The sequence below is a fragment of the Apium graveolens genome, chromosome 4, assembly GCF_009905375.1.
Source record: "Apium graveolens cultivar Ventura chromosome 4, ASM990537v1, whole genome shotgun sequence".
NCBI lineage: Eukaryota > Viridiplantae > Streptophyta > Magnoliopsida > Apiales > Apiaceae > Apium > Apium graveolens.
Genome location: NC_133650.1, coordinates 13775602 through 13847690, shown reverse-complemented (window position 1 = coordinate 13847690; position 72089 = coordinate 13775602). Strand labels below are relative to the sequence as shown.

At 36.1% G+C, this 72089-nt stretch overlaps 1 protein-coding gene, 1 long non-coding RNA gene and 2 other non-coding genes across 7 annotated transcripts; 2 read left to right on the top strand and 2 right to left on the bottom strand.

The window, feature by feature from the left end:
* The first annotated feature begins 823 nt into the window (after positions 1–823).
* On the top strand, positions 824–930 carry LOC141721948 (small nucleolar RNA R71). The gene has a single exon (XR_012574988.1). It is a non-coding gene; the product is annotated as a small nucleolar RNA R71 (small nucleolar RNA).
* A 17023-nt stretch (positions 931–17953) lies between these two features.
* Positions 17954–18059, bottom strand: LOC141722678 (small nucleolar RNA R71). The gene has a single exon (XR_012575685.1). It is a non-coding gene; the product is annotated as a small nucleolar RNA R71 (small nucleolar RNA).
* Positions 18060–30497: 12438 nt separating this feature from the next.
* Positions 30498–37537, top strand: LOC141717779 (uncharacterized). Of its 4 annotated transcripts, none has more exons than XM_074519980.1 (11): positions 30498–30851; positions 31275–32665; positions 32761–32850; positions 32931–33395; positions 33699–33813; positions 33893–34042; positions 34552–34796; positions 35005–35098; positions 35201–35253; positions 35333–35424; positions 35531–37537. In XM_074519980.1, exons 1-10 carry the CDS (start codon positions 30650–30652, stop codon positions 35408–35410), a joined length of 2883 nt encoding a protein of 960 aa, XP_074376081.1. In that variant the 5' UTR covers positions 30498–30649; the 3' UTR covers positions 35411–35424; positions 35531–37537. The 4 variants fall into 4 exon arrangements, with proteins under 4 accessions (XP_074376081.1, XP_074376078.1, XP_074376080.1 ...); XM_074519977.1 differs by having other exon boundaries at positions 33893–34054; positions 34549–34796; XM_074519979.1 differs by having other exon boundaries at positions 30499–30851; positions 33896–34054; positions 34549–34796.
* Positions 37538–40120: 2583 nt separating this feature from the next.
* Positions 40121–42533, bottom strand: LOC141717778 (uncharacterized). The gene is made up of 2 exons (XR_012573762.1): positions 42193–42533; positions 40121–40752 (listed from the first exon to the last, which is right to left on the bottom strand). It is a non-coding gene; the product is annotated as an uncharacterized LOC141717778 (long non-coding RNA).
* Positions 42534–72089: the final 29556 nt, after the last annotated feature.

The following is a 72089-nucleotide window of genomic DNA, read 5'->3' as shown; positions in this document are numbered from 1 at the left end:
TACTTCTTCTTCAGCCACAGCTTCTTCATCCGAAACTTGAGAGTGTTCGGGAATCACAACCTTCTCAGACCTCAATATAATTTCCTTTACCTGCTCCTTAGCTTCCCTCTTTCTTGACACTTTAGTGTCACTAAGGAGTGTACCAGGGTGACGATTTAGAAAGGCATTGGCAATCTGTCCAATTTGATTTTCCAAGGTCTTGATAGAAATCGCTTGGCTCTTGCACATGAGCCTCAACTCCTCCAATTCATATTTTTCATTAGACTATTACAGCCGAAGTTGTTGTCTTGGTGCATATTGCGGTTGCTGAAAACTAAGGGGGTTGTACTGCTTTGCTGGATACTGCTGATAAGGCTGCTAAACCGCATTTTAAGTGTTGCTCCAGCTAAAGTTAGGATGATTGTGGTTGTTGGGATGATAGGTGGCTGGCACAGGTTGTTGTGACCTTTGAAAGTTGCTCACGAACTGAGCTGATTCACTAGAAATAACACACTGCTTTGTCTCATGGGCACCGGCACAAAGCTCACAGACACTAGTGATCTGATTAACTCCATAATTAGCCAAAGAATCCACCTTCATCGTCAAAGCCTTAACCTGAGCAGCTATAGCAGTAGCTGTATCTAATTCCAGAATTCCTGCTACCTTGCCCTGAGATAGTCTCTGAGTAGGATTCTGGTATTCATTAGCAGCCGTCAGTTCAATCAATTCATAAGCTTCATCATAGCTTTTAGCCCACAAGGCTCCTCCTGATGTTGTATCAAGCATGGGTCTAGAAGTAGCACCCAAACCATTATAGAAGCAGTTAATGATCATCCAGTCAGGCATCCCATGGTGAGGATACTTTCTAAGCATCTCCTTATAGCGATCCCAAGCCTCACATAAAGATTCTCCAGATTGTTGAGCAAATTGAGTAAGTGCGTTTCTGATTGCAGCAGTCTTTGCCATAGGAAAGAATTTAGTTAAGAACTTTTGAGTAAGATCCTCCCATTTGGTGATAGACTTTGGTGGTAGAGAATGTAACTAGAACTTAGATTTATCCCGCAGAGAGAATGGGAAAAGCCTCAACTTAATAGCATCTTCAGAAGCTCTATTGAACTTGAAAGTGTCACAGATCTCGATGAAATCTCTGATGTGCATGTTGGGGTCTTCTGTCGGAGAACCCCCAAACTGAACTGAGTTCTTTATCATCTGAATCGTGCTCGAATTGATCTCAATGGTATTAGCCGAGATGGATGGTCGGACAATGCTAGACTGAATATCATTAATCTGGGGTTGAGAGAAATCCATCAAAGCCTTCGGATTCACTTCTGGTTCTCCCATTGTAATAAGCGCTTCTTCTTCAACTTTCTCCTCAACAAGAAATTCCTTAAAAACTTCCTTAACTACTTACAACTTCTTCCTCAGATTGATCCAGTGTTCTCTTACGAGACCGAGAACGCGTATGCATACACGCTCGCTTGAGTACCTGAAACACGACAAGGAAATTAGTAAGTAACAATGTCCGAGTCACTAAACTTTAATGACCAATGATGATAAACACATAAAATAAAAATTAACAGCGAAGTCCCCGGCAGCGGCGCCAAAAACTTGTTAGGGCTAGAAGACGCGCTAAAATTCAAACAAGTATACGTGATCGCAAGTAATATATAATTAATTCTAGTTCATTCCCATAGGGACTGGTTTAGGTTAATTTATTCAAAGTACTTATACAACAATGGTATGGTTATTATTCAACGCTAAGACGAATAACAGATTGAGGTTGTTTTAACTACGCTTAACTAAGAGATTATACTACAGAACATTAACTAAGAGAATAAAGAGAGTTGAATACTATTTGACATAAACATGGGATTCTAACTTCATTAAATTCTTCATTCAATAGCCTTTTATTTCTTAAACTTAGCATGCAATGGTGATGACACTAATCAGATAACACGAAACTGATAAACGACAACTTTCGTTGTACGAATACCATACTACCAGTCATCCATAAAAGAGATAGAAGCTGAATAGACACCAATTATATTGAGACCCTATATGTCTATAGAATTTGAAAACATAACGGTTTAATGCACAAGTTATCTATCATGATTACATAGGGCAAGTAAGATGGTTAAAATTACCAACGAATCATACATATCAAATACATGAACCTATGCTAGCATGGCAAGTTCTAAACCCCTAAATTCACTTTCGCTTCATTAGAGATTAACACGATATCTTATAAGTTCGCAACACTCATAAGATGAATAAGCACAACCAATACTAAGATATCATACAATCACCACACACTAAGGCATCGAAATGAATTAACTAAAGAAATCCATAAAGAAATCCATAAATAAATCCGCTAGAACCCCACGATAACGATTAGCCCATAATCAGACTCATCATCAACGTGGCTTCCGATAAAATTATGGTATAATAAACGTAGTCTTTATACTGAATAAATAATAAACCAAGTACGAAATAAGAGTATAGGTTCACAAGTAAGAAAATTAGCATCCAAAGTTACAACTTAAAACAGAGAATCACAAGAATAAACTAGATCCTCTTCGCCTTGTGTTGAGTGGCATTTATGACACTTTATAATGGTCTATTAAGCTTTAAATTGATGCATTTATACTCAAGTTGTTAAGTGTTTTAACGTGTTTTCTAGTGTTTTTGCATTTCAGGCATTATCTAGGTAATTAGGTGAATTAGCATTATTTTGGTGCTAATTTGGTGTCAAGGTGGTGTTGGATTAAAAGCTCGTGGAAAGCCGACTCAAAGTAGCAAAGAAAATCAGAAATCTGAAGTTTTTTTCCAGAGGTACGGTGCGCCTGCGCTGGTCAAGCGCGCGGCCGCGCCAGGATGTGAGAAAGGCAGCGCGCCCGTGCTGTGATAGTGCGCGCCCGCGCCAGTGCGAATTCAAAGAATCCTGATTCTATTATAATTATACTTGGAGGACTTCTGGATTGCGTGGGGCTGCTATATATATTCAAATAAAGGACGTTTTCAAGGGATACATATTAGAGCTAAGGAGAAGATGGCAAGAGACCTATAGCATAATTCAACAAAGGCGAAGACGGTCTAGTTTATTCTTGTGAATCTTTGTTTTGAGTTGTAATCTTGGATGCTCGTTTCTTGTTTTGTTAAACCGATACTCTTGTGTTAACTTTGTTTGATTATTCGTTATAAAGACTACGTTTATTATACCATGCTGTCATCGGAACCCACGTTGATGATGAGTCCAATTTTGGGCTAATCGTTATCGTGGGGTTCTAACAGATTTATTTATGGATTTCTTTAGTTAATTTGTTTCGATGCCTTAGTGTGTGGTGATTGTATGATAACCTAGTATTGGTTGTGCGTATTCGTCTTATGAGCGTCGCAAACTTATAAGATAGTGTGTTAATTCTTAATGAAGCGAAAGTGAATTTAAGGGTTTAGAACTTGCAATGCTAGCGTAGGTTCATGTATTTATTATACATGATGCGTAGGTAATTTTAACCATCTTACTTGCCCTATATAATCAAGATAGATAACTTTTTCTTAAACCGTTATATTGTCAAATTTTATAGACATATAGGGTCTTAATATAATTGGTGTCTATTCAGCTTCTACCTCTTTTGTGGATGTCTGGTAGTATGGTATTCGTGCAACGAAACTTGGCGTTTATCTGTTTTGTGTTATCTGATTAGTGTCATCGTCATTGTATGCTAATGTTAAGAACAATAAGGCTATTAAATGAAGTATTTAATGAAGTTAGAATCTCATGTTTTTCTCATATAATATACAACCCTCTTTACTCTCTTAGTTATAATTTTTAGTTTAATTCTTAGTTATAAACAACCTCAATTTGTTATCGTCTTTGCATTGAATAATAACCATACATTGTTGCTTAAGTGCATAAATTAATTAGTTAACCAAAGCCAGTCTCTGTGGGAACGAATCTGATTTATATCTTATACTACTTGTGAACGCGTATGCTTGCGTGAATTATTAGCGCGTGTTTAGTGACTAACAAGTTTTTGGCACCGTTGTCGGGACTACAGTGTTAATTTTTAGTTTATGTATTTTCATCAGTGGTCGTTAAAGTTCATTGACTCAGACATTGTTACTTATCTGTTTCCTTATCTTATTTCAGGTACTCAAGCGAGGGTGTATGGATACGCATTCGCGTACTCGTAAGAGAAGTCTGGATAAAGCCGAGGAAGAAGTTCTGGTGGTTGGAAAGGAAGTTTTTGAAGAAGAAAAGAAGGTAGAAGAAGAAGAGAAAGTCAAAGAACCAGTTTTAGTAGTGATGGGAGATCAAGTAGAAACTCTATTAGATATATTTGATAATGTCATGGCTAATATGATTTATGTTTAGTTTTCAGTTCTTACTTAAACAGGATAAATCAGTACTTACTGAAAGTCAGGACTTAAGGATATCAGTACTTATATTATCAGAGGATAATCATCAGAAGATGGATATCAGAACTTAAGTACTGAAGGGCGTTCAGATAAGGACTGCAGCTGATTAAAGGAAAGAAGATCGAGATAAACATAAGAAGAGATATGCATGAAGAAGGAATTCTATGAAGAATTGAATACTTGGAAGAAAAGATATTTGATTGATATATTTTAGGAAGCAGAATTATATTTCATATCAATTAGCGATTATCTTGTAACTGTGTAGTATATAAACACAGACATAGGGTTTACACTATAAGTGTTATCATATTCGAGAAGATTATTCGTTGTAACCCTAGCAGCTGTCGTGATATTTGTTCATCACTGAGAGGTAACAGTTCCAGACTGTAACAGAGTTTATTGTTTCAATAAAGTTTGTTTTCTGTTACTTGAGTTATAAAAGTTCGATTTGATTGTAATATACACTGTATTCACCCCCTCTACAGTGTGTGTGTGACCTAACAAGTGGTATCAGAGCCTGTCTGTTAACACACAAACAGTTTAAGATCCAAACACAGTCATGTCTCACACAGAAACTCCAACTAAGCCCACCAAAACTGACGAACCTCCAAAGTCACAAATTCAAAGTCGGTATGAGACCATCAGAGTTCCCATACTGAGACCATCTGAATATGCCATATGGAAAGTGAGGATGACCATGTTTTTGGAAGCTATAGATCCAGAATATCTTGATAGAATCAAGGAAGGACCTCACAAACCAACTAAGCTCGCTGTTGCAGTTGCAGGTGAAGCAGCAAAGACTGTACCAAAGGAGAAGAGTGATTACACTGCTGAAGATATCGCATCAATTGCTAAGGATGCTAAGGTATGACACTTACTGCATAGTGCCATTGATAATGTAATGTCAAACAGGGTAATAAACTGCAAGACTGCAAAGGAGATATGGGATGCCCTGGAAATAAGGTGTCAGGGAACTGATACAATTAAGAAGAACATAAAGACAATACTCACTCAAGAGTATGAACACTTTGACTTAAAGGATAATGAGTCATTGACTGATTTATATGATAGATTTGTCAAACTCTTGAATGATTTGTCACTGGTTAATAAGGAGTATGATCTTGAAGATTCAAACCTTAAATTCCTGTTAGCTCTTCCTGAATGCTGGGATTTGAAGACAACAACAATAAGAGACAACTACAATCTTGATGAAACAACTCTTGATGAAATTTATGGAATGCTCAAGACTCATGAACTTGAGATGGAACAAAGAAGCAAGAGGAAAGGTGGAAAGTCAAGGACAATTGCTCTTAAGGCTGAAGAAGAATCCCCCAAAGCACCTACCTCAAGGAAAGATAAGGGTAAAGCTCTTTTCACAAAGTCTGATACTGAGTTATCAAGTTCTGAAAGTGATGATGACTCATAATCTGAAAGCTTGGCTGAGACGGATGCTGATGAAGAGATGATGAAGCTGTGTGCTCTTATGGTGAAAGGGAGCACAAAGATTGCATACAGGAAGTTCAGGAAGGGAAATAAGTTTTCCAGGAAAGGCACAAGTTCCGATAAGAAGAATTTCAGAAGATCTGAGAGCAGAAGAGGAAAGTCTGACATAGGAGATTATACAAATGTCAAATGCTACAACTGTGGTAAAAAAGGCCACATATCTCCTGATTGCAAGAAAGTGAAGAGTGAAAAAGGCAAGGCTCTTGTCACAAAGAAGAAAAGCTGGACAAACACCTCAGATTCTGAAAGTGAGGAGAATTATGCCTTGATGGCAAATGCTGATAAGGCAAGTGCTGAAAGCAGTACTGAAGCTGCTGAATCAAAGGTACCTCAAACTACTTATGCCTTTCATACTGATGATATTAATGAGTTGAGAAGATATCTTAAAACCATGTTTGTTAGTTATAGAGATCAAACTTTAACATGTGAAAGATTAACTTCTGAAAATCTTGCTTTTAAGAAAAGAAATGATTTCTTAGAAAAGGAGTTAGTTATGTTCCATCAAACTCAAAAAGATAGAGATGATGCTTTTTATGTTAGGGATGAAGTGCTAAAAATGAATGAATCTCTAAAAACTGAGTTAGAAAAGGAAAAAGAAGTTATCAGGACTTGGACTAACTCTGGCAGAACAACTCAAAATTTGCTAAGTAGTGAAAACTGGAAAGAGGGCTTACATTATGGAGAGGAGAAGAATAATAAAGGAACTGTAGAAATTAAGCCTGTAGTTGTTAAGCAAAAGCCAAAGTTAAAACCTGTTAAGTTTGTAGCTGTAAAGTCTGATAATGAAAAATCAGAAGTTAAAAAGGAATTAACTTCTGACAAACTAAAACAGGAAAAGACAGGTGATGTAAACATAGGCTTAATGACTAAGAAGCAGCTTAAGCATAAGCTGAAAGATGTTAAGAATGCAAACAAGGTAAAATCACCTAGGAAAAATAGGAATGGAAAGGAAGGTGTGAATAAAAGCAATGATTATAAGCCTGTTCCTAAAGCTCCTAGGAAAACGTGTCATAACTGTGGAAGTTCTAACCATCTGGCTTCTTTTTGCAGGAAGAATAAGAACATAAACTCCTTACCTTCAAAGTCAGGAGTTAAGAGTCAGTCTGTTAGATATAAGCCACAAAATCCTTGTTTTCATTGTGGTAGTTTATGGCATTCCATTTATACTTGTAAGGAATATCATAGTTTGTACTATGATTATTATCAAATAAAACCTTCTTTAAAGAAAGTTTCCATTGTTCCTTCTAGTGTAAGTTCTGATTCAAAGTCTGATAGTGTAAATTCTGATAAGAAAATTGTTAACATAAACTCTGATGCTAAATCCGCTGCAAATGTTAACAAACTTAATAAGGCCAAAGGATCCAAGCAAGTCTGGGTCCTTAAAACTAATCATTAGTGGTCTTTGTGATTTCAGGGCAACAGGAAAAATATCCTAGTTCTGGACAGTGGATGTTCAGGACATATGACTGGAAATAAAGCCCTGCTATCAGACTTTGTGGAGAAAGCTGGCCCAAGTGTTTCTTATGGAGATGGAAACATTAGAAAAACATTGGGATATGGCAATATCAAACTTGGGAATATCATCATTAAAGAAGTAGCTCTGGTCTCAGGACTTAAATATAATCTGCTGAGTATAAGTCAAATCTATGACAGAGGTTATCATGTGGATTTCCTTGAGGAACACTGTGAAGTTGTAAGTAAATCTACAGGCAAAGTTGTTCTGAAAGGATATAGGCATGGTAACATTTATGAAGCCAAGCTTTCAACAAGTGCCGATGGTTCTGCAATCTGTCTGATGAGTAGAGCATCAATTGAAGAAAGCTGAAATTGGCACAAGAAACTCTCTCATTTAAATTTCAACAATATAAATGAGTTGGTCAAGAAAGATCTTGTGAGAGAACTACCAAAGACAGTATTTGCTCCTGATGGCCTTTGTGATTCTTGTCAGAAGGCTAAACAAAGAAAATCCTCATTCAAGAGCAAGACTGAATCATCAATTCTTGAGCCTTATCACCTACTACATGTTGATCTATTTGGTCCAGTAAATGTCATGTCTATTGCAAAGAAGAAATATGCTTTATTCATAGTGGATGAGTTCACCAGATACACATGGGTGTATTTCTTGCATATAAAAAGTGAAACTGCATCTATCTTGATTGATCATGTCAGGCAACTGGATAAATTGGTCAAAGACTCAGTAAAGATAATAAGGAGTGATAATGGCACTGAGTTCAAGAATTTGATAATGGAAGAGTTCTGCAAAAACCATGGAATAAAGTAGGAATTTTCTGCTCCTGGAACTCCACAGCAAAATGGAGTTGTTGAAAGGAAGAATATAACTCTCATTGAAGCTGCACGTACAATGCTTGAGGAAGCAAAGCTTCCAACCTATTTCTGGGCTGAAGCTGTGCAGACTGCTTGTTTTACTCAGAATACAACACTCATTAACAAACAAGGAAAGACACCATATGAGATGGTGAAGAAAAAGAAGCCAAATCTGAAGTATTTTCATGTATTTAGATACACGTGTTTTGTTCTTAAGACTCATCCTGAACAGCTATCTAAATTTGATCTAAAAGCTGATGAAGGAATCTTTGTTGGATATCCAATTTCCATAAAAGCCTTCAGAGTCTATAACTTGAGAACAAGAGTGGTCATGGAATCTATCAATGTCTCTTTTGATGATAAGAAGATTACTGGACTTGAAGATTTTATTGATCATGATCAGCTGAGATTTGAAAATGAAGACTCAAATTCTGATACTGAAAATCCTGACAATATAAGTCCTAATACTGCAAACTTTGATGGATTGAGCTCTGATGTTATTGAAACTGTGATGACTACGCCAAAGAAAGATGCACCTATGCAGGGGGAGCATACTCAAGATATTACCACATCTCAAGAAGCATCAGAACATACATCTGGCTCTTCAAGTTCTGATTCGTCAAGTTCTGATAAGCCAAGTTTTGATAGTACTGAAAATCTAAATTCTGAAGAATCCAACTCAGAGAGCATAGTTTCAGGGGGAGCATCAGAAAATGAAAATGAAGACAGCATGGATCATGGGGGAGCATCCAGTTCTAGAGAAAACCTTCCATCTGCAAGGAAGTGGACTAAATCACATACACCTGATTTGATAATTGGAAATCCTGATGCATGTGTCAGAACTAGAACAGGTACTTCAAATGAATGTTTTTACAATTCTTTTCTTTCTCAGACTGAGCCAAAGAAAGTCGAAGAAGCTCTTCAAGATGCTGATTGGGTGCAAGCAATGCAAGAAGAGTTAAATGAATTTGAAAGAAACCAAGTATGGACCCTAGTGCCAAGACCAAAGAACAGATCTGTTGTTGGTACAAAATGGGTATTCAGAAACAAAACTGATAGTGATGGCATAATTACAAGGAATAAGGCAAGGCTGGTTGCAAAAGGATATTCTCAACAGGAGGGAATTGATTATGATGAAACATTTGCACCAGTTGGTATATTAGAAGCCATAAGGATATTTCTGGCTTATGCTGCTCACAAAAAGTTTACTGTCTTTCAAATGGATGTAAAAAGTGCTTTTCTCAATGGAGAATTGGAGGAAGAAGTATATGTTGAACAACCTCCAGGCTTAAATATCCAGATTATGTCTACAGGCTTGATAAAGCACTTTATGGACTTAAGCAAGCTCCAAGAGCATGGTATGAGACTTTAGCTCAGTTTCTTCTGGAAAGTGGATTTAACAGAGGAACAATAGATAAAACACTGTTCTACCTCAACCATGGAAAGGACTTACTTCTGGTCCAGATATATGTTGATGATATCATTTTTGGTTCTACAAATGACAGACTTTGCAAGAAGTTTGCCAAATTAATGCAGTCAAGGTATCAGATGAGTATGATGGGGGAACTTAGCTACTTTCTGGGCCTTCAAGTCAAGCAAAATGAAGAGGGCACTTTTATTTGTCAAACTAAGTACACCAGAAATTTGCTGAAGAAATTTGGAATGCAAGATTGTTCAAGTGCATCCACTCCCATGGCCACTACAACAAAATTGGACAAGGATACTGGTAAATCAGTAGATATTATTGATTACAGAGGTATGATTGGCCCTCTACTCTATTTAACTGCTAGTAGACCTGATATCATGTATGCTACTTGTCTTTGTGCAAGATTTCAAGCAGATCCAAGAGAACCTCATTTAACAGCGGTAAAAAAAATATTCAAGTATCTTAAGGGAATAGCTGATCTGGGATTGTGGTATCCCAGATAATAAGATTTTAAACTAATAGGTTACTCAGATGCAGATTTTGCAGGTTGCAAAATTGACAGGAAAAACACAAGTGGAAGCTGCAAATTTCTTGGAGGTAGATTGGTTTCTTGGTTTAGCAAGAAACAAAATTCAATTTCCACATCAACTGCAGAAGTAGAGTACATTGCTGCAGGAAGCTGTTGTGCACAGATTCTTTGGATGAAGAATCAGTTACTGGATTATGAGCTAACATATTTCAAAATCCCTATTTACTGTGATAATCAAAGTGCTATTGCCATGACAGGTAATCCAGTTCAACACTCAATGACAAAGCACATCAGCATCAGGTACCACTTCATCAGGGAACATGTGGATGAAGGTACAGTGGAATTGCACTTTGTTCCAACAGATCAACAACTAGCAGATATCTTTACCAAACCATTGTGTGAAGCTACTTTTACAAGATTGGTAAATGATCTTGGAATGGTTTCAGGTTCTTTTTCTAAATCTGCTTAGTTTTGTTCTGATGCATCAGACTTTATGATCAGTATTTACAGAAATTACTCTCCTTGTGTATTCTGTGCTTAATTGAAAATTGCCTAAGTACTGACTGGTGTCTGATGTGACTTTCTAAACTCTGATAGTGATATGTCTGTTTATGTAACTATTCAATCCTATGAGGATACATGTGCTAGATGCTGACCTAGTAATCTTCAATATACTAGAGATCCCATATTAGAAGTAATTATTTATATGGAAATCCAATGACACAAGCAAATTCTGATATTGAGCTTAGTTGAGTTTACTTTGTCTATCTTATTACTAAGTCACAAACTAGAATAATGCTTCTCATATGTTAAGTTCTGATGTTAGTAAATCTGTTGAATATACTAAGTGCTGATAAATCTCACTAATCAAAAGAAAAAGAAATAAAAATCAGGTACTCCTTTGAGGTCTAGAGTAAAAATGTGGAAGGGACGACCCAAGTGCATTGCTAGTATTAAGTAAATATGCATCAGAAAAGCAAAATATTTTCTTGGTGACTTTTCACACTCTATGATTACTGGAGAAATACTCTGATAATAGCATAAATTCTGATAAGCAGTCGTGACTCACTTACACTGAGAAGCCACTGTACAATTGAATTTAAAAAGATGCACAAAATTAGCACAAAACAGTTGAGGTGGACTCAAGCATGAACTCATTCAATAGTAGGCTTAAGAATAATGACAGATTTTTAGTAAAGTTTTAGTTATGCCTTATTTCTAAGATGTACTGAAGTGAATCAGACTTTACTCTTTGTCTGATATTTAGCTTAATGCACACACCAACCACTCCATATGAATAATGAAAATTACTGTGGTGATCTGTGTTATTTTAGATGAACAGTTTCTGTGTCACATTGCACAATTTCTGAGGACAAGTTCTGATTGCACGTTCTGATGATTAAGTTCTGAAGAATCTATATCAGAATTTGTGTGAGGACTTACTAAGATAGGCATTCATTTTTCGAGTTAAGAAATCATGTTCCGATAACTGTTAAGTTTTGATATAAGTCTGGGTTCTGATATTAAAATCTGATCCTTTACTTGACTTATTTGAGGATTAAATCTAAAAACAGTCTCATTTTTAATCAGAATATGTTGGGTAGAATATTAACAGTCAATATCATTAGGGATAGTGGTTCACGTCCATGTACAGTAATGTTTACTTGTTACTTGTGCGCATTAAACCCTGATTACACTACCAATGACTGTTTTTCGTCTTCCCAGTCTAGGGAGACGAGGTAGAATTAACTCTACCTGTTAGCATTAAATTTCCTTGCGTCTCCTGGCATTCTTTTGCCTATATAAACAACCACTTCACATCAGCCTTCACATCAATTTTTTTTTATCACAAACTCACCTTCATTCTCTTTATATCAAAAACACCATGGTCAATTACAATATGTTTTTGAACTATGAAACATTCAACATGGAGATGAGCTGTGAGGCCTGGCAGCAGGAATGGCACGTCACTGCCATTTCTGATGAGATATGGGACTCAGTTCCCCAGGAGGTACTCACCCACCTCCTGTTTTTCTACATGGATTACCATCGCCATCTGGAGCGATTGGAGGAGGAAAGGTTGGAAGCTCTCCGCCAGCAAGAGCGAATCATCAGACTCGCTATTCTGTTTGTCGAGAGTAGGAAGAAGAAATGATTTATTTTCTTCTTTCTGTTTTTCTTCATCGTCAGCCTTGCCCTGCTTCTTGAGCTAGGACAAAGGCTATTGACGTTAGGTTTAGCAGTTTAGGACAATCTTGTAAAAGTTCTGATGTAATTTAAATTTCATGAATGTATTCTCTTAATATATTAATGAAATTTCTTTTTTTGCAAGTTCTTGTCTCTGAGATGTTCTGTAATGCATTGATAAATCCTGATAAATATTCATATTCTGATGACCATTTCATATTTTGATTTAAATTAAGTTCTGATTTTATATTTTCAGTACTTGTTCACTTGATTTATTTTGGTCATTCACACTCGAATTTTTTTTCAGAATATTGGTGTTGCAGTGAAAAATAATTGAAGAAGTGGGAACAGTTTCAATTTTGAATTAAAACTGATTTACCTTGATTAATGGAATTACTGGGTAAGTGGAACGGTTTTTCCTTGAAAAACTGCAAGTGGGTAAGTAATGATTACTGTTTTCCCGTGCCCATTAACTATTCATTATTACTGCATTTCTGACAGGTGTCCAACCGTTACATTTTTAAAAAAAAAGTATAAGTAAGACAGAGAGAGGATTTTCTAATCTTTTATTCACTTTTATACTTTATCTCTCTATTTGCTTTTACTCGCTTTCTTCTTCTGACGTTGGTTTTTTCATATAGACATTTTATCAAACACCTAACAGGCACTCTTAAATCTCAATTATTTTCATGGCACCTAAGGATTTGATCATTGATGGAGCTAAATTTGTTCCAAATAACTATGCTGCAATTCTTGATAATGTAGAAGCTCCGTCTGAGTTGTATTTTGTGCAAGATCTTCTTGCACACAGTGAAATTGGGTATGCATTAACCCAACCTTCAACCTTTTCGAGCCAACAAGTTCTGACACTTTGGAGGACTGGAAACTTTGATAATGGTGGTCCAAATGGTACTCCTAGTATTGTTTTCGAAGTGGATGATTCTACATATGGGGTAACTCCTGGTACAATTCTCAAGGCCCTACATCTACCAGAAGGATGTACTTTTTCAACCCCGGAGGAATCAGCTCTTAAAGAGTTCATGGCTAGTGTGGGGTATGAGCAGAGTTTGGCAAAACTTGGGCAATTGAAACGGGCTCATATCATAAAGGAATGGAGCTTCTTCTTTGACTGCATCACTAAAGCTTTTGGGAATAAGTGTTCAAACTTTGATGCTATTCCTATAATGAGTCAGCACATCGGGTATGCTATCATTAACCAAACTCATTTTGATTTTGCAAATGTTGTGATAGGTTTTATTGGGGATAGGATGACAGAAGATAGGAATGTTGTCTACTTTGCTAGATTTTGTCAGCTTATTTATAACTATTATTGTGCTGATGAACCCCAACCTACCACTGACTTAACTCCATCTTTCAAAATTGCAAAACGAGCCTTTAATGACTTGGTAAATGCTGATCTTAAGAAAAGTGTGGTTAGACCTTTACAGATTCCTCAGTCTGTAAAACAGATCTTGGTAAATGCTGATCCTGAAACCTATAGATCTGTTTATTCTGATATCCAAACTACCACCACATCTCAAACACCACAGCAACCAATAGAACATACCACTCATACTACTCAACCATCCCTCAGAATATATCTCAAATCATATCTCTCCACTTCACAGACAGCTCAACCCTCATCCTCAGCACCTACTGTGAAGCCTTCATCTTCCAAGCCTAAAAGGACAAAGACTGTTCCTCAAACACCTCAGAAGAGAAGGAGGATTGTTTTGAGAGATGAATTTGACAGTGAGGAACATGTTTCTACATCAGAACCTGTTGTCAAAGAAGCTGAGAAAGTTCATTCTCAGAAGGATTCTGGAATTGGGGGATCTAAGCTTCTCAAAAGACTTGGAAGAATGACTGAAGCTCCCAAGGAATCCCCACCTTCAAAGAGATACAAGAAACAGAGAGCTAAAAGGTCAGTTTCAGATGATGAGGAAGCAACAACTAAGGAAGGAGATCAGGAATCTCTGATCTCACAAGAAAAGGAATCTGCTCAAGCCACTGTTTCTCCATTAACTCCAACTCAGGAAGCTGCTACTGAAATGGCAAACACACCATCTGTGTCTCCTGTTCAAAAGACTGTATCTCCTGTTGATCCAGTTACAAGTGTTGAAATTGATGTTCAGAACCTGGTTGTGCCTGAAATACTTTACTTAGAAGCTCCAACAGCAACTAATCCATCAACAACACCTGATACTGATGCTGCTCACACTCCAGAATTATCTACTACAGCTTCTCTGCATCTAGATGCTGATGATCAGAATATAGGTGAGCATCAGGATATGGCTGTTGATCAGAACTTGAATACAGATCAGCACTTAGAAGATGATGCCGAAGCCTCAATTGTTTCTCATACTGTTCTTTTGTCAGAAGATGCTGATTCTGTAAGTTCTGATGCTTCAAATGCTGGAGATACTGGTGATGCTGCTCTAAATGCAATTACTGATGAAGCAGGTCCTTCAGGATATGCACCTCAACAAACTGTTCTTAAATCTGAACTTGTTAAGAAGTTTGTTACAAGAGAAGCACCAGTGCCTTGGAGTGAAACTCCTGCAGGGCAGGAGTGGACTAAGGAATGGAACTCAGTTAACTGTGCTCCAACTGCACAGCTTCTGGCTGAGCACTTGACAAAAGCTGATGAGATGTTAAATACTGATGATTTCAAAACACAGCTTAGAGTCACTGCATTGAGTACTAAACATTTACAAGGTCTCCATTCAACTACTCATGCAGAGTTACATCACTTACGGAAAGAATTAATGAAGCAAGAACAAGTTCAGAAGATTGATAAGAAAAAATTCTTCCAACCTACCTTTGACAGAGTTGCTTATATTGAGAAGACTCAAGAGTCCCAACAAACTCAGATTGATGATATTCTGAAAAATCAAGCTTCTCAGCAATCTCAACTTAATGAAATCCAAGCCTCGGGGGAATTGTTTGTCTCTCTTCTCTTACCTGCTGATGCCAAAAAGGGGGAGAAAATAATTAAGTCCAAATGCAAAACTGATAAGACACTGAAGGGGAAGGATAATGAAAAGGATGATCAAGGAAACCCTGGAATGGGTAGAGGTCATAGTTAAGGTAGAGGTTTCTCATCAAGAAAAGCTGAAATCACAAGTCACAGGACAAGTTTTGATACTGGAAAAAGAATCACTTCTGCTACTGGTAAAAGGATAAGTTCTGATGAACTTTTAGATCTTGATGAAGAAATGTCAAGACAGTTATTTCTTCAGGAAAATCCAGGAATGGACTTGGAAATTTTAATGGAAGAAGAAGCCAGACTTAAATCAGAAAAAGTCACATCTAAATCTGAAGCTTCTGGTAAAAAGACACTTCCAAAACTCAAGGGCATTGTGATAAAAGAAAGGACAAATACTGAAGCAATCATGGCTAAATCACAACCGCAGATAGATCCAAGGTCCAAGGGTAAAGAAAAAGTTGGTGAACCTATCAAGGTTTATGTGCCTCCTGTGAATGAAGAAATTACTGATGAAGATGATGATCTTGCTCTGACTTCAAGAAAAGTTTTTAAGACAACCTCTGACATGGCTCAAGTTGTTCAGAGTCAAGAGACAGTAAGTTCTGATTTTTCGAAGAAGCAAGTAACCTCTGACATAGCTCAAGTTAACTTGATATCAGAAGATAAATCAAAGACACTCCTACCAGGATTCACTAAAGCAAAATAGACTCAACCTTTGAAGACTGTTGCAAGTGGTTTTGAAGCAAGAGTAGTTACTGGAAAGGAAGCAAGAGACAAAACTGGATTGGGAAGTGCTGATGAAAGAAGAATACAGAACGCTACCAATGATCCAACTTCCTTGAGTGAACCAGGTATTGGAGCAACTCCTGAGAGATTGAATCAACTAGAATCTGTGCAAATAGTTTACCATACCTACTTGAAAGAACACATCCTGTTGTACTTCATGACAGATGGTAGGGTTTATCACATAAGGGAAAATGCCATTCCATTGAAGTATTTTGAAGAACTGGAGCATGTATTATTCTTACTTCAAGTGAATGACTCAATAACAGAAAGTGCTGCAAACTATTTGAAGAATCAGATTCAGAGACAGAAAAGACTTTATTCTGTTAAGTCTGACAGCACATATCTTCCAAAGTACAGAAATCACAAGGGTGATATAGCTGAAATGAAGCCCAACACTGCTAAGATTATAACTACCTTTCTGGGTTACAGGGCTGTGGAATTCAATCTAGAGTCTGATAAGGCATATTTGATCAGACTGGATCAGGATATAAGAAAAGCTAGAATTAATGATCTCAGGGCTGCAATCTTTCAAATTGGTGAAGATACTGCAGAACTTAAAGATGCTAAAAGGAGGATGATTGATGAACTTAGATATGCTGAGAAATGTTTGTTGAAGAACTATCTCAGAACAACTCCTAACATCAGAGAGATCAGAAGATGAAGCCAAGTCAAGATCTACAACTGCTTAAATTCTGATATGAATAAAGACTGAAGTTGTTATCAGAAGTTAAAGATTGGTAAAACTTTAAGGACTGTAAGTTGTAGTTATCTAGTCTAATTCTCATACATTTGTACTTAATGTTTTTAACATCATCAAATATCTGTTAAACTTGTATATTATGCTAATTTACAAGTTGGGGGAGATTGTTAGATATATTTGATAATGTCATGGCTAATATGATTTATGTTTAGTTTTCAGATCTTACTTAAACAGGATAAATCAGTACTTACTGAAAATCAGGACTTAAGGATATCAGTACTTATATTATCAGAAGATAATTATCAGAAGATGGATATCAGAACTTAAGTACTGAAGGACTTTCAGATAAGGACTGCAGCTGATTAAAGGAAAAAAGATCGAGATAAACATAAGAAGAGATATGCATGAAGAAGGAATTCTATGAAGAATAGAATACTTGGAAGAAAAGATATCTGATTGATATATTTTAGGAAGCAGAATTATATTTCATATCAATTAGCGATTATCTTGTAACTGTGTAGTATATAAACACAGACATAGGGTTTACACTATAAGTGTTATCATATTCGAGAAGATTATTCGTTGTAACCCTAGCAGCTCTCGTGATATTTGTTCATCACTGAGAGGTAACAATTCCATACTGTAACAGAGTTTATTGTTTCAATAAAGTTTGTTTTCTGTTACTTGAGTTATAAAAGTTCGATTTGATTGTAATATACACTATATTCACCCCCTCTACAGTGTGTGTGTGACCTAACAAACTCCTAAGGCTTTGTTGGACTATTCTCAGCCTAAGATCAATGACATCCAGTCAAGCATCATCAGGCCATCCATCAGGGCTAACACTTTTGAGATCAAGTCAAGAACGATTCAGATGATACAGAACTCAGTTCAGTTTGGGGGTTCTCCTACTGAAGACCCCAACATGCACATCAGGGATTTCATCGAGATCTGCGATACTTTTAAGTTCAATGATGTGACTGAAGATGCTATCAAGCTGGGACTCTTCCCATTCTCTCTGAGGGATAAACTGAGTATTGGTTACATTCTCTACCAGCAGGGTCTATCACCACTTGGGAAGATCTTGCTCAAAAGTTTCTCATTAAATTTATTCCCTATGACGAAGACTGCAGTTTGCCCAGCAAACTGGAGAATCTCTATGTGAGGCTTGGGATCGATATAAGGAGATGCTAAGGAAGTGCCCACATCATGGCATGCCTGATTGGATGATTATTAACTATTTTTACAATGGATTGGGTGCTACTTCTAGACCCATGCTCGATGCAGCATCAGGGGGAGCCTTGTGGGCTAAGAGCTACGATGGAGCTTATGAATTGATTGAACTAATGGCTGCTAATGAGTACCAGAATCCTTCCCAGAGACTGACTCAGGGAAAAATTGCAGGAATTCTGGAGTTGGATGCAGCAACTGCTATATCTGCACAACTTAAGGCTTTGACGATGAAGGTGGACATTTTGGTTAATTATGGAGTTAATCAAATCGCTAGTGACTGTGAGCTTTGTGCTGGTGCCCATGAGACTGATCAGTGCACAATTTCTAGTAAATCAGCTCAGTTTATGAGCAACTTTCAGCGTTCGCAGCAGCCTGTGCCAGCCACTTATCATCCGCAATCATCCTAATTTCAGTTGGAGCAACGCTCAGAATGCGGTTCAAAAGCCTTATTAGCAATATCCAGCTAATCAGTACAACCCCCCTGGTTTTCAGCAACCGTAATATGCACCAAGACAACAACTTCAGCTTCAACAAGCTAATGAAAACTCTGAATTAGAAGAGTTGAAGCTTATGAGCAAGAGTCAAGCTATTTCTATCAAGACCTTGGAAAATCAAATTGGGCAAATTGCCAATGCCTTGCTAAATCATCAACCTGGTACATTACCTAGTGACACTGAAGTTCCAGAAAGGAAGGAAGCTAAGGAGCAGGTAAAGGCAATCACTTTGAGGTCTGGAAAGGTTGCGAATCCCAAACAAACTCAAGTGTTGACTGAAGAAGCTGGGGCTGGAAAGAAGTAGAGCAGCAGGAAGTAGAAGTGGAACCAAGGAAGACTACTGTTGAGCACACTCCTCCTGAGGGTAATACAGGGGAGAAACAAATCCATCCTCCACCACCTTTTCCTAAGCGGCTGCATGAGAAAAAGCTGGACAAGAAATTTGAGAAGTTTCTGGAGGTGTTCAAGAAACTTCATATCAACATACCTTTCGCTGAGGCTCTTGAGCAGATGCCTAGTTACGCAAAGTTTATGAAAGGTATTCTCCCCCGGAAAGTGAAACTATATGATTTGGAGACAGTCACTCTCACAGAGGAATGCAGTGTTGTGCTGCAACAGAAGTTGCCTCCGAAGCTTAAAGATCCAGGAAGCTTTATTATTCCGTCTACTATTGGAAAAATATCTTTTGACACATGCCTATGTGACTTGGGAGCTAGCATCAATCTAATGCCTTTGTCAATCTTCAAGCAGTTGGACTTACCAGATCCAAAACTAACTTATATGACTTTACAATTGGCCGACCGTTCTATTACATATCCGCGAGGTATTTTTGAGGATGTCTTGGTCAAGGTTGATAAACTCATATTCCCTGCTGATTTCGTCATTCTTGATTTCGAGGAGGATAAGAAGATTCCCATAATCTTTGGAACACCTTTCTTGGCGACCGACCGAACCTTGATAGATGTGCAAAAGGATGAGCTCACAATACGAGTGATGGATCAGGATGTAACCTTTAATGTGTTCAATGCTATGAAATTTCCTACGGAAAATGAGGAGTGCTTAAAGGTGGAGTTGGCCGATTCTGTGGTTACTTCAGAACTTGATCAATTGCTAAGGTACGATGCCTTATAAAAAGCCTTATTGGGAAATTCAGATAGTGAAGATGACGAAGGTGAAGAATAATTACAATATTTGAATGCTTCTCCTTGGAAGAGGAAGATTTATATGCCTTTTGAATCTCTTGGAATGGAGGAATTGAAAAAAGCTCCTAAATGCCTCAAGCCATCTATTGAGGAAGCTCCCACTCTTGAGCTTAAGCCTTTACCTGAGCATTTGAGGTATGCATTTTTAGGTGATGCATCTACTTTGCCTGTGATTATTACATCTGACCTTTCAAGTAGTGACGAGGAAAAGCTCCTGAGGCTTCTAAGAGAGTTCAAATTGGCAATTGGTTGGACTATAGAAGATATCAAGGGAATCAGCCCTTCTTATTGCATGCATAGAATTCTGCTAGAGGAAGGTAGCAAGCCTACGGTTGATCAGCAAAGAAGACTTAATCCGATCAATAGTGAAGAAAGAAATTCTTAAGTGGCTAGATCCAGAGATCATTTATCCTATTTTTGACAGTTCATGGGTAAGCCCTGTTCAATGTGTGCCAAAGGAAGGTGGAATTACTATGGTAGAAAATTAGAAGAATGAGCTTATTCTCACAAGAACAGTCATGGGGTGGAGAGTTTGTATGTACTACAGGAAGCTGAACAAGGCCACTAGGAAGGATCACTTCCCTTTGCCCTTCATTGACCAGATGCTTGATAGATTGGCTGGTCATGAGTACTATTGTCTTCTGGATGGCTATTCGGGTTACAATCAGATTTGTATCGCTCCAGAAGATCAGGAGAAGACTACCTTCACTTTTCTATTTGGTACTTTCCCCTTCAGACGAGTTTCTTTTGGTATGTGTGGTGCACCAGCCATATTTCAAAGATGTATGATGGCCATTTTTCTGATATGATTGGCCAGAATGTGGAGGTGTTCATGGACGACTTCTCTGTATTTGGCGATTCTTTTGATGAATGCTTGCAAAATCTTGGACACGTTCTCAAGAGGTGTGTGGAGACCAACTTGGTTCTCAATTGGGAGAAATGTCACTTTATGGTGCGACAGGGCATTATTGTTGGGCACAAGGTTTCTATTAAGGGTCTTGAGGTGGACAAAGCCAAGGTGGAGGTCATTGAAAATCTTCCTCCTCCTATTTCTGTTAAGGGAATTCGCAGTTTTCTTGGTCATGCGGTTTTTTCTATAGGCGTTTCATCAAAGACTTCTCTAAGATTTCGAAGCCATTGTGTAGTTTGCTAGAGAAAGACGTCCCTTTCAAGTTCAATGACGAGTGCCTTGCAGCTTTTAAAACATTGAAGAAGAGTTAATCACGGCACCTATCATAACTGCACCTGATTGGAATGAACTTTTTGAGATGATGTACGATGCAAGTGACTATGCAGTTGGAGCAGTTCTTGGGCAGAGGAAGAACTACATATTTCATGTGGTCTACTACACTAGCAAGACCCTAAATGGTGCTCAAGTGAATTATACTACTACGGAGAAAGAACTTTTGGCTATTGTCTATGGTTTTGAGAAATTTTGATCTTATCTACTTGGGACTAAGGTGACAGTTTTCATTGATCATGCTGCAATTCGTTATCTCGTCTCAAAGAAGGACTCGAAGCCTAGATTTATTATGTGGGTTCTTTTGCTTCAAGAATTTGAACTAGAGATCAAGGACAGAAAGGGGTCTGAAAATCAAGTCGCTGATCATCTCTCGCGTTTAGAGAACCCTAATTCTACTTCATTGGATAAGACATTGATAAATGAGTATTTTCCCGATGAGCAGCTGTTTGGACTGCAAGAAGAAGAATCGTGGTTTGCAGACATTGTGAACTACCTTGTGAGTAATATCATGCCTCCCGACTTATCTTATGCTCAAAGGAAGAAGTTTCTACATGAAGTGAAGTGGTATATGTGGGATGAGCCGTTTCTTTTTCGCCAAGGAGCTGACCAAATCATCAGGAGATGTATTCCTTACAATGAAACTGGGGGGGATCTTGCGAGATTTCCACTCAATGGCTTATGGAGGATATTATGGTGGAGAAAAGATAGCAACTCGTATTCTGCAAGCAGGTTTCTTTTGGCCAACCTTGTTTAAAGATGCTCACTAGTTCGTTTTGAAATGTGATCGATGTCAACGTGTGGGTAATATGTCTAAGAGGGATGAGATGCCTCCTAATATGCTTCTCGAGGTTGAGGTCTTCGATGTTTGGGGAATTAACTTCATGGGGCCATTTATCTCATCCTGTAACAATTAGTATATCTTGTTGGCGGTTGATTATGTGTCAAAATGGGTTAAAGTTAAGATGTTGCCAATGAACGATGTGAAAGTGGTGCTTAATTTTCTTCATAAGAAGATGTTCACAAGATTTGGAACTCCAAGAGTCATAATTAGTGATGAGGGGTCGCATTTCTGTAACCGCAAGTTCACTACTATGATGCAAAGGTATAATGTGAATCATCGCATTGCTACAGCTTATCATCCTCAAACGAATGGTCAAGCCGAGGTATCTTATAGGGAGATCAAGCACATTTTAGAGAAAGTTGTGTGTCCATCGAGGAAGGATTGGTCTTTGAAGCTTCATGAAGTTGTTTGGGCATATCAAACAATATACAAGACTCCGCTAGGGATGTCACCGTATTAGTTGGTTTATGGTAAGGGGCGTCATTTGCTGGTGGAGCTGGAGCATAAAGCGTTGGGCTTTGAAGAAATTGATTATGGATTCAGATGCAGCTGAAAAGAAGAGGATGCTTCAATTGAATGAGCTCGACGAATTTCGACTTCAAGCTTTTGAGAACAACAAAATGTATAAGGAGAAAGTCAAGAGGTGGCACGACCGGGGTCTAGTGCTCAAATCATCTGTGCGGGGAAACAAGTTCTTTTGTTTAACTCTCGCCTCCGTCTTTTTCCTGGAAAGTTGAAGTCAAGATGCTCAAGGCTGTTTATTGTCAAAACTATGTTTCTACATGGAGCGGTGGAAATTTTTTAGAATGATCCAGGCCAAGCATTCAAGGTAAATGGTCAGAGGTTGAAGCATTATTATGGTGACATGAGAAACCGCGAGGTGGTTAGTGCCGTTTTATTCTCCGTTTGATCTCGAGTTCTACGTCAAGCTAACGACATAAAACAAGCGCTTCTTGGGAGGCAACCCAAGTTTGTTGTACATTAGTAAGTAGAGGAAGCAAGAAGAAAAGAGAAAATCACAAAAAAATCAAAAAACGAAAAAAAATTTAGGACTAACAACAGAAGCCTGGCGCGCCCGCGCTGTCCTAGCGCGCGACCGCGCTGAAAACACAGAAACATGGCGCACGCGCGATGTTCCAGCGTGCGGCCATGCCGGTTTGACAGAAGTAGCGCGCGCCCGCGCTGGGGTCCCGACTCAGAAAAAAATAAAAAGGAAATTTTAAGGGGAAAATCGGGATTTTTGCTACAAAATCAATTCCCAACCGAATTTTACTCCACACATCCCAAATTTCCCTCTCCAAATCAAACCCATTACTCCCATTATTCCCATAATCGAAGCCCACTTCTATTCCATATATAATTCTCTTTTCACCACCTATATATACATACACCTCATACACAAACTTCTTCACCACTTCACAAATTCTCAAAGACAAATTCTCTCTCAAGCACAATTCTTATTCTCTCTACTCAATTCCAATGGCACCCAAGAGACAAAGAACACAAGTAAGCAGCAGCACCACCGATTCTTCAAGTGTGGGTGGTGTAAGGCCGAGGTTCTCTACTCTCGAGGCTGAAGCGGACTATACGAGGCTTCTTTCGAAGCCGATCATCAATAAGCCAGGTTTTCTTCCATCAGGGAAGGATGTTAAGCTATTGGAGATGATTCAGGAGATGGACTGGGTTTCTTTTTGTGAGGAGCCCGTTGTTGTACCCATGCGTGTTGTTCGGGAGTTCTATGCTAATGCAAAGGTAGAGAAGAATGGTTTCACGGTGGTTAGGGGGATGAAGGTGGAGTATAGTGCAGGAGCGATAAGGAGGGTAATTAATCAACCCGTGAAAAAGCCCGGTCAGGACATTTGGAATGATAAGACTCTGGAGGATTTTGACTTGGATAAGATTGTTGCTACTCTATGTGTACCTAAGACTCATTGGACATTCAAGAGGGGCACAACTGATTATGCCACATTCCCTGCTTCTTGTATGAACAGATTTGCCCGTGCTTGAAATGCCTTTATTTGTGCTAATATCATGACATCGTCTCATATACATGAGGTTACTGTGGAGCGAGCACGCTTATTGTGGGGTATTCTGAAGGGTGATTATGTGGACATTAGTAGGATTATTCACCATGGTATTCTGAGATTTTTGAGAGGGAACACTACGGGTTCTATACCCTATGCGTCCATAGTTACGAGGTTGTGTACGGTAGTTCGTGTTCGTTGGGCCGCATATGAGCATCTTTAGCTCCCTAGTTCTGCCATTGATAGTCCAATTATATTACACATGGTAGAGTGGTATGGTGGTAAGCCCGATCCTAAGAGGCTTGGTTATTCGTTTGATATGCTTCCGGGCAAGCGTCTAGCTGATCAGTATTATGCTGGTGGTTCAAAGAAAGCCCGTGAAGCGGGTTGGAGAGCTCAGTTGGGTGAGAAAATAGAGTCGTCTCAGTTACAGGAACAATCAAAGAAGAGCATGATACAGTACATGCGTCTGGCTAGGAGGATGGATGCGATGCATGACATTCATAGCAGGTTTGCACGTGATCTCACCTAGGCATTGGGGACAACTTTTCGAGCCACCGGTGTTAACATCCAGTGGCCAGTTTTTGGTGAGAATTCCGTGTATCCACCTCCGGACACACCTGACACTCCACCCGTTGAGGGTGAGGAGCCTGATTTTGATTAGGTATGCCTGAATTCCTTACTATTACCTTTACTGAGGACAGTGAATATTTTAAGTTTGGGGGTAGTAGTTGAAGGAATATGTTTTATGTGTGTCACATATAGTTTGCGTATTCATGATAATTTAGTTCATATAGTACATATTTTGCCATGTAGTTTTTTTTGGTAGTTTTTATGTTAGTTTGTTCATATAGTTCATGCATTTGCGTTATAACATGATCCCTTAGATGATTTTTTTGATTAATTTGTGATATTGATGCTAGTATAGTGATGTCGTATTCAGTGATGTTAAGTCTTATCAAATTAATTTGCATGCTAGAGACACTTTTATTTCACTAAGTCTTATAGGTTGCTTAAGTGCTAGATCATGATCATGGTTTGTTTTTTTGTCGAGGTTTAATCGCTTGTTTATATTTAAAATTTAGGATATTCTCTTAATAATAAAATAACATGGATTTTTAGAAATTGGAGAAAAAATGGATTTCATTGCTAGTTGTTGTGGCTAGGTGTCAAATGGTTAGTAGCCGGCTCATATTTATATGAGTAGTCTAGGGTTGAACGAGATGGAGCGAAACGCACTCGTTCAGAAATTGGAAAGAAAAAAACAAGAGAAAAGAAAAAAAATTAAAAAAGAAAAAAAAGAAAAAAGAAAAAAAAAGAATAAATGTTATGTATAATTGATCACGAGTGGGCTTTTTAGTACTCGAGTTATTAAGTTCTTGGGGGACTTTGTGCCTAGTGACCTAAGGCTTTTATAGTCTGGGATCCGCTAACCTAACGCGCGCTACATGGGACTATTATATAAGTCTTTTGTGGACCTCACTCATTGCACGATCAAATAAACATATATGTGTTGTTTTGTTTGAATAAAAACATGAATCCATATAAAACTCCAATATAAGAATTGAAGTGTTATAAGTTATTTTGAGTCTATCTTTTTATTTTATTTATAACCTTGTGATTGCCTTGTTGAGTAGTGAGTCATGATTATTGATCTAGTTGCGATAGTTCTGTAAGCATTTGCACACACACACACACACGTCTCTAGTGTGTAAATTGATTTGTATGATTTGATTGATCTTTATGCGAATAACTGCATTTGTTGAGATGTTGCTCGTTGATTGGTTTAGTTATTCTATTGGGATCGTTGCATTCATAGTAGTTGCATTCATGCATTTTTGTTTCTTGTTTTTTGAGTCTGTTTATTCTTGAGGACAAGCATCGATTCAAGTTTCGGGGTATGTTGAGTGACATTTATGATAATTTATAATGCTCTATTAAGCTTTGAATTGATGCGTTTGTACTCAAGTTGTTAAGTATTTTAACGTGTTTCTAGTGTTTTTACATTTCAGACATTATCTAGGTAATCAGGTGAATTAGCATTGTTTTGGTGCTAATTTGGTGTCAAGGTGGTGTTGGATTAAAAGCTCGTGGAAAGCCGACTCAAAGCAGCAAAGAAAATCAGAAATCTGAAGTTTTTTTCCAGAGGTACGGCGCGCCCGCGCTGGTCAAGCGTACGGCCACGCCAGGATGTCAGAAAGGCAGCGCGCCCGCGCTGTGATAGCGTGCGCCCGCGCTAGTGCGAATTCAAAGAATCCTGATTCTATTATAATTATACTTGGAGGACTTCTGGATTGCGTGGGGCTGCTATATATATTCAAATAAAGGACGTTTTCAAGGGATACATATTAGAGCTAAGGAGAAGACGGCAAGAGACCTATAGCACAATTCAACAAAGGCAAAGACGATCTCGTTTATTCTTGTGAATCTTTGTTTTGAGTTGTAATCTTGGATGCTCGTTTCTTGTTTTGCTGAACCGATACTCTTGTGTTAAATTTGTTTGATTATTCATTATAAAGACTACGTTCATTATACCATGCTTTTATCGGAACCCACGTTGATGATGAGTCCGATTATGGGCTAATCGTTATCGTGGGGTTCTAATGGATTTATTTATGGATTTCTTTAGTTAATTTGTTTCGATGCCTTAGCGTGTGGTGATTGTATGATAACCTAGTATTGGTTGTGCTTATTTGTCTTATGAGCGTCGCAGACTTATAAGATAGTGTGTTAATTCTTAATGAAATGAAAGTGAATTTAAGGGTTTAGAACTTGCCATGCTAGCGTAGGTTCAAGTATTTGTTATGCATGATGCGTGGGTAATTTTAACCATCCTACTTGCCCTATGTAATCAAGATAGATAACTTGTGCTTAAACCGTTATGTTGTCAAATTCTATATACATATAGGGTCTCAATATAATTGGTGTCTATTCAGCTTCTATCTCTTTTGTGGATGTCTGGTTATATGGTATTCGTGCAACGAAAGTTACCATTTATCAGTTTTATATTATCTGATTAGTGTCATCACCATTGCATGCTAAGGTTAAGAACAATAAGGCTATTGAATGAAGTATTTAATGAAGTTAGAATCCCATGTTTGTCTCATATAATATACAACCCTCTTTACTCTCTTAGTTATAATTGTTAGTTTAATTCTTAGTTATAAACAACCTCAATTTGTTATCGTCTTAACATTGAATAATAACCATACATTATTGCTTAAGTGCATAAATTAATTAGTTAACCAAAGCCAGTCTCTATGGGATCAAATCTTATTTATATCTTATACAACTTGCGAACGCGTATACTTGCGTGAATTATTAGCGCGTGTTTAGCGACTAACACCTTGGTTGAATTGTACTTTATGGTCTTCTTACGCCTTCTCCTTAAGCTCTGGTACGTCTTGTTATGAAAAATGATCATAAGTTATGTTTATATAGCAGCCCATACAGAATAGAACTCTTTCGGATCAAAATCAGAGTAGAAACAAGATTCCTGGAATTTGACCCGGCGCGGCCGCGTGCTTCACCAGCGGGGGCGCGCTGCACTTCTGCAATCCTGGCGCGGCCGCGCGCTACTACAGCGCGGGCGCGCTGTCTCTCTGGAGAAAATTCTGAATTCTTCTTTTCTTGTCGGTTTGAGTTGGTCTTTTCATGAGCAATCTTTTTGACACCATCCTAACACCATATTAGCATTAAAACAATGCTAGTTCACCTGAATTCCTGTTAAATGCCTGGAATGCAAAATACTATAAAAATACATTAAAACCACCAACAACTTGAGTACAAAACACCAATTCAAAACTTTACGGAGCATTATAAGATGACATATATTCCACTCAACAAATTACTATGTAGAGAGGAGTGAAGACATCCGCTAAGTGAGGACGCGCCAAGGTAGTAGGATGTGCTATAAATGGAATGAAGTATAGTAAATGAATTATCTACATGCTGAAGTTACAATACAACAGGAATGTGTGCATTCTATAGGATGAGGACACGTCCTGTCCTTGGAAGATTCATGGATTTGGATTAATTGGGATGATTAAGCTTGTCCACATCTAGGACAAAGCAAACAAAGACAAACCCATAATAAGGCAAACATGGAGAGATCAATGGAGGTTATTTTTACTAACATATTTGTTGTAGGTAATTTTTAAAGAATTCCCTACTTGAGTCGGTCAAGGAGGGGGATGTCCATGAAAAGTTTGAAGGCCTTCAGGGGTATGCCTGATGATGTAAAGCCGCCTCCTACATTCAACGGGTGTCCTCGTTGGAGATGTGGGGTTAATATTGGTGTGTGCTTTGGGAGCTCTGTTCTTGCATTTAACGGGTGTCCTCGTTGGAGAATTTTGGAGTCATTCTGCACTTTGCACCCAAGAGCTTGAGATCACCTGTCCTGCTATCTGCTGGGTTATCCTCATTCTAGGGACATAGACGCATTTGGCATTTAGGGTGAACTGTGGCTATACCCGCGTTCGTAAGTTAAGGGAGATAGCTGTAGCGGGGTATTATCCTTGTGCAGGGAGATGCACTATCCGTGAAGTCTTACGATTGCGAGCGAGCCTTGGGCCTTTGCATTTGGGCATCATAGTTGGACATTCTTAAATCTAGCGGAAGATGGATTCTGGAACAACTTTTACCGGGTCTAGGAATGAGAAGTCTAAACCCATTATATTTCTTATTCCCCAAGAACTACGTCAGGCTTGATCCCTATATAAAGGGTACGTAGGCACATTGAGAGGGTAAGAAGTTGAGAGCTGATAAGGAGCCACAACTTACCCTAATCAATCTCAGCCACCAATTAACACACAACCACTGCACACCGCATTTTCCGGCGAAGAACCAGTGTCACAGATCTTGATTCCGGCGAGAAACCCCAAACTTTGTTATTACCAGATTCCTCCGTCAACAGGAGCATGACTACCCTACTGTTGATGGGTAGGCAACCCGCTGCACCTGATAATATAATGGCACAACTCCTCTGATTGATATATCCCCACGTGTCAGCTAATGAGGTCTTCGTCAACATAACGATACATGGTCGATATACCGGTATAAAAGTTCAACTTTATTTTCGGATCCAATTATTTTAGCCCAATAATAATAACAATTTTTAATAATAATAACAATTTTTGTTATGAGTCCCATATCAATTTTCGAGTACAACAATTGCTTCCACAGATATTGCAAACCCAACATAAAAAATAAGGTAACTTACAAAAATGAACTCAATTTTCTTCTTAATCGAACAACGTGAATGAATATTCATTCCCAATGGCAGCAATCGTAAAATTCAAAAGTCCAAAATACTTCTAAATACATTATTTTATGAATATTATCTATTAGTTGTCCGATATAAAATTGAAAAGTACTTCATTTCACAACATAATATAATATATATTTCTAACATGAACATAATTTATTAACGCACATGATTTTAGAAAATGTACGTGACTTGTACGACTTATAAAGTGTACAGACTGAATAAACTCATTCACACGATAGAGGTCAATATACCCAAATAGAAATAACTCCTCACAATATGACATTTATTTCATTTAAAAACATGCATACAAATATTAGGGGTGAAGGACATAAGTACCCCTTTTTTGTAGGATATAGACAAAAATAGCGGCGCTAGCGAAAGTTGGCCATTTCTACCCTCCTATTACGCATTCCGAACACACAGGTAACACCTGTTACGCATTTGACAAATACATATTATATCTAATTTTTATTTTTTAATAAAAAGTCCAAGTTACGCATGTAAAAGATAGGTAACAGAGTCTAATGCGCCAATGCATCGGCAGATGGGGTAATTTAATATGCATATCTCATATGCGCATTATATTTATAGTTTTTAATATTTTTAAAACATAAATAAATATTTATTAAACCCTAAAATATTAAAAACTTTTAATTAAGTTTCAAAATTAAATTAAATTTTATTTCCTAAGATTTTTAATATTTTTAAAAATCCAAATTAAGAATTGTTCAACCCTAAAATATTAATGTTTTTTAATTAGGTGCCAAAATTAAAATTAGAGTATGATTACCAGGGTTTAGGGCCTTTTTATAGATTAAATTAGGGTTTAGGCTCTAGAGTTTAGGGCCCCTAAACTTTAAATCCTAAATCGTTGTGTTATTTATTTATTTATTTATTTTTTAAATATTTATAAAAATCGAAAGAGAAATTATTGAACCATAAAATATTAAAAATTATTAAATTAGGTTTAACGCTTACATCAATAAGGTTTGATAAACCTTTTTTTATTACGCATTTGATAAAAGCTTATTGGAAGGATATAATTGGTCATCTAATGTTAAATATGGTATTTTTATTTAGGAAAAAAAAAATATGGTATTTTTGTAAAGACAATTAAAAGAGGTAAAAATACCATTCTTTTTAAAGTTATAATAGCTGAGATTATAATATGCCCGTGCATGTTCTCTAGAGCTAGTTAAAATCTAAAAGAATAATATTTTAATATTTTGTTAAAATAAATTTCAGAATCATTAATATTTTTCGTAAATTTTTTTTTATAAAAAATGCCACACAAACGGCCGAAAATAGAAATTAACGTACACGTGTAGGCAGTTACACTTGCCATAACTTCCCTTCCATTAAACAAATCCTTAAACAAGCCCCCAAACCAAAGCTGTGCACCTGCACTCTCAAAATCCAATCAATCAGCCGTCTTTACATTTCCGTCAAAACTCCGGCCATCTATTTATACACCGTCTCTTTTTCCGGCGTAAATTAATCATGAGAACTCGGAACGCCAGTAAACCCAAGCCAGCTCCCGTCGTTAAATCGCCGCCGGCAACCAGAAAATCCGCCGTTAAAACGCCGCAGAAACCGCCGGAGACTCCCGCTGAATCGTCGGCGACGCCCAAATCTTCGGGAACAAGGCGTACAAGAGCAATTGAGGCGAAGAATAAAGAGATTCAAGATGTAACCACAGCTGGTAAATTCGATTTTGTTGTAAATTTAAAAATTTATTGCGATTTTTTAAAATTGATTTTAATTGTGTGGTGGCAGATGTTTAATTGATTAATAAAATTGTGATCTTGGATTGATTTGATGCATAAATTTGATATTTATTAGATTGTGCAAAAAGTGATATTTTTATAGGCATTTAAAATTGGAGTGTAGCTTTAGTAATTAGTGGTAATCTTGATATAGTACATGTATAGATGGTTATTTATGTTCCCTAGTATTGTAGTCCGATGGTATCTTTCGTCGTGTTCGAGGCTTTAAGTCCAGAAGGAGTTTGTTTGTAATTTTATAATTTTTTGTAACTTATTTAGCTAAATAAAAATAGATTAATTTTTTGAGGATGAGCTGTGTAAAGTGTTTGTGATGTATTTTTTTGGTTTGTAATGTGTAGTTGAGGAAGCAAAGACTTTAGCGGTTGATGAGACTGTAGAGAAGACGCCTGTTTCTGGAAAGAAAGTTACTAGAGTGGCTAAAAGAAAGGTTGTAAGGAAGAAAACACCAGCTTCGGCTAAAAGTTCTTCTCTTGAGACTTCTAAACCAGGGGATGATGAGAAAGAAGAACTGTCAAAGGAGGAGGAGAAGGAGGGTGCAGACTCTATGAATGAAGAACCTGCGAAAAATATAGAGGTGACCTCTGTTAATGTGGAAGAAGCGGATGAAAACAAAGAGGTGATTCCTGTGAATGTGGAAGAACCTGAAGAGAAGAAAACCCCTGTGGAGCTTGTAGGACAATCCCCGAGAACAGAGGAAGTTGAGGAGACGACCAATGAGAACAAAGAATCAGTTCTTGTAGATGCAGAAGAATGCAAACTGACAGAACCTGCTGTTGTGCTTGTTGAAGAATCCTCGAAGGATGACATGGAAGAAGTAGCTGCTGAACCAAATCCTTCTGTTGAAGAGACAAGGATTTCTCAAATGCAAAATGATGCAATTGCTACAGAGGCAGATCCCACTGTTATGAAAGACATTAATACATCCGTTACAAGCAAGGAGTACATGGAGGCAAAGGAAGTTACAGGGAAAACAGAAATTGTCGAGGGTAGTGTCAAAGCTACAGCTGAACTAGTTGACATGGAGGAGAATACCTCCAAAGTGTTAAAAGAAGAGGAGCTCTCTGTACAGGCAGATATGGAGCACGAGGATGTAATGTTAGAATTAAACGAAGTTACGGAGAAAGCAGAAGTTGTTAAGGATGGGATGGATACAACTGAACCAGTTCACAGGGACAATATCACCACTGGGGACTTGAAAGAAGATGAGCCCTTCGAGGAAGTAGGTATGGAGCATGAGGATGATATGATAATGAACACACATGTTGTTGAGGATGGGACAAATACAAGTGAACAGGTTAACATCCTGAAAATCGCCACTGTAGAGTTGCAAGAAGATGAAACCCCCGCGCGAGCAGATGTAGAGCACATGGATGAAAATATGGAGCAAGGAGGTAAAGAAGTTGCTGAGGAATTCAAAGAGGGAGTGCTTGCGCAGGATAATGTGACGGAACATGGAGAAAAATCCCAAAAGTCAGAAGAGGAAGATGTACAGTTAACTGCTCTTGCTGAGGATCGCAGGAGAAAAAAAGAGCTTGAAATTTTTATAGGGGGTTTGGACAGAGATGCGGTTGATGAGGATGTGAGAAAGGTGTTTGAGCATGTAGGTGAGGTAGTTGAAGTCCAAGTACACAAGGATCCCTCTAGTAGCAAGAACAAGGGCTATGCATTTGTGAAGTTTGCAACAAAAGAACAAGCTAAGCAAGCTTTGGCAGAAATTAAGCACCCTGTTGTAAGCTTATAGTTCTCTTCATTAACTCATTGTAGAAGTGTCATTCTGCTTGTACATATAATACACGTAAAATTTCTAACCTTTGGCCATTGCAGATAAATGGAAAGCAATGTGGCACGGCACCCTGCGAGGACAATAACACATTGTTCTTAGGTAACATCTGCAATACATGGACAAAGGAAGCTGTAAGTACAACATTAATTGATGATAGCTTATAGTTTGACATATCACACTTAAGCTTATATTTGTATGTATCTGATGACAGATAAGAGAAAAACTTAAGGATTACGGAATTGATGGTGTTGAAACTATCACCCTTGTCTTAGATCCTAAGCATGAGGGACTGAGTCGAGGGTTTGCGTTCGTTGAGTTCACTTGCCATGGAGATGCAATGCTTGCTTATAAACGACTTCAGAAGCCTGATGTCATTTTTGGTCATCTTGAGAGAACTGCAAAGGTGGCTTTTGCCGAGCCTTTGCGTGAGCCAGACCCAGAGGTGATGGCGCAGGTGAAGTCAGTATTTGTTGATGGACTTCCTCCTCATTGGGATGAGAGCCATGTCAGGAAGGTATTTAAAGGTTACGGAGATATTGAACAAATTACTTTAGCGCGAAATATATCATCTTCCAAGAGGAAAGATTTTGGATTTGTTGATTTTAGCACCCACGAGGCAGCAGTTACTTGCATTGATGACATAAACTCCAGAGAAATAGGCGATGGGAACTCAAAGGTATTCTTTGTAGAAATTACTTTTCATTGACTTCTTTATATTATAATTGTTTGGTGAGGGGAACTCCCAAGGTATTCTTTGTAGAAATTACTTCTCAGTTCTCACTGACATCATAATTGTTATGTTAATTTCCTTGGCCTTAACTGTTGATTGTAATTGGTTTGAAGTAGCGGATAATGCAGTGTACTGTTAGAAGCACATCTTGGAAGTTCAGTAGTTCACAAATAAATAGTCCAGTATATTATGTCGTATGTTTATCATGGTTGTACGAGAAAGAATAATTTAAATATGTCATAATTACAGGCTAAAGTCAAAGCAAGGCTTTCAAATCCTTCACCTAAAACGCAAGCGGTGAAGGGTGAAATGTGTGGTGGTTTCCGGATTGGTCATGTTAGTAGCGGAGCCCTTCCACATAGTGGTAAATCATATTTTATTCACCTACTTAATTTTTTCACTCTCTTTTTGTTCCACTTGAATATGACATTGTCTGCTGCTAGTAGCAAGGGGCTCTGGACGAGGTGCACATCCTTCCAATAGGACCAACGTTCAACGTGGCAGGGGATTCTATAACCATGGTCGCGGTCAAACCAGTGGAATGAGTTTTCCCTATAATCGCAGCTTTGATGAGCCATTTCGAGGAAGAGAAGGTTTTGTACAAGGTTATCAAATTGTTCTCAAATATATCTGTATTCACATGCGTGCTCCCGAGTCAAAGTATGGAGAGGAGAGAGAAGAAATAATTAAAATTGAATTTTTTTAGGAGTGTTCCCGTTTTTCAGGAAGAAAAAAAAATAACTATGATCTCAAATATATCATCGTAGAGTGGGAAGTTATTCAAAGAGAATCGACAAGAAGCCTAAAATTGTTTTATTACTTTACGAGAACCCTTTTCCACCTTCACAACTATGTAATTCTATCTGTATCCTAACTTTATGTTCACTTCTTACATGTATCCTAGTTCTAACTTTATGTTCACTTCTCGCAAAATTCAGAACACAATAAGGAGTTCTTATTTAAATTTCTTCTTTGTTTCTTATAAATTCTTTTGTGTCTTTTCTTTACTCTTCCAATAGAACTTGGGGATAAGTTGTTAACACATGCACCATGGATGTACTTGTGTATTGCTGGCCTAATTTATTATATACTCTGGTAGCAGGAGGAAGATGGGGTTCTTCCAGGGGTGCGCATGTGGCACCTGGTGAAGGGACACTTCCAGTAAGGTTCAACCTTGATAGGCCTAGGCATGGTGGCATTGATAGAGCTCATGAGACGCATATGCACTATAGGGGGGGACAACCATTTCCCCCAGAAGAATTTGACAGACCTTTTCCGGAAAGGCGTTTTGATGATCCATATATGTACAGTGATAGACCGCATGGGATTAAGCGTCCACATTTTACAGTAAGCAGCTAATATTATTTTTGATATTCTAGACAATAGATGTAAATTAATGCATAACCACGAGATTGATGTCATTATTTCAAGAACTTAATTTCGCAAATCATTTAGGATCCCTAGCATTGTAATAGAGAAAGCTATACAGTGTTGTTGTATATTAGATTTTCTAATTAGGTTGCTTGTTGATTAACTTCAGTTTTTTCGTTGTTAGGCCCGTGATCCTCGTTACATGGAGCCTAGCAGGGTTCGTCCCCGACTGGATTACGCGGATCCTGCAGTTCCATTTCCCGCGCCACATCCTCGAGGTTGGAATAATTAAAAAAGTTGTGAGTGGCCTCATTGTTGAAGTCTTTCTTGACTGCTTGTTCGCTTACTTTTTTCATTGTGCATCTCTCTTTGGGCGATAGGTACTTTTGGATCTGGGAGCAGTCGGTATCCACCTGAATACTATGGTCCAAATGTATGTACTCATGGATTTATTAAAATTAAATACTTATTTTGAAACTCTCATCATATTCTGGGCTATGTTTGTTTTACAGTGTACTGGTGGACGTGGAGACATACGGCCATCTTTTTATGGAGGTCCTCGCCCACATAGGGGAGGATATAACTATTAAGTTAGAGACATTTGGTAAATGGTTTTTTGATTTCCAAAATAGTTGTTGCTAAATTGAGTCCTGTGCGCATTAACTCCCCCCTGTGATGTTATTGTAATCCATGTTACATCATTGTTTCAGGTTGATATGTGGAAGTAGGTGTAGGAAGACTGTTCTCAGTGATGGAATGTGCTTTGCTGCTAGGGAGGAAAGCTGAAATTATGTTCTTCCTTCTTTTGTTTTCTTATTTAGTTTCCAACATTGCTATGTTTTCTCTTGCTTTGGTTCACCCACCGATCTTTCTTTTTTTCTCCTTTGTTCTTATAATCAACTTCCAGATAAGCCGAGTCAACTTATGTAGTTTAGGTTATACCTCTGGGAGGATCTTAATATAGATTATGACACTATGTAAGTTGGCTGTTTAGTAGATACTAGATCCTTTTATTCTCGATAGGAAGAGCTTGAGGATACCTACTTGTGGGATGTTTAGAAAGTTACAGTCATTATTTTCCTCCAATTTTGTTATGGGAAATAACTTTGGGTTCAGACTATTGTTGATCTAATTTTCATGTCTTTGAGGAAACAGATTTGGATTTATTTACAATCGTAAAATTGAAAAGTTTTAGATCATATTGCAGTATAATTGAGGATATATGGGCATTACCACTTATACAAATTCCGAGGGATATGATTGGTTATCACAATATCTTGTATTCGATTATAAGGTGAAACCTTGATTACTACGACATGATACATTAATGAAGCCGTATTTAAAATTTGTAAAAGCTACAAGCAGATTAAGTGGATCATTTGCTTTTGCCATCCGTCAGGTTTGAACTTTACTTGGATCTGGTTAATGACCTCCCGTGCTGTCAATTTCTAGTTCTGATTTAGTAACGGGCTGAAAACTTTAAGGTCTACGTTCTTCGATGGTATAATGAATGAAATATATGTTAAGCTGTATGTACAGTTTCAAAGTTTAGTTTGGGTTGAATTATGGAAACTTTCTTGGGAACCATTGTCGTGTGTTAGTAGGATTTTGTGTAGTTTACTAGTATTAATTAGCTCTATAAAGTTTGCTTTCAAGTCAATAGAATTTGGAGGTTTCATTATTCAAAAACGGCACCAGTCAGATTCAAACTTATATACTATATGTTTTAGCTAGCACCTCATATAATGCTTTAGTACAAAACTGAGATGCTGAGATTGAAGTACTGAAGGCTGCGCTTGACTAAACGTGCTCATGCTTATTAGTAAATGTAGTCTTCCGAATTTAACTTTTTATGCCAGATACAGTTTGACTTGTAATTGGAAGTAGAGAAGTACAAAGCATAATCTTTTTTTTTTTGGGGATATTAGGATCACCTGGAAGTTGGCTTCTCCGATGATACCTCATGTCTGATACTCGAATTTAATGATGTTTTTCAACTCTTTGAATCTTTGTATTAGAAATGACCATAGAACCGTGTTACATGGATTGTTTATTTATAAATGATCAAGAAAGAAAGGCGTGACTTGGCAAAAAAAGAAACGAAAGTAGAAAGATGTGATTATGATGGATTTTTTCAGTATTTGGACAGTAATAAGCAGGTGGTCGCTTCTGTTCATTTGTGCTTGGCTCAAGTAAGAGCCAGATTAATAGGATGACCGCCGTGGTGGCTTAGATGATGAATGATATAGGAACCTTGGAAATTTTCTACATGTTAGTTCTGTCAGGCTTTTCACATGTTTTTTGGAGGCTGGTGATTATTTTTTTCCTAATTAGGCTTGGTGGTGATTATTTCGTATAAAATCTATCATGGGTAGCAACAGGAAAGAATAGCATGTTCGTAACACATGTCAATTCATAATTGCCAGGGGTGCTTCTCACTTGTTGAGTTTGTATGAAACTTTGATTCCTTTTCTTTCTTATCCTATTCTTTTGTTCAGGTTTTTGCCCCCTGGGCTCCTTCTCTCAAATCCTCCTAGTCTTTGTGGTAAACGTTTTGTACAATTATATCCTACTGGAAACATGAAATGTAACTTTTATCTTTGGTAGCAAAGTTCATACATTGTATTTCATGAAAACTAAATTCTTATTTAGCACTTGTATTGCAAATTTGCAAAGTTGCAACTACCTTGTGCTAATTTTTATTTTTGGTTTACAAATGCAACTTGCAACTAACTTATGCTTATTTTCATTTTTGGTTTGATTTGTTTACATATAGTACCTGGGCTAGAGTTTTATTTAATCCGTTGCTTTTCTGGTCTAGCTTGTTTACCACCCTTTGTATTTTGAATGTGTTAATTTGGTCAAAATAATTCAACTTCATACCTGTATTTATTTTGTTTCCTAGTAGATGTAACAATTTTTTTGTTAACAGATTTACCACCTTTCAAGTCATAAGCTTCTCCACAGTAGTAGACTTGAATGCTCTGTCGATGTTGGTATTCATGCTCTTGGCGCACAGCCGCAGAGATATTTATTTTCCTGCCATGCAAGTTATGTTGTCAAAGTACTGTAGTCAGGTAAAGGTACATTTGCATTATGGTTGTGCAATATGCGGATTGTAAAACACCATTTTCCTGTGCATAGTAGCATGGTTGAGGTCACAATTCACAACAAAAAGGTGAGAATCACCATCTCAAACGAAAAGGGTCCCGGACGAAACTGAAAGCTATCATACCATATTATCTTTTTGATACTCCGGTCTTTAGCTTGGTTGTTAATTTATTAATATTTAATAATAAAAATAGGGAGCTGTTAATTTCAACCTATTTTCATATTGAATTAGGATATTTTGGTCCTAATTTTGATAAGGGTGTATGTCACGAGGATGTGCACGTATTTCCCTAAAACTATTGCTACAAGTACATCATCAGATCAATACAATATATCATTATTAACCTCAAACTGATTTTAGAGCAGATCTCAGCAATAGAGTTATTCCCTCCGGTCCATTTAATTGTATACGTTTTTTTTCAATGTTTGATATGCATTTTAAGGTGAATAAAAAACATATTTTTATAATTTATTTTTAATTTTTTTTTCTGTATTAAACTTCAAATATCAAATTTTTATAAAGAAGATTTTTTTTATAAATAATTTAGGCAAATATGTTATAAAGGAGTGTTAAAATGTGTGCAGGCTTTCCTTCCCCTAAATGCATAATTTCCCGGGGAGCCAGAGGGAGTAAATGTCTCTCAATATTTTACAATTATTAGGGGAGGAGAGAATGTCTTCCTTGTGTTTGTTTGGGCGAAACTGTGGGAGAATGAAACAAATTGAGAAGAGGAAGAAAAACTATATGAGGGAGTTAAACGCACACAGCTAATTTTAATCATGTATATGTATGCGATGAAAGAAAGGAGTTAAAATGTTATTAAGTAGACAGCTATTTTAATCATGTATGAATGTAACGAAAAGAAATGAAAAAGTTCATTTATATTTGATTACCATGCGATATTCATATACTTATTATACAAACTTGTCTGTCCTAATAGGAATTATAATAAGCCAAACATCCTTTAATTTTTAGTTTGGTTTTGGTTCCTTTGGTTATCCTTCAATATTATTTAATTTAATCAACCTCATTCTGTCTTTTTATATTTGACTTTTATGCGACAGTATGTTAAAATAATTATTTTTCACTTTTTTTGAAAAAAAATATATAACTTCTACAAAAATTTGCAAAAGGAAAATTTTGAAAATAATTATTTTATTTAAACAAACACTTTAAACTGAATAAAAGTCAAATAACAATTATTAAAAAAAAAGAAAGGGACAGTAGAATTTACAAACTTTTTGTTATGGATAAAAAATTAGGTAGTATTTATTATAGGATTCGAAAGCTAAAGGCCTTTAATGTCTGCTCTCGTATTTTATAACTTAACTCTACCTTTACGAGATACCTACATGTATCCGTGAATTGGAGAATCAAGTCAAAAAACGTAGTTATCACTATTACACATTTTAACTTATATACTCCCTCCGTCTCTCCCAAATGTAAAATTTGCGTGGGGCGCGGAGTTTAAGAAAAATGATAAAATAGTGAAGAAAAGTTAAAAAAGTGAGTAAAGTAGTGGGACCGATTAATATTACATGTATAAAGTGGGTATAGTGGAGAGAAGTAGTGGATGTAGTTATTTTAAAAATTATAAAAACCTTACTATTTTTGAAAAGTTTTAAAATGTAAATAATTAGAAAGGACATCCAAAAAAGGAAAGGGTAAACAAATGGGAGGGACAGAGGGAGTAACATTTAATTTTATACAGTGCTATGCATGTGCAAATGACTTACATAGCACTTCTAATTGTGTGCTATGTAAATGTTCACACTTCAATAGCACTTGTGTAGGTGATATGCAAGTACTATTTACGTTATATTCCCTCCGTCCCTTTTAATTATTTACATTTTTTAGAGAGTGTTCGATGCATATAAAGTATAGTTCTGTAATTTTTTTTTACAATTTTATTTTTCTGAATAAAAATTAAAACATTCAACTTTTATTCAGAAAAAGACAATTGTAAAAATAAGTTATATAACTATATTTTTTATGTACCTTAAAATACGTGTCAGACACTTCCTCAAAATTCCTCAAAAATGTAAACAATTGGAAGGAACTGAGGGAATACATTATTACTTCAATAGGTGTTTATTGAACGCTATGTTAGTGCTATTATTAAACAAATTAAAAATCAATTAATTTTTTATGATTTTTTTACCTAGTAATATCCCTCAAAATTCATAAATACAATAAAACAAAGACAACTGTATTAACAGCAATTTCAGAATTTAATAAAAAGTAATAATTTTTATTCTCTTTTTATCTACTTGGAAAATTGAACAGCGTCACGAAATATATCTAACAAAATAAAATCAATACAAACATGAAAAAAATTGCATCAGCACAGTCTATTCAGTTTCTAATTTCAAAGAACAAAAAAAAATCAAATATTTAGATGAACTCTAGGTGCCATTCTCCCTGTTTTTTTATGAGATTAGTCTGCATTTGTATTAACTTCTGCAGAACAGGAATTCTCACATGCGCTACACGGACATATGATGTCCCTTCCCTTCCTTGAGAATTAATCTGGTAGAGCTTCAGAATTTGTATTTGCAGAGTTTCATGGCACTCTCAGTTAGGGAGTCGCAATCCTGATACGAATCGGAGACATGCTCTACAGCACAGAGAAGCATTTACAGAAAGAAGAGACAAGAGAAGTACTACTACAAACTCTGTTCTGCGAGATCATTTCCTCCTACAAATGTCTTATAAAAATTATAATTAGACTGAAAGCTCACCAACTGGAGTCCAACAACTTATAATCAAAACTCATTAGCAGGCGAAAGGAGTTCATCATAGCCAGAGGTCTAGAGCTACCTGCATTAACCAACAATTGGATTAAGGAATGAAAAACATCTGCAGCAGGCATTAAGCTCGGAAAACTTTTCTTCTTTCTCCCTTAAGACTAAAGACTTCATTATTGAGAAGCTCACACTAGTAGAACTTAGTATATCTATTAAATGTAAGTTTGAAATAGAAAGTAATAAGTGTCAATTGACATTAAATAGAGCTTATAAATTAGTGCAATAACTTTGATTACTTGTAAGGATTAAAGTACTACAAGTATATATATACAATATTCTTGATCGTTTCTCCCTGTCGTTTATTTTTTGCTATTTAAAAACACAAGAATAAGCAGCACATACAGTCTCATGCTCTTTCTACTTGCAAGGAGGTAGAATTTTTTCTTAAAAGAGTATTTAATCACAGTTACAAATTACATTTAGTAAAGATTTAATTTTCGGAATCATGTAAAAGAGGAAGAAAGGTATAAAACTACCCTGTCACATATAGAAATTTGATAACATCCTTACTTCATGGCCATAACAAATAAAATGCTCATCTTATTTAGTAACTTGAAATTGTAACCAGCCACTACACCTGATCATCAAGTTTTAACATGAAATAGTTAATTAATCCTCAAAGGATATAAGAATAAAACCACAACACTTCATATGGCTTACATTGTCTGACATTGATCCTGAAATATCTTTATGCAAGTGAATAAATCTCAAGACTTTTTTATGACTAGATCTTTATGCCCTGTATCAGAAGAGGAATTAAGTGCCTAGATATTTCTATGAACCTGCACATTGAGTTACTTCTTGACTTGCTCCGACCCTCCAATAGTTTATTATGAAATAATTAAGCACCAAAACTAGTGAATTTCTAAGCTTCCAGCCACAATCATGGCAAATGAAAAGAGACATTTAAAACATTCAGTCACTAATTTCCCAAGTTTCTTCAACCATTAACGATCCTATCTGCATTTCCTAGCCATTTCAACAAAATTGCCTTTCTTAACTAAACAGTTGATCATTTATCACTAGTGTATATATGACAAACAAATGTAAAAACTGAATAATCACAATGTAATAAAAAACTAAATTAAAGGTATTTTCTAAACAAAAGTCAGCAAAACACACACATATCAAACATAAATAGAACTAAATGGACCAAGCAATCACTAGTATCCGCAATCATAATAAGTTTTTTAAAATTACTTAACATCGAATTTTTAGAAAAATTTCTTTAAATTTATTAAGAAATATCTGAAAATAAAAAGAAGACAATAATAAATAGTAGTACAAGTAGTAGTACGATATTTAACAAATTTTTATAGGGAAGAAGAACCTGGCAAGTCAAGAGTTACCTCCAAGTAATTGAGCATCTGAAAAGTAAAGCCCTAAAACTAAAAACCTTAAAATTAACAAATCGATTTCAGTGGAAATAAGAAATTGATCAGCAGAGACTCACAAATCGATTTGAAGGTAGAGAAATTCATGATATAATGTTTTGTTCGATGAAAGAGCCATATTTGCCCAAATCAATTTGCCAATTGATTTCATCATGGAAGAACCACCTGGAAAGAGTAGCTTGTGAATTTTTGCCAAAAAATTCAATAACCGATTTAAGTTGGATGAATTTGCTCAAACTTGGTTTTGAGGGAGAAGTGTCTTCGCATTAGAATGTACACAAATCAAATTATATATAAAAATAAAAATAATGATCAACTAGGATAGCGCTTTAAAAACGTTGAGTGTATGAAAATAAATAATAATAATAATTAATATTTATTTAAAATACCTTAACTTGTATATCACTCGTCAAAATGCTATTGAAGTTAAAATTTTTATAGCGCTTGTACTAAAGAACGCTATGTTAGTATTTTTATTTATTTTAAATTTATTTTGAGGATTTCTTTTAATACCTTCTATAGCGTTTTTTGAGAAAATGCTACGTAACTAATTCACTTATATAGCCCATAACAAGAAGTGCTATTTAAGTTGTGTATACTAAGTTCAAATTTGTACTAGTGTATAATTTGTGGGATGAGACCCCTTATATATACATGGGATGCCTTTGAATCAGGTTAGGGCTAGGATAGTTGGTGGACAAGTTTTAGAATTAGAATGAACTTTGGAGTCCTTGGAAGTAAAAAACTGATTCCTTATCCCATAAGGTTCCTTGGAGGCCAATCTCCAAGGAATTGTATTTTTATTGGGACTCTAATTATCAGCTGATTTACCCCATATTAATCAATTACGAAATTAATTAATATTCAGGATTTCAGGCCCTTTACAATGAGCTTTATTGTCAGCCCAATTCGGGTTTAATTAATGCGATATTAATTACCCAATCAGGGTTTATTTTATTCCCTATCATTTGTCCCCCAACTTCTGGGAAACTGTAAAAGATTTCACAGAAGTTAAGTTCATTTGTTCCCTTACAAGATATCATTTTTTTGCGTAAAGTGTGGAGCGACCTACACATTTACAACGATTTGCCTTATACGGGGTTTCAGGGTATATTTTTTAGGAGTTTTTGGTATTTTCCGGGAGTTTTCCCTTAATTTATGGGATTTTTTTTCTTTTTATTTCTTAATTTCTGGAATTTTTCCTTTATTTCTAGAATTTTTCCTTTTTATTTCTTAATTTCTGGAATTTCTCCTTTATTTATGGTATTTTTCCTTTTTATTTCTTAATTTCTAGAATATTCCTTTATTTCTGGAATATTCCCTTTTTATTTCTTAATTTCTGGAATTTTCTCTTTATTTCTAGAATTTTCCATTTTTATTTCTTAATTTGTGGAAATTTTAGACCAGAATTCTCCCAAAATCGACCAGGATTCCTGATCGATTTCGATCAGTATTCTGGTCGAATTTTGCCTAATTCTGCCCCCTGGTCGATGACAAAGTCGACTAGGATTCTTCCTTAATCGACCAAGATTCCTGATCGATTTCGATCATGATTCTCGTCGAATTTAGCTTAATTTTGTCCCCCTGTTCGATGACAAAATCGACCAGGATTCTGCCTTAATCGACCAGGATTTCTGATCGATTTCGATCAGGATTCTGGTCGAATTTAGCCTATTTTGCCCCCCTGTTCGATGACAAAATCGACCAAGATTATGCCTTAATCGACCAGGATTCCTGATCGATTTCGATCAGGATTCTGGTCGAATTTAGCCTATTTTTGCCCCCTGTTTGATGACAAAATCGACCAGGATTCGGCCTTAATCGACCAGGATTCCTGATCGATTTTGATCAGGATTCTGGTCGAATTTAGCCTAATTGTGTCCCACTATTCGATGACAAAATCGACCAGGATTCTGCCTTAGTCGACCATGTTAGATATATTTGTGATGTCATGACTAATCTAATGTGTTTAGTTTCAGAACTTAATATCAGGACTTATCAGGACTTACTGGAAATCAGGATATACTGAAAACAGGAATATATCAGAACTTAAGTTATCAGAACTTGTGATATCAGAACTTAAGGAAGATATGCTTCAGGAGTAAAGTGCGGCTGATTTACAGGAGAGGATCTGGACTAGAACAAAAGAAGATATGCTTTAGGAGTTGGACGACTAGAAGACTTGTAGAAGATAATATCTGATTGATATATTTTAGGAAGAGATATATTTCATATCAATTAGAAGATATCTTGTAACTGTGTACTATATAAACACAGCTTAGGGTTTATACTATAAGTGTTATCATTCACGAGAATATTATTCATTATAACCCTAGCAGCTCTTAGTGATATTGTTCATCACTGAGAGAGTAGTTTAACCTACTTTGTAATAGAGGTTATTATATTGAATAAACTTGATTACTGTTACATACTTTGTGTTCTAAATCGATTTGATTGTATAAATACTATATTCAACCCCCTTCTATAGTGTTGTGAACTAACAAGTGGTATCATAGCTTCTCCGTTGATATACAAACAGTGAGATCCAGTTTACAATCATGTCTGACGAAACACAAACTCCACCTAAGCCCACCAAAACTCAAGATACTCAAAACAATCAAACCCACAGTCGATATGAAAGTATTAGGGTTCCCATACTAAGAGCATCTGAGTATTCTATATGAAAGGTAAAGATGACTATGTTTCTGGAAGCCACAGATCCAGAATACCTTGATAGAATTAATGATGGACCATATAAGCCTACCAAGCTTTCTGTTGCAGTTGCTGATCAACCAGTAAAGACCATACCAAAGGAGAAAGGTGATTACACACCTGAAGACATCTCAACTATTGCCAATGATGCAAGGGTAAGGCATTTACTTCATAGTGCAATTGACAATGTCATGTCAAACAGAGTAATTGGATGCAAGACTATAAAGGAAATATGGGATGCTTTGGAGACAAGATGTCAGGGAACTGAAGCCATAAAAAAGAACAGGAAGACAATACTCACACATGAGTATGAGCACTTTGACTAAAAATATGACGAGTCACTAACTGATTTATATGACAGATTTGCCAAACTCTTGAATGATCTGTCACTGGTGGACAAGGAATATGATCTTGAAGATTCAAATCTAAAAGTCCTTTTAGCTCTTCCTGAAAATTGGGATTTGAAGTCTACTGCCATAAAAGACAACTATGACCTTGCTGAAACTACTCTTGATGAAATTTATGGCATGCTCAAGACTCATGAACTTGAGATCGATCAAAGGAGCAAAAGGCATGGAAAAAAGTCAAAGACAGTTGCACTTAAAGCTGATGAGGAATCTTCCAAAAGTGGTTGTCTCAAAGAGGGGCAAAGGAAAGGCTCTTATCATACAGTCTGATTCAGAGTCATCATATTCTGATGATGATGATTCAGAATCTGAAAATTTATCTGAAGTGGATGTTGATGCAGAGATGATGCAACTGTGTGCTCTTATGGTGAAGGGTATCACAAAGATAGCCTACAAAAAATTCAGAAAGGGTAAGAAGTTTTCCAGGAATGATGGAAGTTCTGAAAAGAAAGGGTTCAGAAAGACTGAAGGCAAAGGAGGAAAGTCTGACAGAGGAGACAACTCAAATGTCAAATACTACAATTATGGTGAAAGAGACCACATCTCTCCTGACTGCAAGAAAGGAAAAGGTGATAAAGGCCAGGCACTTATCACAAAGAAGAAAATTTCGGTGCATATAAAGTATAATTCTGTAATTTTTTTTACAATTTTGTTTTTCTGAATAAAAAATTAAAACATACAATTTTTATTCAGAAAAAGAAAATTGTAAAAATAAGTTACATAACTATACTTTTTATGCACCTTAAAATGCGTGCCGGACACTTCCTCAGAAATGTAAACAATTGGAAGGGACGGAGGGAGTATAATTTGCATAAATTCTGAGGACAAGTTCCAATGAAAGTTCTGATGATTAAACTCTGAAAAAACCATTTAGTATTTGTGTGAAGAAACACAAAAACAGTCATTCATTTTTTTGAGTACAGAAGCCATGTTCTAATGATCGTTAAATTCTGATAATAGTCAAGTTCTGATGTAAATCCTGATGCTTATGTGGCATTATTTATTTACTTGACTTATTTGTAGTTTTTACTGTAACGATCATATTTATCAGAAAATAATTAAGTGAGATAAAAACAGTGATAATCATTTGGTTAATGGGTTGCATGTTTGTTTTGGTAACCGCATGTGAGCAATAAATACTGCACGTTTACCGTTCCCACTAATAATGTTTTGACTGTTTACATGCTGCCAGGTGTCACATGTCTGTTTTACTTCCAAAAAGAGCCGTTGAGTGGGAAGAGTATAAATATTAGAGATAAAATATTATACAAATCTTTTACCTTATCTCTTACTTTAATCTCTTATTTCTTTTACTCTCTCTCTCTCTCTCTCTCTCTCTCTCTCTCTTTCTCTCTCTATTTTTTGACGGACTTTCTTACAGGCATTTTATCAAACACCTTACAAACACACGATTTTTACTTGATTTCTCACAGAAATGGCACCTAAAGATCTTATCTATGATGGAGCCAAGTTTGTCCCCAACAACTACATGGCTATTCTCAATAAGGACGAGGCTCCTTCAAAACTTCACTTCATTCAAGATTTTCTCGCTCAAAGTGAAATTGGGTATGCTCTGACCCAACCACAGCTTCTCTCAGGCAAATAAATTCTGGAGTTCTGGAGGTCTGGGGTATATGATGATGGTGGTGAAAGTGGGTCCCCAAGAATTATTTTTACAACAGGGGAATATGAGCACTTGGTCACCCTGTCTACTATTCGACAAGCTTTGCATATGTCAGAAAACTGTACTTACAGTTCACAAGTTGGGAAGTCAGCTCTTTAAAATATGATGGAAAATCTTGGGTATGAGAAATCTTTGTCCAAGCTGGGACAACTGAAGAGGCCCCTACATCGGGAGGGAGTGGAGCTTCTTTTTCGACTGTATTACCAAGGCCTTTGCTAACAAATGTTCCAACTTTGATGCTATTCCAATAATGAGTCAGCAAATTGGGTATTCCCTTCTTAATCAAACTCATTTTGATTATGCTACTGCTATTTTGGGTTTTCTAGGTGATAGGATGAAAGAAGATAGCAACACAGTATATTTTGCTAGATTCTGTCAGCTTATATATAATTTCTGTTGTTCTGATGCACCTCAAAACTTTAGTGAGATAATTGAACCCTTTAAACTTCATAAAAGGGCTTTCACAGACTTATTATCTGCTGATAATAAGAAGAATGTACTAAGATCCCTCCAAATTCCTCAATCTGTGAAACAGTTCTTAGTAAATTCTGATCCTCACACATACACAACCATATATCCTGATGTTGCACCTACACAACCTTCTACTTCTCAACCTCCGCCAATCCAGCCTTCCAATACTCAACCACAGCCTACCATCGGAACCTACTATCAACCAGCACAATCCTCTCAACCACAACCATCAGCAGCTACTATTAGAACCTCACCTCTCAAATCCAGAATAAAACCAACCTCTGGTACTTCTCAAAAGGTGCAAGTTGTAAAATCTGACACATCCTCAAGGCCCAAAACCAAAAGGACCAAATCTGTTCCTCAGTCTCCACCAAGGAGAAAAAGAAGGCTGATTATGAGAGATGAATTAGATGAGGATGAACAAGTCCAAGTTCCTGTATCAGAACCTGTGACAGTAGAAGCTGAAAAGGTAATTTTTCAGAAGGAGGTAAAAGCTGAAGAGGTAACTCCTCAGAAATAGAATGAAGCTGAGGGTTCTGGGATTTTGAAAAGAAGAAGACTTTCAAGTTCTGATGCTACTCAAGCAACACCTTCACAACCAAAGTCCAGATCAAAGAAGAAGAGAGCAGGTGTGAAAATTACACAAGCTCAATATGAGGATACTGAAGAAGCTTTGGAAGGAGATCAGGAATCTATGTTCTCATCAGAACCTATAGTGATTGAAGCTTTGACAGCTTCTGAAGACACTGTTCAAGACACAATGATCACACCTCCTATCTCTTCAGTCAAAGAAACTGACATAGTTGAAGATTCAGGATTAAGTCCTGAAATTGATATTCACAGGTTACATATACCAACTGTTTTGTATCTGGAAGCACCATAAGCAAAAGAGTTCACTCCACCAGTTTCTCCATTAAATGCTGAAATTCTTACTACTCCAATTCTGAATTTGGAACCTGAAACAGATGAAGTAGTTCCAGAATCTCCTTCACTTACACACACTCTTTTGTTGTCAGAAAATGATGAGCTTTTATCAGATTCTGGAGATAGTGCTCCAGTAAGTGCTCCAATTCTTGGAAAGGAGGCACTACTCAAATTTGTTGAAGAAGATGCTCCTATTCCATGGGAGGAAACTTTCAGAGGAGTTGAGTGGACAAAGAAGTGGAATGAATCTGACTTCATTCCCAGCTCACATGTTCTGTCAGAACATATTTAAAATGCTAATGAGTTGCTGACAAGTTCTGATTTAAAGCACCAACTAAAAGTAACTGCTCTCAGTACTAAAAATCTTCAAGGTCTACACTCCAAGACTCATGAAAAGGTTGATAAACTTCAGAAAAATGCTGATAAGCTGGACCTGATGCTCAAGCTAGACAAGAATAGGTTTATCAGACCAATTCATGAAAAAGTGGAAGCTATTGAGCAAGTTCAAACCAAGCAGCAGGCTCAACTGGATGAGGTATTGCAGAATCAAGCCTCTCAATAAAAACAACTCAATGAAATCCAATCTTCAGTGGAACTCCTTTCTCTACTCCTGCTAGATGATGCCAAAAAGGGGGAGAAGGTAGTTAAGTCCAAATGCTCAATTAGCAAATCACTGAAGAAAAAGGATGATTCTGAAGATGACCAGGGAAACTCTAGAAAAGGAAAAGGTCAAGGTCAAGGAAAGCAAAGCAGCAAAGTTTCTTCACAGAAACTAATTTCTGATTCTAGCAAATCTTCTACACGGAAGAATTCAATTTCTAAAGTTGTGAATGCTCAGACTCTAATAGCAAGTTCTGATAATCAAATTCTGATGACAAAGTCCGATGTTCTGATTCAGTCTGGAAGTCAAGACTCTCAGAAGTTTTTACAAACTCTGAAGCTTAAGGGAAGGGAGACTACTGTCTACTATAAGGATCCCAAGATTCAGACTCTTGATGAAGAAATTGCTAAAAGATTGTTTCTCAAGCATAATCCTGGAATGGATTTAGAGACTCTAAAGGAGGAAGAAGCTAGATTTGCTGCTGAGAAGACAAATCCTAAGTCTAAAGCTTCTAATGCAAAGAAACCTCCAAGGCCTAAGGAAAAAGGCATTGTGATAAAAGAAAGATCTGCCATAGAGATTCCAAGATCAAGCACTAGATCTCAAATCACTACTGATCCCAAAGACAAGGGAAAAGGAAAAGTTGGGGAGACAGTCAACAAATAGAAGATGAAGATTCCTCAAATACTGATGGATCCTGTATGCAAGATGGTTCAGGTTTTTGATGATGCTGCTCCTGAAGATGAAACTGTTGAAACTCTGAAAAGAAGAAAGGTGACAGAAGAATCTAAGACAACCTCTGACATAGCTCAAGTTGTTCAGAGTGAAGAAAGTTCAAAACAGCAAGTTACAGAAGAATCTGCAAATCCTGAACAAATCATCAAGACATCAACCTCTGACAGAGCTCAAGTTGATTTGAACAAGATGACAGTTACTGATAAGAAGAAACTCCTATGGAAAAATGTTAAACCATCAGATCCTAAGAAAAGTCAACTAATATCTGATTTCTTGACCGTTGGATTGAATGCCAGAGAAGCAAGAGACATATCAGGGTTAGGATCAAGCGAAGCCAAGCTGAAAATATGAGTTGAAGTAATTATCAAAGATTCATTCTTATTAACTGACAAACCACTTGAGGAAGTTACACAGAAACACCTTGACAAGGTTATCTCTGTTCAAGTGGTACTGGATGCTCATGATAAGAGTAATATCAAAGAAAAGCTGATTCTATTTCTTAAAGATGGAAGAACATACAGAATGTCAGAATCAGATGTGCTGAATAAATCTCTGAAAGAACTTCAATTCTTTCATTATCTTTTGGAGATAAAGTCTGAGATTACCAGAAGATGGTCTAATTTTATCATTAAGACCATAAGGGATAAAGCCAGAATCTGTGGATCAAGGGTTACATAATTTATTCCAAAAATAGTTGAAGATGATGGAAGTGAAATTCCAATGAAGAAGAATTCTGCTAAGATGGAAGTTATTCTGAAAGAGAAATGTCTATGCTACAATGAAGACTCTTCTCATCCAAGAGTAATCAGAATTGGTGATGGATTGGAAAGAAATCACATTTCAGCAGTTAGGACTGCTATCTACCAGATTGGAAGTCAAGATGAAGAAATGAAGCAAGTCAAGGATACATTAGCTCAAGTCCTGAGAAATGCAGAAGATAAGCTGATATCAAAATTTGTCAAGAATCATTTTGGATTAAGATTAATTAAGTAAGATTTGTTGTGCAAGACATGCCTGTATCATGATAAGACCAAGTCATATTGACAACCCTAAGATTAGTTGTATTGTAACCTTAATCTATAATTCATACTTGTAATACTTAATGTCTGTAAAATATAAATGGAGCAGACTAGAGCATTTTTCTCTAAACAGTGTCAAGCCTAATAATTTTATCTGGAAGAAGATCAAGAAGATCATGCCTCAGAAGAATTATGAAGAAGCTTGGAGTTGAATAAATCTGTTTGGTGTAAAACATTCTAAGTCAAGATCTCTACAAGTCACAAAATTAGTGTTATAGAGAAATCATTCGAGAACTCCAGAATGACTTATCGAGAAGTCATTTAAACTCTAGAGAGTACCGACGGATGAGTAACATCTACCCGACGGATGAGCAATATATACTCGACGGATGAGGAATGTCTACTCGACGGATAAGCCATCACTACTCGACGGATAAGCAACATCCACCGGGTGTAGAGAACTCAGGAATTGTCTGTCAAGAACTTTGAGATATCAACAAGTATACATTCATTAGAGAACTCTGAGTTATCGATAAGCCAAAGTCCATTAGAGAACTCCGAGTTATCGATAAATCAAAATTCACTAGAGAACTCAGAGTTTTCGATAAGTCTAGGCAACAATGAAGTTTTAGAGATATCGACAAGATAACATGCCTATTGAGATGTCGAGTTCTCTACAGCTTAACTGAAGATCTCGAAGTGAAGAAATTTCTCTAAGTACAGAATTGCAGAACAGTTCAATATCAAAGGTTGCAAATCAACAAACAATTCACACAGCTGGAGTGACAAGTCTACAAAAAGCAGCTTGAGAGATGTGCAAGATCAACGACAAAGATTAACTGACAGAGGAGATTAAAGTTAACACGGGATGCTAAAGATATGCTAAGCCAGAAATGGAAGATTTGTTTTTTTATAAATAGAAATGACAAGTGATAGTTTGGAAAAGCTAATAGCATGTTTATTATCCACTGTGTAAACCAGCAGTTAACTGAGTTATAAAGTTAACACTGGTCCTCTAGTTAAAAAAAGACAAGAACAATCAGAATAGAAGCGTGTGTGTTCTCTCTCAAGAAAGAGCTAAGTTCTAAAACAAGAACTTAGAGATTTTGTAGCAAAACACTGCTTGATTTTTAATATAAAATTAAGTGAGTTTTGAAGATCTTTGTTTTACATATTTGCACATCTATTTATGTTTAACATCCATTCTACTAAATCATAAATAATAACCAACTGCTAAAGCCTAAGTCGATCGAAAATCAAACATTTAAGCCAAAACACATTCACCCCCCCTCTGTGTTGTATTCATATCTAACAAGTGGTATCAGAGCAAAATCTGAAAGTAAACAGATTAGATCTTGGAAAAATGAATACACAGAAAATCAGTAGTATCAAGATTCCTCCCTTTGATAAGGCCAATTACACTTTATGGAAAAAGAAAATGTTGTTGTTTATAAGAATGGCCAATCATCTCTACATTGGTATCCTCAAGAATGGGCCCTTCACTCCTGTAGTTAGAGTTGAGGAAACCACAGATGGAGATATGGTTATTCCAGCTCATTATGCTCCCAAGGATCCTTCTGAGTATACTGAACCTGAAAGAGAGAAAGTTTCCCTAGACAGTGCTTTGCAACTGATACTAATTGAGTCACTTGACAATGTAATGTATAATAACATTGTCAACTGTGACACTGCTAAACAGATCTGGGAAAAGATTGAAATACTTTGTGAAGGAACTGGGGAGGTTAGGTCAAATCATAGAAGGATATTGATTTCTCAGTATGAGGGTTTTATGGCTAAACCAAAGGAGGGTATTACTGATGTGTTTGAAAGGTTTAATAAGCTGATAAATGACTTGCAGCTTCATGATAAATTTTATGATGTTGAAGAAGTGAATTTGAAGTGCTTGCTCACTCTCCCTGACCATTTGGAATAAAAGATCTCTGCAGTCGGAGAAGGAAGGGATCTGAATAGAATCACACTGGAAGTGCTCTATGGGGTTCTGAAAACTTATGAACTTGTAATGATTCAAAAGAAGTCATTAAGGGCTGGTCAAGGATATGTAATGGATGGCTCAAGTGCACTGATTGTGAATGATGGCCAGACTTCTAATGATGAGAAAAGATTCCCAACTCCAGCAACTTCTACAAGTGAGAAAAGAGTCAATGACACTGAAGAGCAAGTCATACTGGAATTGGATGAAGAAGATGAGTTCTACACTCTTGATGAGTTTGATGAGCTAGACAAATCAATGGCTTACTTGGCTAGAAAATTCTCTAATATTAGAATAAAGAAACCAAGATTTTTCAAGAGCAAAGGACAGTCCTTCAACAAAGACAACAACTGGAAAGGAAAAGGGAAGTACACTCCTGATAGAAAAACTGGCTACAAAACTGGATCTGTTGATAGATCAAAAATAAGGTGCTTTAACTGTGATGAGTTGGGCCATTTTGCTACATAATATAGAAAACCCAAGAAGGCAAAGAAAGACAAAGCCTATCTTGAATTGGAAGCAAAGTATGTTGCTCTTCTAAAGAAGCAACAAGGGAAAACTTATATTGCAGAGGGCAAGAGCTGGGATGATTCAGATAATGATGAAGATGAAGAAATTAGAAACTATGCATTCATGGCCTTGGAGCAAGGAGATTCTTCATCATCTAAATCACATGTACCAACTCTTACCACAATTGATTTAAATGTGAGTCAATATAAGGAAACTGTTGAAAAGATGAGCACAAAAATGTTCCACATTCATACAAGCATGGTTGCTGCAAATGAGGAAGTTAGCAGATTGAAAAAGATCAATGAAAAACTTGAGAGTGAAAAATAAGAGACTAAATTGTTGCTGGTTGAGCTTGATACTGCTAAGCAAGAAAATGCATACTTAAAGAACAAATTAAAGTGTGCAAGTGAAATTGAAGCAGTATTGAGAGAAAAGCTGGAGAAGAATGAAGTGAAGCTGAAATCCTTCAAAAATGCTTCTGATTTGATTGGTCAATATCATGAAAAGAACAAGCCATGTGCAAACATTTCCATTGGTCTTGATTATGAGGATTTGAATGTATACTTGTTGATATCTCTGAGTTCTCGACAGACAATTCCTGAGTTCTCTACACCCGATGGGAGTAGTGATGGCTTATCCGTCGAGTAGACATTCCTCATCCGTCGAGTAGATATTGCTCATCCGTCGGGTAGATATTACTCATCCGTCGGTACTCTATGGAGTTTAAATGACTTCTCGATAAGTCATTCTGGAGTTCTCGAATGATTTCTCTATAACACTAATTCTGTGACTTGTAGAGATCTTGACTTAGAATGTTTTACACCAAACAGATTTATTCAACTCCAAGCTTCTTCATAATTATTCTGAGGCATGATCTTCTTGATCTTCTTCCAGATAAAATTCTTAGGCTTGACACTGTTTAGAGAAAAATGCTCCAGTCTGCTCTATTTATATTTTACAGACATTAAGTGTTACAAGTATGAATTACAGATTAAGGTTACAATACAACTAATCTTAGGGTTGTCAATATGACTTAGTCTTGTTATGATACATGCATGTCTTGCACAACAATCTCCCCCAATTTGTGAGAAGATTGCTTATCACAAATTCATGCCTGTTAACAAGACTAACCCCAAGTTAAAGAATGAAAATAAAATGATAGAAAAGCTGATACAACACTTGTACATTGGACAATTTACAATAATTAAGTAAAGACTGAGCTGTCTGATTCTTTCTCAATTATGTTCTTAATTTGCACAAGTATTTCCAATTCTTCTAGAATGGGGGTGTCAGCTAGAGACTCTATTAGTTTCAGCAAATCTGGCTTAGGATATCTAGCTAACATCCCTATCCTGTAACTTGACAAAGAGCCAACTTTTATATTCAGAAATCTTCCATCCTTTGATATTCTGATGTCAAAGATTACTAGATTGGTAAATGCTGTAAGGACTGTAAGTTGTAGTTAGTTGTCTAAATAAACTCTCATTGCATTTGTACTCAAATGTTTTTGACATCATCAAATCTGTTAACTTGTATATTTTTCATAATTTACAAGTTGAGGGAGATTGTTAGATATATTTGTGATGTCATGACTAATCTGATATGTTTAGCTTCAGAACTTAATATCAGGACTTATCAGGACTTACTGGAAATCAGGATTTACTGAAGACATGAAGATATCAGAACTTAAGTTATCAGAACTTGTGATATCAGAACATAAGGAAGATATGCTTCAGGAGTAAAGTGCGGCTGATTTACAGGAGAGGATCTGGACTAAAACAAAGGAAGATATGCTTTAGGAGTTGGACGACTTGAAGACTTGTAGAAGATAATATCTGATTGATATATTTTAGGAAGAGATATATTTCATATCAATTAGAAGATATCTTCTAACTTTGTACTATATAAACACAACTTAGGGTTTATACTATAAGTGTTATCATTCACGAGAATATTATTCATTGTAACCCTAGCAGCTCTTAGTGATATTATTCATCATTGAGAGAATAGTTTAACCTACTTTGTAACAGAGTTTATTATATTGAATAAACTTGATTAATGTTACATACTTTGTGTTCTAAATCGATTTGATTATATAAACACTACATTCAACCCCCTTCTATAGTGTTGTGTGACCTAACAGACCAGGACTCTGATCGAACTAAAGGCCTTTTTACTATCTACGTCGAATGAAAATTCGACCAGGATTCTGCCTCTCTGATCGAACTATAGGCTTTTTTACTATCCATGTTAAATGAAAATTCGACCAGGATTCTGCCTTTTGTCGACCAAGACTCTGATCGAAGTATAGGCTTTTTTACTATCAATATCGAATGAAAATTCGACCAGGATTCCGCCTTTTGTCGACCAGGACTCTGGTCGATTTATTCTGTTCGGCTTCCTTCGAACCTTTTAGATTGTTCTAGACTCTTCCTATTCCTAGATATTCTCCTAATTGGGCCTTGTCTTTATGGGCTTTATCGATTTGTCTCCCCCCTTTCTGTGTTATATAAGAGTAGAGTGAAGTTGAGTTTCTCATTTCACTCCTCACTTACAAATTTTCTCTCAAATTTCTCTCTAGTTTCTCTCTTAGAAAGGCGATTTTTGGTGTCTTTTGCCACCGTTGCTCCACCCTCCTTCAACCGTTTTCTGAGTTTCAATCCTTCTTTCCAAGAATATCAATGGCAGATCGTGTCCTTGCCAGGCTTGCAAAGATGAACACGTCCAAACGAGGTACCAACATTCAGATTCGTTCTCCATACCTATCTTTAATTGATATGATTAACAACAGGGGGGATGAATATCCTTCTCTTGCTGATTTAGATTCCTACAATTATGGTAACACATTCAACAAATTAGATGGTAGAATAGAGAGTTATAATACCCTGTATAAACTTCCTCCTTATCTTAGGATAATTCCAGCCAGCCCAGGAGATAGAACTTACAATTGGGAAGGGGATACTCTTTTTATTTATAGAGGAGCCCTAATTGTCGGCCTTAGGTTCCCATTCCATGAGTTTATCCCTCGCCTCCTTGCAGATGTTCAAATAAACCCCTGCCAACTTCCTCCAAATGCATGGAGGAACATTTGGTGTTTAATGGTTCTGTGTCTTAGGAATAAATTTCCCCTTTCAGTTCCTGTCTTTAGGAAATTTTTCAATTTTATAATAGTCCTTTAACTCAACCGGGCTGCGTTTTTATCCGTCAAAGGCTCAGAAGCCCACATATTTTTGATAGTAATTCCATTGTTCAGAATAACCCAAAATGGAGGGATGAGTTTGTTAGACTTGGGCCGGAGGTTATTGGGCCAGTTTATTTCGGAGGCCCTTTTGTAAAGTAGCTGACGGTAGCCCATCTAGAATTAGGCTAACTGACGAGGAGGATGCCACTTATTAAGCCCTTATTGCGGATAATGGCCAAACAGACACTTGGACTCTCTTAGAGGAATTTTCTCTCTAAAAGGATGGACTTTCTCAGGCCTCTGATAAGGGTAATTTTAACCGCATTTGTCTTCGTTTTTTTTCATATTCTGTTATGCCTTGATTGCTTACGAGCTTTAATGTTTATTTTTCAGCTTATGAGGCTATTAACAATCTCAACAAGCCCAATGAAGGAGAATCGGGCCTCCAGAAGAGGGCCAAGCTTAGTAAAGACCCGAGGGTCAAGCCTGATGGGCCTTCTTTCCTTAAGCCCCATGTCCCTGAGGTTTCTTTCGGGGATGACGTGGATCCTCCGATCAAGGGGCACGCCTACAGGCCCAACATGGGCTTCAGAAGAGGCGACACGGTGGTCGGCTCCACCAAACATGCGAAGGATTGGTCTTTCCACTCTATCACTCCCCAGGATTATACAGAGATTGTTACAGGGAGTGATATCAAGTCCATTGAACATTTGGGCTCCCAGGCTCAAGTTTCGGTAATTTTAACTTTAGACCATATATAGTAGACAAGTACATCATTAGATCAATACAATATATCATTATTAACCTCAAACTGATTTTAAAGCAGATCTCAGCAATATGAGTTATTCCCTCTAGCCCATTCAATTGTATACATTTTTTTAATGTTCGATATGCATTTTAAGGTGAATAAAAAACACACTTTCAAATTTTTTTTTATTTTTTTTTCAGTATTAAACTTCAAATATCAAATTTTTATAAAGAATAAAAATAATTAAATAATTTAGGCAAATATGTTATAAAGGAGGGTTAAAATGCGTGCAAGATTTACTTCCCCCAAATGTATACTTCCCCGGGGAGCTTGAGGGAGTAAATGTCTTTCAATATTTTACAATTATTAGCGGAGGAGAGAATGTCTTCCTCGTGTTTGTATGGGCGAAACTGTGGGAGAATGAAACGAATTGAGAACATGAAGAAAAACAATGTGAGAGGGAGTTAAACGAACACAACTAATTTCAATCATGTATATGTATGCAATGAAAGAAAAAAGTTAAAATGTTACTAAGCAGACAACTATTTTAATCATGTATGAATGTAACGAAAATAAATGAGATAGTTCATTTATATTTGATTACCATGCGATATTCATCTATTCATTATACAAACTTATCTGTGCTAATAGAAATTATAATAAGCCAAACATCCTTTAATTTTTAGTTTGGTTTTGGTTCCTTTGATTATCCTTTAATATTATTTAATTTAATCAACCTCCCTCCGTCTTTTTATATTTGACTTGATATTTGACTTTTATGCGACAGTATGTTAAAATAATTATTTTTCAATTTTTTTGAAAAAAATATATAACTTCTACAAAAATTTACAAAAGGAAATATTTGAAAATAATTATTTTATTTAAACAAACACTTTAAACTGAATAAAAGTCAAATTACAATTATTAAAAAAAGAGAGGAGAGGGGCAGTAGAATTTACAAACATTCTGTTATGGGTAAAAAAACTAGGTAGTATTTATTACTAGGATTCGAAAGCTTAAGGCCTTTAATGGCTGCTCTCGTATTTTGTATCTTAACTCTGCCTTTACGAGATGGCTATGTATATCTGTGAATTGGAGTATCAAGCCAAAAAATATAGTTATAATTTGTGGGATGAGGCCCCTTATATATGCATGAGATGCCTTTGAATCAGGTTAGGGTTAGGAGAGTTGGTGGACAAGTTTTAGAATTAGAATGGACTTTGGAGACCTTGGAAGTAGGAAACTGATTCCTTATCCCATAAGGTTCCTTGGAGGCCAATCTCCAAGGAATTATATTTTTATTTGGACTCTAATTATCAACTGATTTACCCCATATTAATCAATTACAAAATTAATTAATATTCAGGGTTTCATGCCCTTTACAACGGGTTTTATTGTCAGCCCAATTTGGGTTTAATTAATGCGATATTAATTACTCAATCAGGGTTTATTTTATTCCCTATCATTTGCCCCCCAACTTCTGAAAACCATAAAAGATTTCACAGAAGTTAAGTTCATTTGTTCCCTTATAGGGTATTGGTTTTTGCGTAAAGTATGGAGCGACCTACACATTTACAACGATTTGCCTTATAAGGGGTTTCGGGGTATATATTTTAGGAGTTTTTTTTATTTTCCGGGAGTTTTCCCTTAATTTCCGGAATTGTTTTCTTTTTATTTCTTAATTTATGGAATTTTTCTTTTATTTCTGGAATTCTTCCTTTTTATTCCTTAATTTATGAAATTTCTCCTTTATTTCTTGTATTTTTCCTTTTTATTTCTTAATTTATGGAATTTTGCTTTATTTTTGGTATTTTTCCTTTTTATTTCTTAATCTTTGGAATTTTTCCTTTATTTCTAGAATTTTTCCTTTTTATTTCTTAATTTCTAGAAATTTTAGACCAGAATTCTCCCAAAATCGACCAGGATTCCTGATCGATTTCTATCAGGATTCTGGTCGAGTTTTGCCTAATTCTGCCCTCCGGTCGATGACAAAATCGACCCGGATTTTGCCTTAATCGAACAGGATTCATGATCGATTTCGATCAAGATTCTGGTCGAATTTAGCCTAATTTTATCCCCCTGTTCGATGACAAAATCGACCAGGATTCCTGGTCGATTTCGATCAGGATTCCTGGTCGATTTCGATCAGGATTCTGGTCCAATTTAGCCTATTTTTTCCCCTGTTCGATGATAAAATCGACCAGGATTATGCCTTAATCGACCAGGATTCCTGATCAATTTCGATCAGGATTCTGGTCGAATTTAGCCTAATTTTGTCCCCCTGTTCGACGACAAAATCGACCAGGATTCTTCTTTAATCGACCAGGATTCCTGATCGATTTTTATCAGGATTCCGGTCGAATTTAGCCTTATTTTGTCCCCCCTGTTCGATGAAAAAATCGACCAGGATTCTGTCTTAATCGACCAAGACTCTGATCGAACTATAGGCCTTATTACTATCTACGTCGAATGAAAATTCGACCAGGATTCTGCCTTTTGTTGACCGGGACTCTGATCGAACTATAGGCTTTTTTACTATCCATGTCGAATGAAAATTCGACCATGATTCTGCCTTTTGTCGACCAGGACCCTGATCGAACTATAGGCTTTTTTACTATCCATGTCGAATGAAAATTCGACCAGGATTCTGCCTTTTGTCGACCAAGACTCTAGTCGATTTATCCTTTTCGGCTTCCCTCGAACCTTCTAGATTGTTCCAGACTCTTCCTATTCCTGGATCTTCTCCTAATTGGACCTTGTCTTTATTGACTTTATCGATTTGTCTCCCCCCTTTCTATGCTATATAAGAGTAGAGTGAAGTTGAGTTTCTCATTTCACTCCTCACTTACAAACTGTCTCTCAAAATTCTCTCTAGGTTCTCTCTTAGAAAGGTGGTTTTCGGTGTCCTTTGCCACCGTTGCTCCACCCTCCTTCAACCGTTTTCTGAGTTTCAAGCCTTCTTCCCAAGAATATCAATGACGGATCGTGATCTTTCCAGGCTTGCAAAGATGAACACGTCCAAATGAGGGACCAACATTCAGATTCAATCTCCATACCTATCTTTAATTGATATGATTAATACCAGGGGGATGAATATCCTTCTCTTGCTGATTTAGATGCCTACAATTACGGTAACACATTCCACGAATTAAATGGTAGAATAGAGAGTTATAATACCATATATAAACAAACCCCTTATCTTAGGATAATTCCGGCCACCCCAGGAGATAGAACTTGCAACTGGGAAGGGGCTACTCTTTTTATTTATAAAGGATCCCTAATTGTTGGCCTTAGGTTCCCATTCCATGAGTTTATCCCTCGCCTCCTGGCAGATATTCAAATAAACCCCTGCCAACTTCCTCCAAATGCATGGAGGAACATTCTGTGTTTCATGGTTCCGTGTCTTAGGAATAAATTTGCCCTTTTAGTTCCTGTCTTTAGGAAATTTTTCAATTTTATAATAGTACCTTTACTCAATCGGGCTGCATTTTTATCCGTCAAAGGCCCAGAAGCCAACATATTTTTGATAATAATTCCATTGTTGAGAATAACCCAAAATGGAGAGATGAGTTTGTTAGGCTAACTTGGGCCGAAGGTGATTGGGCCAGTTTATTTTGGAGGACCTTTTGTAAAGTAGTTGACGGTAGCCCAGCTAGCATTAGGCTAACTGACGAGGAGGAGGGCGCTTATCAAGCCCTTATTACGGATAACGGCCAAACAGACACTTGGACTCTCTTAGAGGAATTTTCTCTAAAAATGGTTGGCCTTTCTCAAGCTTTTGATAAGGGTAATTTTAACCGCATTTATCTTCATTTTTTTATATCTTGTTATGCCTTGATTGCTTACGGGCTTTAATATTTATTTTTCAGCTTGTAAGGCTATTAACTATTTCAACAAGCCCAAGGAAGGAGAATCGGGCCGCTAGAAGAGGGCCAAGCTTAGTAAAGACCCGAGGGGCAATCCTGATGGGCCTTCTTTTCTTTAAGCCCCATGTCCCTGAGGTTTCTTTGGGGGATGACGTGGATCATCTTGTCAAGGGGCACATCTACAGGCCCAACAGGGGCTTCAGAAGAGGCGACACGGTGGTCGGCTCCACCAAACATGCAAAGGATTGGTCTTTCCTCTTTATCACTCCCCAGGATTATACATAGATTGTTACGGGGAGTGATATCGATTCCATTGAACATTTGGGCTCCCAGGCTCAAGCTTCGGTAATTTTTATTCTTCTTTTTCATTTCCTTTTCTTAGTGTGTACAGATTAATACATGAACTTTTCTTGATATTATCCGCATCAATTCCTTTCTTAATTCTTCAATATTATCTGCATCAATTCCTTTCTTAGCATATAGTTCTTCAGTATTATCTGCATCAATTCCTTTCTTAGCATATAGTTCTTCAATATTATCTGCATCAATTCATTTCTTATAATTGGCATTATTTGAATTCTTCCTTCTTCTGTTGTAGAGTAATGCCTTCTTGCAAGCTGCACTCCATGAGGACTAGTTTTGAAAGGATAACTCTGATGAGTTCGAGAGAGAGAGATGAAGAAGTGGAAGGAGAGGGCTGAGATTCTTGACAAGAAGCTAAAGAGTAAGGGCGAGGAGTTGTCCAAGGCCCATTCTGAGCTAGTCAAGCTCAGGAGTGATAAGGAGACTCTCATTGATTATTACATGGACTCTCAAAAGTTCAAGGACTTGATGGACATCCATGATGAGAGTCTCTTTCCCATCTAGTTCACGCAGGGTTGGGATGCTGCAGTGAAGGCCGTGGCTGAAAAGCATCCTGGCTTGATAGAGGCCCAGGATTTTATTAGTCCTGAGCAGCCAGAGACTGAGGATAGCCTGGACGCCCTTTTTGACTCCCCTATGCAGGAAGATCGCATCCTTGATCCCGGTACTACCTCTCCTCCTTCTTCCCCAGCTAAGAATGCAGAGACCAATGCAGATGAAGGGCATACTAAAGATGAGAAGAATCAGGATGATCCTGCTAGGGAGGAGCAGATTTTTATTTATGTATTAACTTACTTGTATTTCGAACTTATTACCCCTCGGGGTTAATTTATGACATTTCCCTTTCCATATTTAGCTTCTTCCCTTTATCTTTTTTTAAATACTTCTTGAGTTTGTACTCCCATTATTGGCCAATCAGTGCATAACTTTTCTAAGAAGGCAATGCATCTTTCAAAATTTAAGATAACTTAAACCCAAGAACACAATCTGGTTTTTTAAAGTCTAGAATAACTTTTATTCTGAAACATAACTTGGTTTTCAAAACCTTACATAAGATGGGTTCAACCCTTAATAGTCACAAACTAGAGTGTAAATCTTATTTAAACTAAGATATAAAATCCTAAGCAAGCAAAGCTTCACAGTGCTTTTGAACCTTGTTACCACTATAGTAAGTACAAGCTATAGGTAGTAAACCTTTAGGTTTTGAGCGTATCAAGTCCGAGGTATTTCTTCCCCTTTCATGGTTTCCAGCTTATAAGATCCTTTTCCTTGATCGCTCGTAACCTTGTATGGCCCTTCCCAATTCGGGGCGAGCTTTCCTTTCTGCCCTACTCCAGAAGCTTCCACCTTCCTTAGGACCAAATCCCCCTGCTTGAAAAACCTTTCATTCACCCTCAGGTTGTAGTCAAAAGAAGCTTTCTTCTGATATTCTACGATCTTCGCGTTGGCTGCATCTCGTACTTCGTCTATCAAGTCCAATGCTAACCTTTGCCCTTCCTCATTTTCCTTAGCGTTGTATGCTTGAATCTTGGGAGACGAGTGTGATATTTCCACAGGAACAACTGCTTCCGCTCCATATACTAGCATGAAAGGTGTTTCTCCTGTAGTAACTCTGCACGTGGTTCTATAATCCCAAAGTATCGGCAATATTTCATCCACCCAATTATTTCTGGATTTTTCAATCCTCTTCTTTAACCCATCTAGAATGATACGATTTGCAACCTCTGCTTGCCCATTAGCTTGAGGGTGAGCAACAGAGGTGAACCTCAAGTCAATTTCGTTCTCCTCACAATACTTTCTGAATATTTCATTATTGAACTACCAAGATTCGGGGAATTTCGTATCTACACATGATATTTTCCCACAGGAACTGGGAGACTTGCTTAGTCGTAATCTTTGCCAAGGGCTTGGCTTCAATCCATTTGGTAAAGTAGTCAATCGCCACAATCAAGAATTTCCTTTGTGTAGTAGCCATTGGGAACGGCCGTAGAATATTCATTCCCCACATAGAAAATGGGATTGGGGAGTTTATAAAAGTCAACATTTTAGGAGCATGCCTTACTACAGGGGCATGCTTCTGACAGCAATCATATTTCTTCACATATTCTTTGGCGTCAGCCATCATTTTCGGCCAATAAAAGCCTAAACGGGTCATCTTATGTGCCAGTGCTCTGCCCCCTAAGTGTTGACCACAAATACCTTCGTGTACTTCTTCCAGAGCCAAATGTGCCCCATCAGATCTAAGACATCTTAAGTAGGGAACCACATAAGATCTCTTGTACAAAATCCCATCTATCAAGGAATATCTCAGTGCTCGCACACCCAATTTTTGTGCTTCAGTCACATCATTCAAGAGCCAACCAGTTTGAATATGGGCTTTAATAGGATCTATCCATGATGTCCCCATCCCTATAGGGGCTACAAGCTTAACATCAATACTTCGTGTTTTCAAAACGCGGAAGTACACACTTCCTGAACTTTTTTCTATCTCCGATGAGGCGAACTTAGATAATGCATATGCCTTGGTATAAAGGTATCATGGAGTAAGATGTCCACTGAAGCTCCATTGTCTACGAGAACTCTCTTCACCGGGCCGTTCCCTATGATTGGTGTTATGATCAAAGGATCGTCATGAGGAAATTTGACACCTTTTAAATCAGAATCATCAAACGTCATTGTTACTCATGTCCTAGCCCTCTTCGGGGCTTCTCCGATAATATGCATAACTTCTCTTGTATATGCTTTTCTTGAGTTTTTAGATGAACCAGCAGCAATTGGTCCTCCAAAGATTGTATTTATCACTGGCCCTCGGGGTCTTGGTTGTCCAAAGATTGCGTTTATCACCGGTCCTATGGGTTGGGGATTTTGCCCCTGATCATCCTGATCCCTTTTGCGATCACCGAAGTTCCTTCTTCCATTATTACTTCTATCTGCTCCATATCCAGTATACTTGCTCAGCCTTCCTTTTCGAATGATGAATTCTATTTCATCTTTTAATTGCCTACACTCATTGGTGTCATGGCTAGCATCTTTGTGAAATTTACAATATTTGCTCTTATCTAGCTTAGTAGGATCAGTCTTCAGGGGCTTAGGCCAATGAACATCCCTATCTATTTCAATTTTCATTAAGATCTGACTTCTTGGAGCATTCAGTTTAGCATATTCAGTGAAATTTTGTCCAGGTTCTCCCTTCTTCGGGGTCAAATCAGTCTTTTGCTCAGTTCTAGGATACTTGTCCTTAGTATTATATTCTAGTTCAGTCTATATCTTATATCTTGGATACATGCTTTCAGGGGGGTACTTATATCTTGAAAAATTCATCCCTAGTTACCTGCTGCAGTCCTATCATAGCTACCTTGTCATCAATGTCTGGGACCTTCAAAGCTTCTTTGGTGAAACGGTTCAGATAATCTCTCAAGGACTCATTTGCTCCCTGAACAATGCTCATGAGGGATGCTGGACTTTTCTCATACGCTCTCCCACTGATGAATTGCTTGATAAAAGATTGACTTAGATCTCTGAACGACCCAATAGAATTTGGTGGCAAATGACTGTACTATCTTAGAGCCATTCCTGACAGGGTTTGGGGAAAGTCCCGACACTTAATAGCATCATTCATGGGCTATAACAACAGTGCATTAGAGACTGTTCTGACATAATTAGCAGGATCTCTTGTGCCATCATAAGCTTTGATGGTGGGCATCTTAAACTTCCTTGAGATATGGGAATTCATTATCTCTTTAGTGAATGGTGAGTTGGGTCATCAGGATCTCCTAGAGGCAGAAGATCACTTGGATCAGCCCTTGGGATGACAGCCCTTCTTGGTATTAGACCAACCAGGTCTCTGATTCAAGGAGGATTTCTCCTCCTCGGAGGTAGTGGGGGGTCTTAGGTGCGGCTCCAGGTCGCGTTTCAGTCTTTAGAGCTCAGCTTCATGAGCCCTGATCCTCTGCTGTACTTCTTGGGTATTCCTTCCTCGTGTGGTTCGGGGGCGTTGATTATCATCAGACATTGGTTCTTTACCAGCACGCCTCCTCCTTGGAGCCACATGGTCATCCGAAGATTCAGAGTCTCTTTCATTGTAAGATCCGGAGAATTCTTGGTCCTCCAGAATAGGAGCCAAACCCCGGATGTAGGAGGGCGTCTGCCCTTGCACTTCACTCCGATTAGCATGTCCACTTCCTCCAACCTCGGGGTATAGGGGCATCCCATAAGGGGGGTTAGTGGTCACCATAGTTGAATACTCATACCCAACGGGTCGAGTATTCACAGGTGCATGTAGTTGCTGAAGTTGGGAGTTCGTCCCTTGAGGAGCCGGGGGTGACTCAGTTGCCCCTATTGGGGTTCCGCCTTGGGTGGAGGCGTATGATGAGTGTGGGGGTATCTCCACCGCTGACAAAATTGTTTAACTTTTTCCAGCTGGTGTTCCTTCAGGGGCGCTGTTTCCACTCCGTGTTCTCACCATGGTTGTTGTTATGCTTTCCCACACACTGCGCTAAATGTTATGGATGAAAAACTAGGAAGTATTTATTACTAGGGTTCGAGAGCTTAAGGCCTTTAATGGCTGCTCTCATGTTTCGTAGATTAACTCGGCCTTTACGAGATACCTACGTATCTCTGTGAATTAGAGAATCAAGCCAAACAATGTAGTTCTAAGTTGTGGGATGAGGCCCATTATATATGCATGGGATGCCTTTGAATTAGGTTAGGGTTAGGAGACTTGGTGGACAAGTCTTAGAATTAGAATGGACTTTGAAGTCCTTGGAAGTAGGACACTGATTATGAGGTTCCTTGAAGGCCAATCTCCAAGGAATTATATTTTTATTTGGACTCTAATTATTAGCTGATTTATCCCATATTATTCAATTACGAAATTAATTAATATTCAGGGTTCTGGGCCCTTTACAATGGCTTTATTGTAAGCCCAATTCGGGTTTAATTAATGCGATATTAATTAGGCAATCAGGGTTTATTTTATCCCCTATCACTTTCACTGCAACCTGTTTGATTAAAGTAATTAAAGAATCATTAAAAAAATCGACATCGAGTCGCGGTGCTCAGTTGTTATTAAGTATAAACAAAAGAGAATATTAATAATTAATAATTTTTATTAATAAGTAAATTTGTTTGAAGTGATATTTTGGTTTTACTGATTTTTGGGTTCAACTACCTTTTGATTTCACCTTTTAATATTAATGTTATAACTCTAAGTGTATTATTTTTATACTTTTTTATTCCTATATGACCTACAATTCTATAAGTATTATTAGTATCCATTTTTTGAATTTTATAAACCATGCTTTCATTATTATTTTTATAGGTTTGAATCCTATTTCTAATTATGTTTTAAAATAAATAAGTACATATATTGGCCCAACAAAATAGTTTCGGAAAAATATAAACGGAGACCAAGTAATTAGGTCATTTACTTAAATTGGAATATTTTTGGTTTCACCTTTAACAAATAAAAATATTGTTTAAACTGTATTATGATTACAATTCTAGATCCCGTAAAACTTTAAATTATTTCTTGATAGGGTACTTGATTTCATTTATGTTGTATTTTGGTTTTACCCTGGATTTCTATTTGATGTAGAGTTGTATGTTGTTTTTTTAACAAAATATAGATTATTGGAATCATATTATAATTACGATATTTTTACTTCCGTCATTTTACTTTTTATTAAAATAATAAAATGGAATCCTTTATACATTAATCTATATTATACTATAATAACCCGGATAGGGTATAATTTTGTTCAATGGTTATCCCCTATTTTTTGTTTTGTAAAAACTAAATAAATAGTGTTATATATCCGCTAAACTACTAAATTATTAAATTATTACACACATAGTATACTTATCCTACTAAACTAAAACCACAACTTATCTTATTATTAAAATAAATAAATAAATAAATAGTATTATATATCCGCTAATGTTAAAATAAAACCAATCAATATTTAATAAATAAAATGAGTGTAGTGGGACAAAATAGTGGTTGTAGTTGAATTTTAAAATATTTTGCTATGTTTTGAAATGAATAGAATTGAATGGGACATCCCAAAAAGGAAAGTGTTTATAAATGAATCAAACATAGGGAGTATTTGTAATATCTTAACGCTTAGAAAGTACAAGTGATTATGTGTGTCTAGTGTATATTAATAATTATAAATAGAAAATAATTATTAATTTATTTTTTAATTATTTAATGTGTTAATATGTTAGAAATGTGATTGATAAGTATATAGATAATTGACGTTGTAAGTTTACTCACTGAATAACAAATGATATTATCCGTTTCAATAACTTTTTATCTTGCGATGTTCGAGGAGATTGTTAACATTTTCTAAAATATCATATTATCTTTATAATGGCTCCAAAATTTATCCCCGCTTTCTTAATTTTTCTTCAGCATAATTCATTTTGAATCATTTATACATTAATAATTTTTACTAATAAGCGTAACAAGTGGTACTTTGGTTTCACTTATTTTTGGTTTCACCGCCTTTTGATTTCACCTTTTATGATTAATATTATAACTCTAAGTGCATTAATTTTATCCTTTTTTATTCTTATATGACTTGTAATTCTAAATGTATTATTTTTACCCATTTTTTGAATTTTATAAGCCATATTTTTTTATTATTTTTATAGGTTTGATCCTATTCTTAATTATATTTTAAAATAAATAGGTTTATATATATATATATATATATATATATATATTGGCCGAACTAAATAGGTTTCAAAAAATATAAATAATGACCAAGTAACTACGTCATTATTTAAATTGAAATCTTTCTATTTCAGAATATTTTAATTGGTTCGTGGAATTTCATTTTAATAAAATAATATGGATATTATAAATATTGTATTTTGGTTTCATCCCTAAATAATAATAATATTTTTCTAACCGTATTACGATTATAATTATATTTCCATAGAGCTCTAAATTATTTTTTGAGAGAGTACTTGGTTTCATCTTAGTACGGTTATCCCTTATTTTGGTTTCACCCCAAGATTTAAGTTTCATGTAGAATTCTATATTGTTTTTAATAAAATATAGATTGTTGGAATCATATTATAATTATGATATTTTTTATTTTTATTCAAATAATAAAATGAAATCTTTTATGTATTAATAACCTTTATTAATAAGTGAAACCTTTTTTAAATGACACCATATTTTGGTTTCACCTTTTAAGATTCATATTATAACTCTAAATGTATTATTTTTATTCATTTTATTCCTATATGAATTTCAATTTTATATTTATTATTTTTACCAATTTTTAATTTTATAAGCCATGCATTTTTTATTATTTTTATAGGCTTGAGTCGTATATGCTTTCACTTATTTTTTGATTCCACGATCTTTTGGTTTCACCTTCTACGATTCATGTTATAACTCCAAGTGTTTTATTTTTATTCCTATATGACTTAATATTTAGTATGTTTTATTTTCACCCATTTTCTGAATTTTATAAGCCATCCTTTTTTAAAAATATTTTTGTAGATTTGAATCCTATTTTTTGTTTTGTTTTAAAATAAATAGGTTTATATATATATATTGTCCCAACTAAATAATTTTCGAAAAATATAAACCACGACCAAGTAAATAGGCCATTTATTTAAATCAGGATACTTTATTTATAATATTTTAATTTATTGGTGGAATTCCATTTAAATAAAATAATATTGATATTATACATACTCTATTTTGGTTTCAATCCCAAAAAATAATAATATTGTTCAAACTGTATTATGATTACAATTCTATTTGTCTTAATGACCTTTTGACAGTTAAAGTATATAGAAATGTACCCTTTGACCCATAACCGTACAACTCGGAGGGTAAATGTCTTTTTTGTCCCTCCGATTCTATACTTTAATGGTCAAAAGGTCATTTAACCATTCTATTTTCGTAGAACTCTAAATTATTTCTTGGTAGGGTACTTTTTTTCATCTTAATATAGTTACGCCTTATTTTGGTTATACCTCTAGATTTCTATTTCATATAGAGTTCTATGTTGTTTTTAATAAAATATATATTGTTAAAATTATATTATAATTACGATATTTCTGTTTTTTTGTAATATATTTTATATTTTTATTAAAATAATAAAATTGAATCATTTATACATTGTTATTAATAACGAAATCCATATTTTACGGGTAATTTAGTTTCACCCCTTTTCGGTTTCACGAACTTTTGGTTTCACCCCTTTTTAAATCTTACTATAACTCTAAATATATCATTATTATTCTTTTCTTATTCCTATTAGTTTTATAATTCTATATGTAATATTTGACCCATTTTTTGATTCTTTTATACTACATATTTATATTATTTTTATTTAAATGGAATCGTATATACATTGCAATTTGTAGATACATACCTATAAAATTCTATTTTAGCACCAAATGCAAATTTATACATACATAAAGAATATTTTAGTAGAAATAAAATATGCGATCACAAATTATATAAAAACACAAATCCATCTAACAATAAGAAACATCATATGCAATTACTTTAATGTTGATTTAATATTTTGTTAAATTATCAATTAATCTTATTGCCCGTTGCTTGACTAAAGTTTCGATGTAAAATGTCAGTTATGTATTTTCAGTTAACAAAGACATAATAACGTTGATTTTGTTGTTCTGATAAAATTTGAGTTAATGAAAATTACATATAATTTTAAAAGAAAAATTACAATAATATTACGCTTTTATTTATTATATATAATTATAATTTAGAAATAACTTCTATAATCATTATTATTTTGATCTGGGCCCGTGATTCGCACGGGTTATCAACTAGTTGTTATTAATAAGTATCTTTTAAGGGGTATTTTGATTTCACCTCTTATTCGTTTGACGAAGTTTTGGTTTCACACATTTTTAAATCTTACTATAGCTTTAAATATATCATTATTATTCTTTTTTTGATTCGTATATGACTTATAATTCTATATGTAATATTTTACCCATTTTTTGATTTTTATATACCACATATTTATATTATTTTTATAAAATAAAATCGTATATACATTGTAATTTCTAAATTCATACATATAAAATTCTATTTTAGCACCAAATATAAATTTATACATAACATAAAGAATATTTTATTAGAAAAATACATGTGATCACAAACTATATAAAAACATAATTCCGGCTAGCAATAAGAAATATAATATGGAATTAGTTAGTAATGTTGATTTAATATTTTTTAAATTATCCATGAATCGTGCTGCTCATTACTTGGCTAAAGTTTCGTGTAAAACGTTAGTTATGTCTTTTCGAATAACAGAAGTACAATAACGTTGAGTTTGTTGTTATAATAAAATCCGAGTTAATGAAAACTACATATAATTTAAAAAAATTTGCAATAATAGTATAATTTTATTTATTATATATTTTAATTATAATTTAGAATTAATTTAAATAATCATTCTTATTTTGATCTCGGCCCGTGCTTCACACGAGTTATCAACTAGTATAAAAAAATCATAAACTTGCTGTGCACGCGAAACTACAAATCCAGCCCTCGGAAAATCATGATTTTATCTGAAGCGTATACTTTACTATTATTGTTATTAAATAATTGGGTCCAATTCGGTTTTGGCATTAATAATTGGGTAAAAAACTGAATCAACATAATTATATAAGTAATGTTTCCAAAATTCAGGCATTAATATTACTAAATAATGTCTCTCTTTCTCTATGTGTGTATATATATATAATTGGCTAAATATGAATTTGAGAAAGAGTAATATAAATTGTTTCAGTTAATTTAGTTCCGAAATGTTTCATAATTTATTATAATTCCTATATGTAAAGGAGAAAGCTGTTGTGTGCCTATTAAATATTGTATCCTACCAAATCCTTCTAACAAAATAATAGGGTAAAGAGGACTCGATCCTGAAAAGACAAAAATACCAATCACACTTCATTTAACTAAGGAAGTAACCCAATAAAAATTGAGAGTTTGTTTAACTAAAATTATACCTAAAGCAAAAATATTATATTAATCATATAACTAAAAACATCTAGAATTAAATATCCCCACTAGCGTGAATCAATGCAATTATGATTTTCCGCCCCTATCAATCATATACTACTCTAGAGGAAAGATGCGCTATGTAAAATACAAATAACCTCTCTCGAGTATTAATGACTTGTCTAAAATACAATCAAACCTATTTTCATGGTATCACTCAATTTAGAGGCACTAAAAATAACATCCTAACTTTCAAACAATCCGTTCTACCTATTTTCATGGAGAAGTTCATGTCCTTATTGGATAATTCACAACCAACTAACTCAAACTTTCGTTGATAAATAGATATTGGTTTAAACAATACACATAATTAATTACGTCTGACATGTAATTGTTAATTAAGAATAACTCAATAAGCAAGAGCATGTAATATAACTGAATTGGGGGAATTGAGAAAATCATACATCAATTATAACCATGATTCAACGGTTCAACTCAACCCTAGATTGAAAATCTACTCACTAATGACTAGCATCACACCATTTGTGGGAGGGGCAGATTGCGAGAATATAAGCATCCAGACAACTCCATTAGTATGAGGCCGTTGGGGATGTGCCCAAAACCAAATCCGTGCGAATTCGGCCAAGAGTGGACAATATCATACTAATAGGGTTAGGCCTACTTAGTTAGCCTAACAATTGGTATCGGAGCTCCAGGTTATAATGGTCCATAA

What these genes read in the sequence shown, in the direction of transcription:
- LOC141717779 (XM_074519977.1), top strand. Translation starts at nt 30,650, where the DNA reads ATGAGAACTCGGAACGCCAGTAAACCCAAGCCAGCTCCCGTCGTTAAA. An exon ending in TCAAGATGTAACCACAGCTG is followed by an intron (nt 30,852 to 31,274) that starts GTAAATTCGATT and finishes TGTAATGTGTAG; the next exon opens with TTGAGGAAGCAAAGACTTTA. An exon ending in AAGAGAAGGTTTTGTACAAG is followed by an intron (nt 34,055 to 34,548) that starts GTTATCAAATTG and finishes ATACTCTGGTAG; the next exon opens with CAGGAGGAAGATGGGGTTCT.